The sequence below is a fragment of the Meriones unguiculatus genome, chromosome X (assembly GCF_030254825.1).
Source record: "Meriones unguiculatus strain TT.TT164.6M chromosome X, Bangor_MerUng_6.1, whole genome shotgun sequence".
In the NCBI taxonomy this organism is placed as follows: Eukaryota; Metazoa; Chordata; class Mammalia; order Rodentia; family Muridae; genus Meriones; species Meriones unguiculatus.
In genome coordinates this window covers 133,086,577-133,158,665 of record NC_083369.1, presented here as the reverse complement: position 1 = coordinate 133,158,665, position 72,089 = coordinate 133,086,577, and the positions used below count along the sequence as shown (strand labels likewise).

The 72,089-nt window shown below is 39.9% G+C and overlaps 1 protein-coding gene and 1 long non-coding RNA gene across 3 annotated transcripts; one reads left to right on the top strand and one right to left on the bottom strand.

Annotated features, from left to right (window-relative positions):
* Window positions 1-26,953: 26,953 nt before the first annotated feature.
* Window positions 26,954-29,097, bottom strand: Tmsb4x (thymosin beta 4 X-linked). Its single transcript, XM_021664404.2, has 3 exons — window positions 28,941-29,097; window positions 27,786-27,900; window positions 26,954-27,396 (listed from the first exon to the last, which is right to left on the bottom strand). Exons 2-3 carry the CDS (start codon window positions 27,883-27,885, stop codon window positions 27,362-27,364), a joined length of 135 nt encoding a protein of 44 aa, XP_021520079.1. The 5' UTR covers window positions 27,886-27,900; window positions 28,941-29,097; the 3' UTR covers window positions 26,954-27,361.
* LOC132649830 (uncharacterized) lies at window positions 29,095-58,240 on the top strand. 2 transcript variants are annotated; one of them, XR_009588335.1, is made up of 6 exons: window positions 29,095-29,651; window positions 29,752-29,916; window positions 51,632-51,913; window positions 52,892-53,026; window positions 56,568-56,675; window positions 56,865-58,240. It is a non-coding gene; the product is annotated as an uncharacterized LOC132649830 (long non-coding RNA). The 2 variants fall into 2 exon arrangements; XR_009588336.1 differs by lacking the exons at window positions 51,632-51,913; window positions 52,892-53,026; window positions 56,568-56,675; window positions 56,865-58,240 and adding an exon at window positions 30,413-30,879 and having other exon boundaries at window positions 29,115-29,651.
* Window positions 58,241-72,089: the final 13,849 nt, after the last annotated feature.

Here is a 72,089-nt window from a genome sequence, read left to right as displayed (position 1 = left end):
TCCTGTGCCCTATGGCCGAATATTCCCAAGCATCTTGTTTAAGACATTAGAATTGTCTGTAACACTATAAGGTCACCCCAGCTTCTACTACCATTAAAGAGAAACAAGTATTCCTAAATCTCTGTTCATTTCTCCTGTGCCTTGATGGGTAGCGGCTCTCAATTTTTTTTTTCAAATAGCACTTTGTAGAATTATTCTAATATAAAATGATTGAGGAGCATCTGATGGTGTAATGATTTTTGCTCACATAAAATAAACAAAAATATAAATACTACAAATGGAGCTGAGGAGATAGTTGGTAGAAGTACTTGCCTTACAAACACAAGGACAAGTTCAGTGCCACCACAAACAAACAACAAACACAAAACCCTGTATAGGGGTTCATGGTTGTAATCCCAGACCTGGAGAGTTAGAAACAGATCTCTAGTGCTCACTAGCCAGTCAGCAATAGCCTACCTGGCAAGTTTCAGAAAAGTGAGAGAGTATTTAACCAAAAAATAAAAAGAGGTGGTTGCTGTTAAGATAGCCTGGGTGGTAAAGGCATCTGCCACCAAGCCTGACAACCTAAATTAGATCCCCAGAACCTGCTTCCTAAAAGTTGTTCTCTGACCTTGTGGCATGCATGTGTATGTTCCCATAAACAAACAAGGAAATAAATAATGGATAGATAGATAGATAGATAGATAGATAGATAAGATAAAATAAGGTGGATGGTGCCTGAGGAATAATATATAACATTGTTTCCTACCATGCTCGTATGCATACACACACACACACACACACACACACAAAGATGCATCAAATATTCAGGTGGAGAACTGTATTCTTTTAAATAAAATAGTGTTCATCAAATGTAAGAAAAGTTGATAACACATGTTATCAATTCTCAGATAGTCTGAGCATAATTTGCAATATGTACTGACAAAAATGAAACCGTACTTTTATCCATCATTTCTCTGTTTCTGACAAATCTACTGACCTCCTAGAATTTTTTTAACATACACCTGAACTGAGCTTCAGGTAATAAGGACTTTTTAGGGGGAGTTTTAGACAGGGTTTCTCTGTGTAGCCTTGGCTGTCCTTGACTCTTTCTGTAGACCATGTTGACCTTTAAATCACAGAGATGCCCCTGCCTCTTCCTCCCTGAGTACTGGGATTATAGCTGTGTGCCACCACACCCTGCTAAAAGGTATAAAAATCCTGTTTTGTCAAGTGCTGGTTGGAAACAAAGTGAGATGAATCAAGTGGAGAAAAATTCAGTAGCCTAACACTGAAGGAGTTGAGCACCAGGCAGGAAATATGTAGGTGAAACCAAAGTTTGGTTCAGAGATACAAACTGCATCTGGTTGGCTGCTCTCAGTATTGTCTTTCTGAAAACAGTTGGGCCATTTGTTCTCTCCTGCAGCAGACACAGAAAGGGGTCATATCGAGTGCTCCCTAACTCCTCACAGAAGCCTGTGGTTTGACTCCTGGTGAACTGGAAAATGACTTAATCACATTTATGGATGGACCAAACAGTGCAATTGTACTCTTGTTCTTTTCTAGAATTAGCCAACCTACACAGTATTTTTGAACTAGTTTTTCTGAAAGATGAAAGAGCAGTATGCCTCTCAGTACAGCTCTGAGCAATGTATGCTTCAAGATTTATGGGCTCTGTGGTAAAGCCAATAACCTGTTAATAAGGCCAGGGCCGCTCTCTGATTCACTTGTATGTCTTTCAAGGTATCATAATCCCAGCTTCATCAGTGTGTTTGAATGAATGAAAGCGACCTGTGGCCTGTTCATCTTTGCTTGAATAAATAATAAATAGATATAAATGACTGGCTAAACAATCAAAAATAAGGATATATAATGAGCCCATCCAGTCTGTCTTTCTCTCTGTTTCTCTATCTATCTATCTATCTATCTATCTATCTATCTATCTATCTATCTCGTATAGAACATTTATATGTTTGGAAGTTTTTGGATAATTGCCTCCATCATTACTGCTTTCTACTATTACCAATGATAAGGAATGGAAATAAAGACTTATTATTTATAGGGATTACAAGGTAAGGTAAGACACGATGTACTACCTTAGGGTGTGTTCCTTCTCACTGCCCTCTAAGAACTCTGAAATTTTCAAATAAAAATTAGCAATATCTGGATGTCATTTTGTACAGTTTGTTAATGTTTAACGTGATAGAGAACCTTAGTATGCCATTAGCTTGCTTCATTGATCTCTCTCTCTCCCTTCTTCTCTCCCTCCCCTCCAACATCCCTCTCCTTCTACATAAAGCTTTAGAATAGTTTTCTTTTGGAATCATGATGACAGAAATTCCCCAAAATTCCTTTTCAGGAATTCTGGGGAGACTTAGTCATCAGGGCTTGAATACAGCCCCTGCTCCCAGGAATTTTCCTTTCCCAGCCTCCCCAGATACCACCCACAGTCACAACTACACCAGCAACTCAGAACAGGCTTTCTCAGCAGTCAGGCGCTCTACCCAACACCAGGCAAGAAACCATTCTAGGAAAATAAGATAACAATAGACAGAAGACAAATCTTTCTCTGTACCAACATTTCTGTCAGGCCCATTGTTTTGAGAACAAGGCAACTTGGAGCAATGCATTCTCTTCATATCAGGAAGTCTGTAACCAGGGTTCTGGAATTGATTCTTTCCTTTTCCAAGGACACGAACAAATTCAGAGTGATTTTTTTTTTCTTTTGGTGAGAAAGGAGGTTTCTCTTTTTGGTTCTATCTCGTTTCTTCTCCCATTCCTAGAGGAAGAGCTACAGCAAGCTTTCACTTGAAAGTAAGTGGATAAGAACACTATTTCAGTGAAGAGACTACAGGTCCTGGATTTGATATTTGTATTTCTCCACTTAACATCTCATCAAGAGCTTTGCCAGGTGTTCTTACACATTGACTTTCTTTATGGGTTTCATATTAACAGACCTTATCTGAGAGTGGGGTACAGGAGACGGGCTGCTCGGGCAAACTAAATGTTTGTCATGGTAAAACAACTCTGTGGCTAACACCAAAGATCCCTTGGTTAAAGAAATGGTTTGCCTTTAGGAGGAAGATAACCCTATCCAGATCTAAGTTCAACTTACTAAAGGTGATTTCTCATACAGTATCTCATCTTGTGTTAAAGCACTATATAGGGAACTAACTTGTTCTTAATCATCAACAGACTGAGTCAAAAGAAAAACCCTAGATTTATTCACATTCTAATTTCCCACTCTGTCCTGGTCACTTTTTGATATCTAGGGATGTCCTATATATTTTTTTTATTGTACCAATAAAATGCTTGTGTACATACAGGTGGAAATCTAATAAATATAACTGGTATCTATTAGCCATCTGCTACTTGCTAGTCAGTAATGCTATACTTTTTACAAGATTAGCCTTGTTTAAGGTGCCAGAGATAGATTATTAGAATAATGCTAGAATGACTTTATAATCCACAGTTTTGGAGGCACTGCAAAAGTGAAGCCATTTTTCTGTGAAAGCTGTGATTAAAAATAACTCCCTCTGATTCCTTTCTTGTACACAGTGTAGTAGCCCAAATCCCAAAACGGTGCCTGTGATACTAAATCTTCCAGTGAATTTTAATGGATTTGGAATCACCTAAGAAACACCTCTAGCCAGCCTGGGAGGGTGTGTCAGAGGCTTAATTGAGGAGGGAAGGGAAACACCTTTCCTTGTACTAGGATCCAGGACCAAATAGGAATGAGAAATCTAGCCTCTGCTTCCTGACTGTGGGTACAATGTAACCAGCTACCATGAGCTATACTTTCTCTGCTTTGATGGACTGAATGTTCAAACCACCAGAGAGAAAAAAGCCAACCCTTCTAACTTCAAATTACTTCTTGTCAGAAATTTTATCACAGCAATGTGAAAAGTATCTCAGTATCCTGGCATTATGTCATGATTGGGCTATGCTTTCATAATGGTACATCTTATAGCAAGGGTGAAGAAATTGTGTGAATGTAATTAATGGAAATTAGCTGACTTTAAGTGATCAAATGTGGACATCCTTTAAAAAACGACTTAGGTTTGTTACCTCGCATGGTGACAAATGCATATTATTTCAGCACTTGGAAGCCTGAAGCAGAAAAAAAGTCATGAGTTTGAGGCCAGCATGGGCTATCATGAGCTTAGAAGATGACTGACCCAAGCTTGCTAATTAGAATGTAGTCTCAGATTACTTTTTAACTACAGTCTTCTGGGACCCTCACCCAAAGATCCAGCTAAGGCTTTGTTTGTGTGTTTTTGTTTTTTGAGACAGGGTTTCTCTGTGTAACAGAGTCCTGGCTCTTCTGGACTCAATTTGTAGACCAGGCTGGCCTCAAACTCAGAGAGCTCTGCCTGCCTCTGCCTCTGCCTCTGCCTCTGCCTCTGCCTCTGCCTCTGCCTCTGCCTCTGCCTCTGCCTCTGCCTCTGCCTCTGCCTCTGCCTCTGCCTCTGCCTCTGCCTCTGCCTCTGCCTCTGCCTCTGCCTCTGCCTCTGCCTCTGCCTCTGCCTCTGCCTCTGCCTCTGCCTCTGCCTCTGCCTCTGCCTCTGCCTGAGTGCTGGGATTAAAGGCACACACCACTATACCCAACTGCATTTTTGTCATTAATTAATTTATTCATTTTACAGTCTGATGGAAGCCCCTTCCCTCCTCTTCTCCCATTCCCACTCTCATACCCCCTCCCCCATCCACTTATCCTCAGAGAAGGGAGCTTCCTCTGTGGGTACCATCCCACCATGGCACATCAATTCGCAGCAGGACTCAGCACATCCTCTCCTCTCCCACGGAGGCCAGACAAAGCAGCCTAGCTAGGGGAAAAAGATCCAAAGGCAGGCAACAGAGTCCAAGGCAGCCCTTACCCTCATTATTAGGGGACTCACATGATGAACAAGATGCACATCTGCTACATATGTATAGGGGGCCTATGCCTAGCCCATCCATGCTCTTTGGTTGGTTCTTCAGTCTCTGTGAGCCCCCATGGGCCCAGGTTAGTTAACTCTGTAGATCTACTTGTGGTTACCTTGGCACCTCCAGCTCCCACTATACTTCCTCCCACTCTTCCACAAGACTCTCTGAGCTCTGCCTATTGTGGGGGCTGTGGGTCTCTGTATCTGTTTTCATCAGCTGATGGGTGGAGCCTTTCAGTTATACTAAGCTTCTGCCTGCAAACATAGCAGAGTATCATTAATAATGTCTGGGGTTGGCTCTCTTTCATGGGGTCTCAAGTTGGGCCAGTCTTTGGTTGGCCATTCCCTCCAATCTCTGTACCATCTTTTCCATACATTGCTCGTAGGCAGGACAAATTTTGGGATGAAGGTTTTGTGGATAATTTGGTGTTCCCTTCCCTCCACTAGAAGTCCTGCCTGGCTACAGGAGGTGACTACTTCAGGCACCATATCCCTCACACTCTCCATACCTGATTCCCAACCCCTTACCTTCTCCATGCCCTCTCCCATCCCTCCTTCCGTCAACTTCAGTTGTCTGTTTTATTTCCCCTTCTGAGTGAGATTCAAGCATCCTTCTGTGGGCCCTCCTTGTTCCTTCAGCTAAGCATTTCTAAAACCATAATGAATAAAAACTGTGAGATCTTGTATATGCTGTTTCAAGTCACTTAGTCTGTTATCATTGTTATGAAGTATAATATAATTTTATATAATTGAGACCAAAAGAGGCCTGAACAGATAGTTTATAAAGCAATACCCATAAAAGAAAGGTGAGGGGCAGAAAACCTGGTTGATGACATTAGTTACTAGGGAAAAAGCAAACTAAGGCACAATACTATTCTGCTTCCTGATTGGGCTGCCAGAAAAACTGAAATAAAAACACCTGACAACATGAAATATTAAGGAAGATATAGAACAAACAGGCAGTTTCTCTAAAACTTACACATTCAGCCATCCTACAATACAGCAATGTCAATCCTAGGAATTTATTTAAGGGGAAAAGAAATAAAAACATACATCACAAGAAATTTAAAAAAATAGACGAAAAAGGTACAAATGACAAAATGTTTTTATATAGAAAAGAAATGAATAGGCATAGAATGTTTTGTTGTTTCCTTGTTTGTTTGTTTTTTTGAGACAGGGTCTAAATCTATAACCTAGACTGGCCTAAAATACTCTGGGATCCTGCTGCCTCATCCTCTTAAGCGCTAGGATTATAGTTATAAGCCACCACATTCAACTTTTTGTTTGTTTTTCAAGACACCATTTCTCTTTCCTGGGCTTGGAGCCATCTCTCCATCCCCATGCACTCAGCTTTTATCAAAGCATTTCTATGGGGTCATTAAGTGAAAGATTCAGGGCTGGCTTGGGGGGATGACTCAGGGATTAAGAGCACTTGCTGCTCTTGCAGAAGACCCAGGTTGGGCTCTCAGAACCCACATAGTAGCTCATAGCCATCTTTAATTCTAGATCCAGGGGATCCAATGCTGCCTTCTTACTTCTCTGAGCACCAAGCATACACATGGTCCACATGCAGGCAAAACACACATAACTATTAAAATAAAACACGTATTTTAAGTTTAAAATGAGAGAGAAAAATGCACACTGGTAAGGTGCAGTGGGTGAAGGCAATTGCCACCAAACCTTTCCCTGGGACCCACAAACTGGAAAGAGGGAACAAATTCTCTCAAGTTTTCCTGTGTGCGCACACACACACACCCACAACATCCATAGACATACCCCCCCCACAAGCTCAAAATATATATATATATTTTTTAAAGCGATCTTAAGCTAGTGTTTCTCAATGTTGTGTTCTTTTAATACAGTTCCTCATGTTGTGAGACCCCAACCATAAAATTTATTTTTTTAAGAAGGACTTGATGATTTTTATTTTTTACATTAATTACAGTTTATTCACTTTGTATTTCAGCTGTAGCCCCCCTCATTATTTTTGTTGCTACTTCATAACTGTAATTTTGTTACTGTTATGAATATTAATGTAAGTATTGATAAACTCTGCCTTAAGCCTTTTTATAGGACCTCCAAAATCTGCTTTGATATAGTATTCAAAATTCACCTTTATTACTTCTTATTCTTACTAGAATCAAAGGTAGATGTCTGTTCCCTACCAATCAATAGGCCAGGGTTCAATGATCAAATACTGGCCACCCACTCTGTTCTCACAAAGAGAATCAAGTTAATCTACAAAGAGCACATTCTGGCCACTCAGAAAACATGATTTCAAATTTTATGTTCTGTTCTTCTAACTTTCCTGCATGCACAGTTTAAGGTGTTTGTTTGTTTTGTTTTATTTTTAAAATTTCTCTTTACATCTTTCTTTACCCCACTGAAACAAAATGCTCTGTTAGAAATTATGTCATGCACCAAAATAAGCTGATTTAGATCCATGTTAGTTCACTGCTGTGATTTTCATATATCTTCATGTTTCATGTTATGTCTCCTTTCTCCTGAAAATAGCTTTATGTAGTTCAGAGGGCAGTAACCATTTTCTGGAATGAAAGACAGTGAATATCTTTCTTTTTATTTTCTTTCCTTTGTTGTTGTTTTTTTGTTTGTTTGTTTGTTTGTTTGAGATAGAGTTTCTCTTTGTAGCTCCTGGCTGTCTTGAAACCTTCTCTGTAGACCAGAGTAGCCTTGGACTCAAATATCTACTTGCCTCTGCCTCCTGACTGCTAGGATTATGGCAGTGAATGTTGATCATTTGGTTTCTGTTACAGCTACTCCATTCTGCTAATCTAACATGAAAGCAGCCATAGTAAGCCCTAACAGAGTGATTGTTGCTGTGTGGTAATAAAACATGATTTATAGATGAAAAATTAGAATTTCAGATTTCAACATGCCAAGAAATAACACTATTTTAAAATTTTGTTTTCTAGTCAGTTTAAAATGCAATTACTAAGATTGCAGCGATGGCTCAATGATTAAGAGCAAGGACTGCTCTTTCAGAGGACAGTGATTCAGTTCCTAGCAACCAAATGGCAAATCTCAACCACCTGTAACTCCAGTCTCTGGGGATTCTATGCCTTCTGACCTCCACATGTACCACGCATGCACATGGTGAAGAGATATAGACAAAGACAAAACATCCATATACATAAAATAATGTTTCTCTTTTTAGTATTTCTGAGACAAGCTCTCACTTTGTACCTCTGGCTGGCTGGAATTTGCTATATAAACCAGGCTGGCCTTAGGCTCACTTGATTCTGCCTTGGATTAAAGGCATGTACCCACTCCTGCCCAACAAATACATTTAAAAAATGTAGATAACATTTTTTGTAAGAGATATTATCTGAGTCATCAAATTAATCATAAACTGTTTTTCTCTTTGGAACAAAGGTTTTGGTAAATGAAAGAGTAGATGTAGAAATTTAGACATATATTAAATTGGCAAATTGTGTACTTACTGCAATCCGATTAAAACCTCAGGCCACATTTTCAAAGAGAAGATTAACCTGATTTTGTGTGTGTGTGTGTGTGTGTGTGTAAAACTGGTTCTGTGTGCATTTTTCATTTGACACAATATATCCAATTTACAATGTAGTTCATGATTCTTACCAGTGAAGACCTAAATGGTACCTTAACATTACTACAGAGTCTATTCATTATTTGACTAACATATCAGAGTTATGAAAAATAGCAGAACCCTTGGTTGTGACAGGTACCAATCAGCCAAGAATACTGAATCAGAGGTGACTTGGGATCACTCCAGTCCCTGCCAATCTAAGTTACTAATGGGAAAACTAAAATGTCTAATTTTTCTGTGTCCAAATTCATTGATTTGAACACATGCGTTTTTCTTTTTTTTTTTTTATGTAGCCGACCATTGAATTATTGTGTTATAAAAACAATCAAATGTAATTTTAAATGACATTATAGACAGTAATGTTTGTATATTCTTAAACAAAAATCTCTCTTTGGAGAATGGAAATCATTGTAAGTAGCAACCTCACTTTTAGCATCCCAGCAAGTGGGCATAAAGCATAGTGATTCAGTATAGTAGTCATGCACTTAGCAATGTAGGATTTTGCCATTGCCATTTGATGTTTGTCTTTTGAGAAACATCAAAAGAAAGATATGCATGAGTGTTCTAGAACTAGATACAGAAAATATTTTCTTTTTTTTTTTTTTTTTTGTGTTGTCCTAAGGGGCAGTCAGAGGATTAATTGGTGCTTGGCTCCACCATTTTTATGCCATTGGATCTATCATGGTGAAATATGCTGATGACTAATGAAGAATTAAGCATATCCACTTGGGAGGTCTGGCTAGAATTCAGTTTAAAATAAATACAAGCTCTCTCAGGATATCAGCCATGAGGAATGTTCTTTTTAAAGTTCATTGTTTGTTTAATTTAATGAAAGGGAGATAAAAACGGAGGAGTAGGGTTTATAAAGAGAAAGTACAAATATTAAGACTGGCAAATAGAAAAAGAAAGACAGGGAATGGACTGAGAAGCTATGTTCAGTCTTCAAAGTGTCTTGGCAAAATTCTCATTAAAATGGATGAGTGTTCATCTAACCCCAATACCTTAGTTTAACCAAGACTCAGCAGAAAATCAGTTATAATACATCCTAATTAATTTTTCTTGAGACAAAGTTTCTCTGTATAACAAAGTCCTGGCTGTTTTGGACTTGCTTTGTAGACCAGGCTGGTCTCGAACTCACAGACTTGCCTCTCACTTCTGAGTGCTGGAATTAAAGGCATGAGCCACCATTCCTGGATATCCTCATTCTTTCAAACACAATTTTTCTATGTTTTGCTATTCTTCTTTATATTAAAGTGCTCTCGCTCTCTCTCTATGTGTGTGCATGTATGATTTGTACATGCATATATAGATTATATAGACATACATTTACCAGTATAAAGTGCAAAATAATATATAAATAAGACTGGGTAAATCACTCTGTAAACGGCTTGATGCACAAATATGAGGACATGAGTTTACTAGGCTACACTCACATTAAAGGGAAGCTGTGCAACAGGGTCGGTGATTACAATTCTAGTCTGGAAGAGGTAGGGGTGGGAGAAAGCTCTTAATTCAATAAAAAACCTTGTTTCAAGACATAAAGTGGAGAGCAACTGAAGAAGACACCAGATGTCAATCTCTGGGCTCCATATGTACCTTTATACACATAAACTCTGTCCCCTCTCTCTGTCACACACACACATATACACACACATAAATATATAAATAAATTAAAAACAAACCTACTTTTTTGGTGACCAATGACTTCTGTTTCAAAAAAATGTATTGTTTTCACTCTTACAATAAAACTCCAAACTTTTCTATACAATTCACAAAGAGCAAAAGACTTCAGGTGACAACCATTACCAAGAAACAATATTTGTCATTGGCCCTAAATGATCTGCAACTTCAGAACATCAGCTTCCTTGCAAATGAGACTTCAACGTTAAAAAGTTCACACACATTAAGTTTTTTACCTGTCTAATTACTGAAAGCAATTTCAGACTTACCCCCGAGAGGTTCTGACACCACTAGCTTAATTTACAGCGGTTCTTTACTTTTGTTAGTCAGATGAAAATTTTAATTATAGTCAAGTTGCTCTTCATGCCAAAAGATAGCACTGCTGGCTGACCTTCAACAGGACAAGTGCTTTCAATTATTTTCCAGGACTCAGTGAGTGTTTACTCGCACTGATCCAAACTTTCAAACATTCATCACGCATGAATGCAAACTTTTTCTAGACAGCAGTGGAGATTATGACTATGAAATGAAACAGAGTTCACAAGTTGGCGTCAAACATATAATCTTGTTTTTAGCTGCACTAAGCATTAAACAGCCTGCCATGTCAGATTGCCAGTGGAATAGAGGTCTTTATGCTGTAAAAAGTCGGTTTTGTACCATAAAAGGATATGAGAGTTATTGAATTAGGGAACCAAATTTATGCTGTATATACTTAGCACCTGATTAAAAATACTATATTTTGTTGTTGTTTAGTTTCTTTAAACAAATATTTACAACAATAAGTTGGTGTTTCATTCATTCATCTCTTACTCACCCTTCCCCATTATAAGTATCTTATATCAAAGTAGTGTGTTCGCCATAACTGAGAGACTATCAGTGATATGTGATTTTTAACAAACCTCAAGAAATTTATTACAATTTTATCACTGTTTCTGTAAGATTTCTTCCATCTGTTCCAGAATTGCTAGGATGCCACAACGCATGTAGTCATCCTTTCTTTTTAGTCTCCTCTGGTCTGTGACAGCTTTTTTCTTTGTTGCTTTTGTTTGTCTTTGTGTCTTTTTCTTGACCTGGTTAGTTTTCAGAATAGTGGTCTGTATTTTTTTTAATTAAATTTTTATGTTTTTACATTAATTACATTTTATTCGCTTTGTATCCCAGCTGTAGTCCTCTTCCCTCATTCCCTCCCAATCCCACCCTCTCTCTCTCGTCTCCTCCCTGCCCCTCTCTAAGTCCACTGATAGGGGAGGTTCTCCTCTCCTTCCATCTGACCTTAGCTTGTCAGGTCTCTTCAGGACTGGTGACAATGTCCTCCTCTGTGGCCTAGCAAGGCTGCTCCTCCCTCGGGGGTGGGGAGGTCAAAGAGCCAGCCATTGTATTTTATAAACAGCCTCTCAATATAGACTTGTCTAATGTTTGCCTCCTTCTTCTCTGCCTTCTCTTCCTTCTGAGAATATATGTGTTCACAAACGGTGCGTACATGAGTGGGGATGCAAGTACACATGAGTGTATTTTGAAGAACAGAGATCAAAATCAGAATGTCTTCTTCAATTGTTCCTCACCATATTTTTGATAAAAGGGCCTCTTACTGACTCTGGGAGTCATCAATTTGACCGAACTGGCTGGCCAATGAGTCCCATCTCTCTAGTGCCAGGGTTACAGGTGTGTACCAGTGTATCTGGTTTTTTACCTGAGTGCTAGGGATCTGAACTCAGGGACTGATGCTATTATTCCATGCACCTTATCAGCAGAGCCATCTCCTGGGTTTTGTTGTTGTTGTTGGGTTGGGTTTTTGTTGTTGTCTTTCTTTTATGGATTTTAGTTTTTTGTTTTTTTTGAGACAGGGTTTCTCTGTGTAGCCCTTGGCTGTCCTGGACTCACTTTGTAGACCAGGCTGGCCTTGAACAGATAGTGATCTGCCTGCCTCTGCCTCTGCCTCTGCCTCTGCCTCTGCCTCTGCCTCTGCCTCTGCCTCTGCCTCTGCCTCTGCCTCTGCCTCTGCCTCCAGATTGCTGGGATTACAGGTATGTGCCACCTCACCCAGCTTCTCCTGAGTTTTCATTCTACTAAGGAAACAGGGATTCAGAAGAGATGACCAGGCTTTCCTGTCAAAACATGTGAAAGGATACTCAACACTGCCTTTCATCATTTAGTTAAGGAGGTATATTCTAAGTTTCTCTATCATAAGTTTATTATTTCCCATTCAATTTCCATAGTCCGTTCTTTGGAAGTGAGATACTAGATCCAGTTCACTGGAATATGTATTAATATGTATTAATACTTCTGTCCTGAGTGGAGAACATTTACATACACTATTTGTCTGCTCAGAGAAGTGAATTTTCAGGGTGAGAAAAGACAAGTCTTGCCTACTTGGGCATTTCTATAAGAAATAGAAAAAACATTTTCATATCCATGACCATTGGCTAATTTTTACATAGGCAATGTCATTTATAAGAATGCTAATTTTCATTACATTGGAAAAATGTTTTGGTATTTTGTTGGGTTTTTACATCTATTTACATTTGGGGGATGAAAGTCTATAAATTCTGTGTCACTAGAAATCTGAAGTCCTCAGGAGGAATTTGGAAGAAATAATCAGCAGTCACCATTTTATAGCATTTTCATCAAAGAAGTCAAATAGGTGTGAAATCAAGCCCAAGAGCAGAGAAAAGGTAAAATATAGTGAAATGATTTAGGCAGTGATGTGTTTTGAGTATTAATTACCTTCATTTTTCTGTATGATATATTCTGTATTCTCTCTCTCTTTCTCTTTCCTGAGCTAAGTTCTCACATAGCTGGCCTCAACCCTCTATTAAATCTGAGAATGATCTTGAATATCTGATCTTCCTGTCTTTACTTCTGCAGAGCTGGGATAAGAGACATGCAATGCTATGCCCGGTTTATGTGGTGCTAAGGACTGAACCACATGTTCGTGTATGCTAATCAAGCAGTCTACCAACTGAGCTTCACCCCTACCACCACCACTACCCCGCCAACATATAATGCATTTCATTGTAAGCTTGTAGAACTTAAGTTTTAACAGTGACTTACCTTTAAGAATTAGCTCTTAAATTTCTAAAAGAAATTTTCAATGGTCTTTGCCACTAACATGATTATTAGAAAACATCTTGATTCACATAAAAACAACTAACAGTAGCTGTGGCTGGAGAATATTTTGGAATTTAGAACATTCTCCTTATCCTATATTTTATTCTATAGTGGTGAATTTACTTTAAATAAGCCGATATAAATTATTCTGATCATGATAATTTTTAAAGATTTATTTATTTATATTTATGCGCACTGGTGTTCTACCTGCATGTATGTCTGTGTGAGGGTGTCAAATCACTTGAACCTGGATTACAGACAGTTGTGAGCTGCTTTGTGAGTGTTGAGAATTGTAATCAGGTCCTGGAAGAACAGTCAATGCTCTTAACTGCTGAGCCATCCCTCTAGGCCCTATCATGATAACTTTAAAGTTTTAAAATTACTTAAACTGTCAATGGTATCAGGAGAAAAAATGTATATATATGGTTTTTGCATTTATTAGAGGCTAAAAAGAGACTAATAAAAATTGTTACCCAGGGAAAGCAAGGAATGCCAATAAAATGAGACGTTCATAGCACTTTTCCTTTTAAGATGTTACTAAGCAAAGTGAAGTCTTCTCACTTTCCAGTGTGTATATCACTGGAACAAGAGAAAGAATTGATTCATGAAGAGTTGATTTATAAGAGTTTGTCCTGAAGGTAGGGTTTAAAGGTAAAGTTTATGGGATAAAGAAATAGAGTGGTCTGAGCTGTAAGGCATGGTAGTGTAAGGCTGGAGAAAGTGAAGTAATTGGTGATCTGCTCATGTGTAGTCAAAAGATACATGTGTCAAATATGGAGCTAATGGTATAATCTGAGGGTGTAATTTTCAGCCCTCTGCCCTCAAAAGGTCACTTGTCAGACACTTGTCATGTCATCGGTATTGACATGGAAAGTAACCTCCAAGTTCCTGAACAATAAAGTCAACAGTTGTTGCTGTCGTGACCACTCATCAGAGATGCTAACCAAGACAAAGCTAATAGATGTCTATGGCTTAACTACCTGATCTCTAAATGGGGTGAAAGGAAGTACATAACGAAAATCAAGAGAAGCCCTCTGGAATGCCCTTGTTGTCAGAGCCATCCACACAGAGTGTAGGTCAACATTTTTTCAAAATTAAAAATACTTTCAGAAGTTCAGGGCTGGGGCATAGCTTAAGAGTAGAGCACATGTACAAATTCTGAAGCTTCCTTCTTCCATCTCCAGCCCAGCATGAAAAAAACAAAAACAAACAGAAGGACCAAGTGGTTATTTCTGGAATGGGGAACAGAGAAGAGGGTTTCTGCTCTATCTCAGAAAATCAAGTGTGCCTTATATTTTCTGCATTATTTATTATTACACATTGGAGATTTTAAGAACAACTCTCATTGAAATAGCTGGCTTTTTCCTGGTTTCCATAATAAATCCCTAATCAAAATGTCATTAAACAGATTTGGGGGTGACTCATTGCCAAGATACGTAGCTGTGTTAGCACTGTCCCCAGGATGTAGATAATATAAGGGTATTTGTTATAAACAAATACCAGTGCTTGAGTGAAGACATTTTTTCCAGGGAGAAAATGGAATAGGGCCAGACATCCTTGAAGCTCTCAACCTTTTTTCTTCCTCTCCTGCCCACGGGCTGGGAAAGCATGCTTGACCAGGAGAACAGGTGGTGTTTGCTTAAGGCTTACTGAAATGTTTGCACTCTGCAGAAGCCAAGTTTGCAGTTCTGAAGGAACTTCTTGATTCTCTGAAATAAGAGTCTTCTTCCTGTGTTTTAATGGCAGAAATGGCCCCACTGTAGGCTATATCCATTCTAATGCTGTTTTGTTCACAAGGCAAAAACCCTTATCTAGCAGGAACTTGAAATGTTCTGCTTCTGCCTACCTGTATCACTTCAAGCTCTTGCTGTAGTCATGGCATACAAATTCCCAGTCAGATCATGAAAGCTGAATAGTATTTGTGGTTATGGAAACAAATGTTAAAGATCTAGTATGAGCTGAATGTGAATGTGATTTACACATCCATATCTGCATTTTGGTTTTGATTATTTTCTGCTTCAATTTGCAACACCCCCCCCCCAATTGAGACTAGATATAGCTAACTAGGCTAAGGTAGTCCAGAACTCACTATTTTAGCCAAAGCTAGCCATAAACTTGACAGTCATCCTCCTGACACCGAAGAACTGAGATTACCAATTTTCACCATGCTTCAAACACAGGCATGGTCTTAATCTCCTCCTAGATTGAAACATCCCATCCTGCTGGGAAACTTGTCAAACCAGAAGGCAAACAATTCAAAAGAGCTTTAGGAAGTCGCTGAAACTGTCCTGATTCACTAGGCCCCTCCCTTTCAAGAGTAAACAATAAACACTGCTGAGAGTCACTCAAGTCAAGATACAAAGAGGACTCTCAGACTAGCTGAGATGCAAAGACTCGGAGAAGATCAGCCACCTGAAAGAGGGAGCAACTGAGTCACTTGGAAAGGACATTCTTCAGCCTATTGAGTTGCCTGGAGGTTGTGCGGTGTGTTCCAGGTTCCCAGCTTTTATGAGCTGTCTCCCATTTGGGGGTAGACTTTGGTGACAACAAAACTCATTGGTTCACCAAGTTAGATTATGGTAGTAGCTGTACTTCTGTTCCATTGTGGGCTATCTGTCTGGGGGTGAATAGACACATTTGTAGCATTGCCCCAGGAAAAGTCTTGTTGCACAACTGATAGTTAGAAATTCACCTTTTGCAAGAATCTTACTAAATGCAAATGTATCTGGTCAATTTTAAGAGAGGAACAGACTTGAATCTCAAATCTTCTCAAATGACAGGCTTATAATGAAGAGATATTGTGGCAACCACTTAAACAAGTGAGCAAATTTATCACCAGTACATAGGACAAACTGACATCTCATGCCTCTTGGTGTGAGGACACATCTCCCTTATTGTGCTTCCTACGCACAATTACCTAACTCTGGCTATAAGAAAACATTGGAGAATACAAGCTGAGAGGACTTCTCCCAGCCATTTGGTCCACATTCTCAAAAAACATGAATGTCTTGAAAAACAAACAACTGCTAAGAGATTACTCCATATTAAGGAGACATAATAACTAAAAGCAGTACCTGACCTTACACTGGGTCCCAGATGAAGAGGAAGAAAAGAGCCATGAATGAAAGCAAAAGTGGCAAAGATGAAATAAGGACTGTGTATCAGATGCTAATATCATTGTACTGATATTAATGAATCTCTGCTTTTGATCGTTGCACTGCAGTATGTAAGAGGGTATTCTTATTAGGACATGGACTGTGATGCTTTAAAAGAATTCAGGGGGAAAATATGATAAAATGTACTAAAATGATTGTAAGTCAGCGGGTTGAAGGTTCAGTTGAGGTGTAGTGCATTCTTATGATGACTCTTGAAAATTTTCAATTATTTGCTTTTTAATTTTATTATATGTGTAAGTATGTTTTGTCTGCCTATATGTATGTGCACTAGGTGTGTGCAGTGCCTTTAGAGGTCAGAAGAAAGGATGAATCCTTTGAAATGGGAATTACGGATGGCTTTGACTCATCATATTAGTGCTGGAAACTAAACTCATGTCCTCTGCAAGAGAGGCAAGTACTCTTAACTACTGAGATATCTCTTTAGCGCCTCCAATCATTTCTGAAAGTTAATAAAACCAGTAACTTGAAGGCTTTCCAGAAGAAGAGTGTAGCCTCAGGTTCTAAAGTCAAGACAGGGGCTATGTAAGGAAGGCTTTATATTTTGGAAAGTAAGCAGTTCTCTAGGATTCCCGCCTTTCTGGGACAAGAACTCAGAAGTCGAAAAAAATTTCTGAAATGAAAGGAGTGTCTTCCACTTTGTAGGGTTAAGTTCAACGCCAGAGCAATAATCCTGGGGGTCAGGAGTGTGAGAGAAAAAGCAATCAAAGAAATTGATGGAACAAAACAGAGGAATTAGAAGCTAACAGGTGGTGATAGAGAAGCAGGCCTCAAAGAGTAGGGTCAGTGTTTGAAAAAGCCCACAAGAGGTCAAGCAATAGGAAAAATCACATTGTGTTTATTTGAGAACTAAGAAGTTTGCAATTAAAGACCATATATTGAGCATCTGTGATGTACTTACATTTTTCAGCCCTCACAGTAACCCCATATGTTATGACTACCTTTCCTCTACTTTTTAGTTAAAAAAGGATATCTCCTGGAAGTAGTGATGCCCATACAAAGATGACAAGGAACAAGCAACAAGTTTAGAGGTGGTGGTAGAGGAAAGTATACCATTTTATCTGCTAGTGGTTGAAGATTGGAAAATAGGTTACTGGAGTGGATTCAGAACTAGAGTATGAAGGTCAGCTTTAGCAGAGTGTGAACAGAGTGGGTTCAAATCCAGTGGGAAGTGACTGATTAGGAATCTAAGCCAGATGGAGAAAAAGAAAAAATAATAAGGCTTTGAGCAGGGTAAAGGCTAGGAAATGTGAGTCATGACAAATGTGGCTATGAATCTCACTGAGAAAAATTTTACATCACAAATCAGCATGCACACTCACACACATAACCCTACTAACTCCCTCACACATAAATCACAGAAATTTGATTCAATAATTCTACGGTTCCTAGGAGCAAGATCTGGTAATTCCTGTTCTATTTCTTTGTAGTGATTTGCTTTGTCTTGTTTTTGTTTCTTTGTTTGTTTTGTTTTATATTATGTTCTTAATGCTGGCAAGAATCGACTCAATTTGATTTTCTGTGATCAGGCCTGCAGTTTGAAAAAATATGCTTTACAGTGTGGCCTGAATCCTGTAGAACTGGGGTCAGGGAGTAGAGATTAAAATGGGAGTCAGCTGGCTGGTTCAGCAGCTTCCCTTAGCTTGGATTGGGCCCCTCACACTTCTGCTTCACCTAGCCCTGTTACTTACTTACTCATTCTCACACCCTAGTGCATCTTACCTGGACACACCTGTGATGTAAGGAATGGCAGCAAGTCATAACTGGCCAAACAAATGTCTAAGAAATTCTAGATGTACAATGATGGCACTGTACTTAGTTGTCAGCTTCCAGGACGGATGGGAGAAGATAAGTTGCAGCTGCCAAAAATTCATTTGTGTGTGAGCGTGTGTGTGTGAGCGTGTGTGTGTGTGTGTGTGTGTGTGTGTGTGTGTGTTGAAGGTGGCGCTCATGGGGGCCAGAAGGGGACATTGGATCCCTTGGAGCGGGAGTTTGAAGCAGTTGCGAGCCTCCCTACAATGGGTACTGGGAACCAAACTCCCGTCTTACTGATCATCCATTTCTTCAGTCCCTTATATGCAATTTTGTTTTGTTTTGTTTTGTTTTCCAGATAGAGTCTCATTATATAGCTCAGGCTGACCTTAAACTTTCCATGCTTCCATGGGGCACAAAGTTCCAAATGCCTATGTTAGATTCCTTTAACCTCTTTCTCTTTCCAACCCGATGAATTCATTCACTGTAACATGGGCTGCAGACCTAAAATAATTTCCTTTTGCGTAGCCATCTCTCTACTGGGAAACTTTATGGCCTATTTCAGAGAACAACTTCTTAGAGGATGAAGGTTCAAAATAGCAGCTGCTAATATGTTGGTTCTATGTGGCTTCATCTTGTTTTATTTTGTTTCTTTTTAATAATGGTCTCTGGGGTTTGAGTTCAAAGTCTTGCCTCCTCTTCATGTTTTATTTTGTTTCTTTTCTATAATGTGTCTCTGAGGTTTGAGTTCAAAGTCTTCTTGTCTCCTCTTCCCAAAGCTGTGTCCATGCTTGGTATGTGTGTGTATTCTTGCAACTCAGTTATAACATAGAACCCATAGACAGCCAATGGAACATTAGCAGAATACATGCGACACACATATCAGGCTGAAAGTGCTTATGTTTACACACTTGAACTCATAGAGTTCTCATGTTTGAGTTCAAGTTACCAACAGTTGTTGAAATCACAAGTTCAGGTTAGGTATTAACAACTATTCTTTCACAAACCTGAGTTCACATTTTTACTTTCCTTTATTTATTTTTAGTTTGGATTGTCCTCGATTTGGGTAAGCCTTGGTTCTTCACTATTTTCCTTCACCCCATCCTGCAACAGAAACCCTGTAACTTACCCTCACTTTTAAGGAAGCCCTACTTGGAAATATTTATTTATGAAAATATGCATATACTTATCTCCCAGGTGATGTTTTTTCCATCTTTGGTGATATTTTAATCTATTATAATAGTATAATTGTCTTCTTTGACACCTCAGTTATTCATGTCTGTAGTCATGGGCAACAGAAAATCTTTGATATTCCTTCCATCCCATTCCCTTTGTCTGCATTCAATGACAGTTCCTACAAGTTTTTCTATATTAGCCTTTGAGTGACAATTAAAGTGTGTAGTGGTTTAGATGTAACATGGTCCACACAAGTTTGTCTTTGAACACTTGTTTTTCATCTGGTAACTCTATTTTAGGATGTACAGTTGAGCTGGAGGAAGTGATTCACTAAGACCAGCTTTGAAAGTTGTAGTTGGGGCCTGGATCTAGTCCGATCCATTTGCTTTCTGATTCTGCCAGTCTGTAATAGGTGGTAGCTTCATATTGCTGCCACCAAAGACCCTCACTGCCATGCCTCCCCTACCATGATGGACTGTCTCTCTTTAAACTATGACCCAAAATAAACCTCTCCTCCCTTAAGGTGTTTTTGATTGCATATTGTGTCACATAATGAGGGAAGTAACTAATACAATGTAAAAAGCCTTCAATTTCTGTCCGACCTTCCACAGACCTACTTATTTAGTAAAATGACCCTGCCTACAATATTGCTAAGAATTTCTGCCATCACAGTATGATGACTTGACTTACCCATTATGATTTATAGTGGGTTGAACAACAGTCTCCCCCCCCCCCACACACACACACAAACACAAAATCCCTGAACCTCTAAGTGTTAAATTATTTGAAAAGGGGGTTTTGCAAATATATTTAAGGACTTGAGCATGAGATCGTTCTGCATGACCCAGATGGACCCTAAATCCAGTAGAGTGCCCTTATAAGAAATGTGTGAAGGCAGAAGAAGCTATGGAAAGATAGATACAAGGGTTGAAGTCATAACTAAGGAACACCCAGAGTCACCTGGAACTGAAAGATACAATGAAGCCTTTTTCCTTAGAGCTTCTGAGAAGAGTGTGGCCCAGCCAAGACCTGGATGTCAAGCTTTTTGCCTCCAGGACTGGGAGAGCCATACATTTCTATTATTGTCTTTTGTTTGCTGTTTTACTTTCTTTTCTTTCTTTTTTTTTTTTTTTTCTGAGACAGAGCTCCTGTAGCCCAGGCTGGTATTGAACTTGCTGTGTAGCTGAGGCTAGCTTTGAGCTTGGAACCTCCTCTCTCTACCTCTAAAGTGCTTTAGTAATATGTGGGCACCATCACACCTGGTCTATACCGTGCTTGGGGTATCCAATCCAGAGTTTTGTGCATTTTTGTTGTTTTAGGCTCTGAAGGTTGTGATTCTTTGTTATAGCAGGTTCAGGAGCCTAATACATCACTGAAGACCAGTTTTTGGAAGCCTGGTAGGCTGCAAACCTTAGAAACATTGATGGAATCTTAAAAATTTTTAACTTGCGTTTCTGTTCACATCAGTGTGAAGCTGGTAGTAAATATACACAGAAAAGTGTTGAGAATTTGGAGATATTACAAGCTCACACAGCCAGTAAGAAATCCCCATCAAAGTAAGATTTATTACCTCCTGGTGCCAGCATACTGTTACAAGGTGATCTTAATCGGCTTTTGGGATGACAAGTATGGACTGTTTCTTCTTGCTCAACCTTCCTTATGCCTACATAGCAGAACAGAGATCTACAAGCTGCTTCTTGAGGACTCTGAATTCACCTCTGATATCTCCCAATTGCCTAAGGGTGGTTTTCAAACTCCTTCACCAGGTGTTGTAGCTGTTTCTAATCCAGTTCCAATTTACCTTTCAGCCCAGCATCTCACTGAACAAAAATAGCAGGGGGGATAGTTGTTCAATGAACACACATATGATTAATGCTGTATGTGACTGTTCCTTCCCCTCAGAGTCAGCCCCTTGCATCAGCCCAGTACCAGATCAAGCAATACTTTTTGGTCGCAGCCACAAGGCAAGAGTGAGACACATAGTAGGTGCCCAATAAATGTTTGTGAAGAAAAGAATTATTTCCTGACCTCCAAGCAAGCCACTGTTTTAGATGGAAACAATTATCTGGCACCTGCCATTTTACACTCACACACACACACGCACACACACACATTAATCTTGAGAAATGTTTTTGTTTCTAAATTGAGAAAACACTATCAGAAGACTGTGTAGGCAAAGCTATCAGCCACTTACAGAGCCGAATGTGGTAATGAGGAAAAGCATAATTTCCTGTGGTTTGACAATAATGTGACAGGAATGGTTTCTGCTGCTTTGAATAGATTATGAACATAACTTGGTCCTCTCCGTTGATACTTAAAGCTGTGGAATCCTACTAAATAAATATGACCTATTCATCAGGAAATCAGGTACTGTACTTATGGATAGCTTTGAGCACTCATGAACTTGCTAAATTCCCTGAGGCTTTTCGAATCTCTCTCTCTCTTTCTCTCCCTCTTTCCCTCTCCTTCTCCCTCTCTCAGAAAGAGTCTTGCTATATAGCCTTGGTCTGGAACTCAGGCTGGCCTAAACTTTGTGATCATCTTCCTGTCTCTACCTCCAGAGTGCTGAGTTTATAGGCATGTACCACCTTATCTGCTTTCCAAACTATTTCTGTTTCCAAAAATTTTACTGTCAAGTTTAAGACAAAAGGTAAACACAGAGGAAGGACTTAGCAATTAGAAGTATTTTTCTGCAAAATTCCCCATAGTGTGTGTGTTGGTTTGTGCAGACAACAGAGATTGATATCTATATACCTTTCTCAATGACTTCTCCACCACCCTAATTTTTGAGACAGCATCTCTCACTGAGCCTTTCTGTTTTGCTGTTTTGGTTAGACTGACTGGCCTTCAGGACTTGCCTCTGTATGTTTGTTTGTTTAGACCACAAAAAAAAAAAAAAAAAAAAAAAGATCAGAGGACAACTTGTAGGAGTCAGTTCTTTCTTTCCACCATATGTGGTCTGGGGATTGAACACATGTTTTGGTGGCAGCCACGTTTACTTTATTCTTGCTCACATTAATCTTATTGAGCCATCTTACCATGAGTCTATTATATAGTTATTTATATAATAAATAACAAGGTCTCACGTATCTCAGGCTGGTTTCAGACTCACTATATAGCTAAGGATGGCCCTGAATCTTCTGCCTCAACCTCCTGAATCATGAAATTTATAAACTCAAGGGAGCAATGTCTACATTCTCCTCTCAAAATTAGACAAAAACAGTATTTTCTAGTTAATGAGTGTGGGATTTTACTTATGACCATATACCTCTGCAAATAAGATACTCAACATATAATAGATAATCAGTAATATTGTAAGAGTAAACTAATGATACATCACTCTGACTTAATGTGGAGAATATGTCACTGGCTCTAAGTACCGATTCAAATCAGCTTAACCAAAGTCATTGGCAAATTAGTATTCAAAGCTCTCTAAATATATCCTTTCAAAAGATATTTTAAAATACCAGGCATGGTAATGATTCTAATTTCAGCTCTTGGGAGTCTGAAGCACAAAGATCATGAGTGGTAGACTTGCCTGAGCTAAATAGTGAGACTCTGTCTCAAAACACTGCAGAGACAACCCTGGAGCTTACAGCTTAGCCTAGATCAGCAAATTTAGATAAAGATGAGAAATGACAGAGTTTCAAAGGAGATGAAACACTTCTGGCCAATATTTAAATAATTGTGGAGAGTGTAGAAGAAACTGTGAAGTAGAGAAATTGGTGAGAAGATATGTAAATAAATGAAATGGAATATTCCAATACTCTTTGTCTGGCAAGTGAAAGGACTTGGAGAAACAAATAATTGATCTTATAAAAACAAAAAAGAAAGATTTTTTTTTACATCTGTCTCTTTAAATGTACATGATATTCAACGAGAGAAGCCTACAAACATTCTGATATTTAAAATAACCTTAGGTTTCTTCCACTCTGAAGCAAGTTGATTTGCTAGAAACTTAGAACTTTTAAAATTAAATGTCATTGTTATTTTTCGGCAACCTTCTAATAAACTCGAGTTCCAGGGTGGTATTCTTTTTATTTCTTTTCTCTTTTTTTCACTTTTCTCCCCTTTTCTTTTTTTTTTTTTTTTTTGGGGGGGGGTGCTGCTAAAATATCCTTGAAGATAGTTTCTGATTGTTTTCTTTAAATTAAATGTGATGTTTCTTTGCTTTTTTTTTTTCATAAAAGCGCACACATATGAGTGCTATCTTGAATATTAGTCACATGTTCAAAAGTACTCCTAACCAAGTACATTTGATGAAGTCTCCATTGACTAAAAAACAAAGCTCTAACTAAACATTAAAGCTCTAATATGTTTCCGTTACCATGCAAGACATTTAAACAGGAAGTATATGCAAAACACACCCAATGAAAGTAGCATGCACATCTCTTCCCACGTGACTGAGGATGGCAGGAACCAGACAATGTGCCTAGAGAAGGCTGTGCAAACACCCAAGGAAAATATAACCTGATGAATGCAGGTTTCAGTTCTTTCTACATCTGTATCTTAAACTTGCAATTATGGCCCTTTTCATTATACACAAATAAAAGACAGAGGAACCCCTAAATGGTGTGTTTCTTTCTTTTAGATTACAATGTAAGCTGCTCATGAAGATATGATTTACAAATAACTTTTGAAAACACAATATGAAAGTGAGTATGGTGAGGTGAGGGCAAAAAAATTATTTTACTTTTCTTATTTTCATGCTAGTCCCATGAGGGATGCTGTGGAAAATGAAGCATTTGGTGCTCCCTGCATTATTGAAAATATTTTAAATGTACATATTTGAGCTAAGAAAGGCTCATTTTTTTTTTTAATTTGGCTGTAACACAATTTCCAAATGAAGTATTCTTTCTAGAAAGCATGAATAGCACTCATACTTTTAGAAACAGAAAAAAGAAAAGAAACAAACTCCTTCTCTTTCTTGTGTCTTTGAGGAATTACACTTCTCTGGGTAAATAAACAGATTCTTCAATGCATCTATAGGCAACAAAACCTAACTGTGACTATAAGGGTTGCAAGAAGCCTGATAAAGCTGAGAGACTCCATGCACATAAAGCTGTTTGTCTGCCCACATGCCTTCTACTTTTACACTTGTTCAGTCCATTTGCACACACCACCAATCGTGCATTGTTTTCCTAAAAACTGAAAGCCTATCTATTAGAAGACTGGGATAGACACAGCTAAAATAGTTGACAATTCAATGAGATTGAAAACAGCTCCAGTCCAAGGGTCTTTCAGTGAGCCTCTTATTTTCTTTAGTTCTATTTTATTTGTCTGAATTAGTTTAGAGTTTACAGAACTGTAAAATTCTGTAACTTTTTTATTCCATTTTATTTTAGAAGCAGAGGTTTTACTATGTCACTCCAACTGGCCTAGAACTTAGATCCTCATCTCTTATCCTACCAAGTACTGGGATTACAATCATGCATCACTAGGTCCAGTTTGCCTGAAGTTTACATAAGCTCTTTGGCCTGATTCTTCTAGGAAGTTGGTCAAAGACGTAATAGCAAGGGACTCTAGTTGTAACATTCTCTCTCTTGTACTATTGATAAATGTATTGTCCCCTTCAACATCTCTGAGAATACTCACAGTCCAAGGTGCTCAGATAGCAGAAACATAAATTCCCACACTGATTCTTAAATACCTCCAGCCCTTCTGAAAGATTCTCTCCTGGGAAGAATATAGAATGCTCCATCAAAGAAAGAGTTTAAATAATAATAACAATACTGTCACACCCATCATAACAACAACAAAATATCAGCAAAAATGCTCCTTTTTTCAACCCTATGTAGCATTTTACTCAAATTCCATTATCATGTGATCTGGGCAGATACATCTGACTTAGCACCCATTTCTCCCACCAAGGAGCCAGCATTCAATCATTTCTAAATTGATTTTATTTTTTATTATTTTGAGAAAGGATCTTTTGTATCCTAGTCTGGATTCAAACTTCTTAGGATGCAGAGGGTGACCTTGAACTTTTGATCCTCCTGCCTCCACCACTATGCAGGGTTTATGCAGTTCTGGGGCTCAAACCCTAGACTTTATGCATGTTAGGCAAGCACTCTACCAATTTAGCTATATCCCCAACCTAGATTTCTAACTCTACGTTTTTGTCCCCACTGCATTTTGTCTTGGTCTTCCTAGGACAGAAAGGGCATCTTCCATCACTGACCTTTCTGAATCATTCCTTTCCCTTTCCTTTTTAAATGGAGGAACCCTGAAATTGTGTGGATTTCTTTTGTTAAAGGAACAAAAACAAACAAACAAACAAAAACTCCTTTCATCTCGCATCAAAACTTGCATGGGTGTGTTTTTTCTTTGTGGTTTGGACATTTTCCCTGAGCTTATACCCTGCCTTGCAGGTCAATAAACAAATGTCAAGGCTACAGGACTGCCACCCCCAGAACCCTTGTGCTGTTTCCTTCTGTCTCCTCTCCACAGTATGAATGAACTGTGACCTGACATCCTAGCCCTAACAGGCAGTTCACTGATGGTCTCCTCAGTTGTCTAAACCACATGTACATGGCTTCATGTGCATTGCTCAAAGGAAGTGTTGAGCAAAGGGAATCAACTGACTTTAGTAATGCACACTCCTCCCCACTCCCCACCCCCCACCCCCCCACCTTTTGCACTGGTACTTTCACAAGCTAGTTTTTGCTGTATTTTTGCTTTATAAACCTGTATCCTTCATAAAGAACAGAGCAATCTACCATGGAGCTTCCAGCACCTTCATTTTACTGTTAAAATTTGACAGCTCATTTTGCCTCTCTTTCTACATGTTGTGGCCTGGCCAAAACAAGGGCTTTGCTTGTACCCATCAATTAAAATATGCAGCTCAGATGATTGAAGATTAGAGAGGAATCAAGACAAGACCTTTGGGTCAGCAGATGGTTATCTGCTGGTTTTAAATTTGGCCCAGATTTCATCTGTCCTGCATTTGTCCTCCAAGTCCAAGCATTCCTTATTAGGATGTCACTAAGTTGAAATCATTCTTTAATGGTAAACGCATTTGCTTTTATAAAGATGATTTTAAATATTGAGCTTGATTTTCAAACCGGTCATTAGATGAGGAAAAATTCCAAATCCCTTTCTAAAGCAAATACTAATGTAGCTTTATTTTTACCTCACAGGATTGTCCTAAATTCTACTTGTTTAATACTACGTAACTGGCTGAGTTCATTTTGAACCGGGGACCTTTTATTTTCTTGAGTGATATCCAATAAATTCAATGTTGATTTACCAAAACCCATAAAAGGCTCAAACTATATGTAAGTTTGCCAGGCTGGCCATCCCCCACCCGCTTCAGCCAACAGTGGTGGCTACACCGATTGCAAATATTTTCATTAAACATTTCATGTAGCCCATTAGGAACTCACAATCTGTTTAAGACGACCTCTCAATTATTTGCTATAGACAAGGTATTTTACATACCTGGACTAAACCAGTGCTGTGATGTCAAGGCAGTTTGTGTTTGTCCCTTCTGTGTCCCAGTGACCAAAAGGCAGGCACTTTCACAAAGGTTTTATTGCCCATTCAACTACTCCTTCCAGATACCAAACAGACACACCAGGCAGGTTTTAAAACTTTTTATTTGCATATTAAAAAAATTGTGCATTCCAATAATTAAAATCATTTGAACAAAAAAAAAATGGCACTCTGATTAAACTGCATTTTACATCCTGCAGGACACCTTGGGCCATCTTGAATTTTACTATATTTCACCATCTCCCACCCCGCTTTTTCCTTCACCAACATGCAAGTTCTTTTCCCTCTCTGCTAGCCAGACCAGCAAATGGGTGGGAGAGGCAGGGGAGGCCTTCCTGGTCAGTAGTTCTGATTCTTTGATGTGAAAGGGGCAGCACAGTCATTTAAACTTGATCCAACCTCTTTGCATCTTACAAAGTTAAACAGCTAAAAGAAGTAAAATAAGAAGGCAATGCTTGTGGAATGTACAGTGCATATTGGCGGCGCTCGCCTCATTACGATTCGCCAGCTTGCTTCTCCTGTTCAATCGCTGTGAAGAAAAAAAAAAGAGGCTTAGAGCACTCTATAAAATGACAATATTTTCATTTAAAAAATTTTTTCATATCATAGAAATTCTAGAAAGATGCATAAGTAGCCATGGTGAGAAAGACATTAAATAAAAGTAGTTATCCAGTAAATGTGTTTGCATAATATGGCATACTAAATATTAAATTATTAAATCACTAAAGCCCAGCATTTGTTGACTGCAAAACAGTTTTTAATTAACCTTTGCAGGTCACATTCATCATCAAACTGTCAGCTCCTCCCCTGCACCCCCCCCCCATCTCCCTGTTTCCCCTCCCTTCCTCCTACCCGCCTCAGCTCCCTCTCTGCTCCCGCCCAGCCTGTTCTTAAAATGGGTGGGGGCGAACAGCTTACTTTCTTTTGAAGGCAGAGGATTTTTCTCTTGCGTTTCTGTCTTCTTCAGTTTCGACTTATCGAATTTCTCGATCTCAGCCATATCGGGTTTGTCAGACATGGTTGCTGGAAGGAGCTGCAGGTACAAAGCCAAGTCCAAGGCTAAGAAAGAGCCACCCACCCTCGCTTCTCCCAGTTCCGAAACAATCCCCCCACTCCCCCATCTCAGATCCAAGCCTGAAATCCTACCACTCCCCTCCCCGTCCTTTTCCTCTTCCATTCCCAGCTAAAGACCTTCCTTCTATACGGGGGGAAAAAAAAATCTTCCTTAGTATTTCCAATGTGAAGAATCAAAAAGCGAAGGTGGCTTTCAAAGTTATTTCCGTATAATGAAATTCATCATTGAGAGAGGTTAATATTGCGGTGTTGAAAAATTTAAATCGGGATAGATTGAAGCCACTTCCAGCTTAAGGTGGGGGAAAGGGGAGTCGAGTAAAAACTCTTAAAATAGAGCCAAGGTCGCAAAACCCATCTACATTTTCTAGAAGGGCTTGCTCCCCAAAAGATGCCAGGCGGTCCAGTTTTCTCCTCACAAAGGCGGTAGCTGACTCTGGCAGCTGCGGACCACCGCCCTACTCGCTTCCTCTCCTCCCTCTAGCCCAACAATGCAGCCGCTGCACACAAAGCTGCCTCTCCACTTCTCGCAAATCCATCTTGATCTGCATGCAGGAGACACTCAACCGCGTTTGCATACATTCCTTTCCAAGGACTTCTTAATTTTCTCGCTACAATCCTGTTAGGTTAAAGCTGCCACAGATAACAGCCCTCGAAGCCAACGGGCATTTAAGGGGAATACAGAGCCTTAGAACAAAGGATCTTTCCTTTTCTAGTTAATTACAGCCTCTGAGGCAAGGGAAAATACTTTTGGAGTTGAGGGTCAAGGAGAGAAGACGGTTCCCCTCAAAGCTGCGCAGTAAAACGCTCGAATTTGTGGGGTTTTCTTTAAAAAAAATTAAGTTCCCCTTCCCATTACTCAGAATCTGGAAGAGTTTAACATCCCTCAAATTCTCCGAAACAACCTTGCCTTGAAATACCCTTGGACTTTAAGGATGAGGGGCAAGTGCCTACGCCGGACAGAGGTGTGGAGGACAGAAGAAAGGGGCCCTGGGGGCTCACCGAGTGAGGTGCGCCGACGAGGAGAGTCCGATCTGCTCAGAAACCGCCGCCGATTGTCGGGAGGGGCGAGGCGAGCGCCGCTATATGCGCGCTCCTATGTAAATGAGGTGATGTCACTCGCAGTACCGTTTAACTCCTTCGCGCCTCTTCTCCGGAAGGGCGTACGGAGGCCTGTCGGACCCCCACCCCCACCCCATCCCCCACATCCTAATCTACCAGGGCCCTCTAACTACATCGGAGGAGAAACTAGAAAAGGAATAACGCCTTCAAAATGACGTCCATTTTATTTTATTATTTATGAACTTTTGCAACAGCCGCCCAAGCCTGTTCTTACGGTTCAATGCGTGATAACTGACGGGCCTGAATGGCACCTGGGGGACAGGCATTCTTTTACTTCGAAACCGGCTTTGTCTGCAGCCAGTGCCCCCAAGATAGGGTGCGGTGTCTGTCATACAAGGGCTGCTGGGGTCTGATTCCTATGACTCAGCTTTCAGAACGGTGGACTGCATTTGCCCCGACTCGGCCCTCGTTGTCTCCCTCGCTTGTCTTCTCCCTTGATTTGAGAGGGCGATTAAAAATACTTGAGTGATTTTTTTTTTAAAGAAAAGTTTCAGCGTTGCCGCCTCTACTTTATTTGCTATTAATTTTCGTGAACACTCAAGTCAAATAAGTAGTATTTGCTGGGTGTAAGGTAATTGGGAGTTTTGTAAGGTACACAGCCTCCCCCTTAAAAATAAGTCAAATTCAACTTCTGCTATTGACCGACAACAAGGAAGTTAATTTCCTTTTTCTTATTTTCATCATTTAAAAGAGACTGCTAACAAGAGCCAAGGATTTCCGAAGATCACATTCCATGAGCTCTACTTTCTCAAGGTGGAAACAGAAGCGCAAACTAGCTTTGGAGGGGAAGGCTTTCTACGATGCATGTGGACGACTTTGGTAGAGACGTGCTGGTTTCAAAATGGCACCTGAGTCTGTAAGTACCAGAGACTACTTGCTACTAAAAAGTAATTACAGGTCCCACGCTTGTGCCTGCTAGTGGCAGGTGATAGGAGCTCTACATAGATTATAAAAAGGCATCATTGAGATAATTTCTGAGACACAGGGAACTACAAAATATCCCTTCTCTTTTTCTGTGCCCTGGAGGGATGTTTCCAGAAACCCTTTGCAAAGCATTTTTTTTTTATGACAGAGGTTTTGCCTCTCTGGGAATGAGTCAAATGTTTTAGAGACCCTACAATGTCACTGCTGGAGCAGCTTGGACTTCCCCGTTTCTTCGTCTACTTCCCTTTTACTGAGGAGGAAGAAGATGGGGGTAGACAGGAGCAGGTGACCCGTCTGGTTCCCCAGTTAATGCTCCACTTGGGTGACTGCCTTTCTGCCCTTTGAATGGGGCCCTGGACCTGTTTGAGCATGCATCAGATGTCACCTCTCTGGTAACACCTCCCCTCCCTACCCATGTTCACTTGCAGGGAATTCACGGCATTGTTGTAACACAGAAAAGAATCTTGCAGGGTGCATTCCTGGCTTCTTCTGCTGACAGCTGCAATTATACCGACACCATTTCTGTGGGTTGCTTGATTCCAGTTCCCCTCACTCAGTTGTTGTCAAAAAAAGAATAGTCTTCCTTTCCTTTCCATATCTCCATAAGGAAAAGGAATGCCTCTTTGCCTTAGGAAAGGTTAGCCCTTACAAAAGTCAGAGGAGACGGAAGAGCAATGAACACCTGGAGTTTCCTATTTTGGTAACAGGGTAGCAGGCAGCCTTCTTAGCTGAGGACAGGAAGACAGAAGAAGAGCAGGTGGGTTCTTACAGAGGGAAACAACTTGCTGTGGGAACTGAGTCCTCTGTAAATGGGCTTGTGTTGCCCACCGACAGAAAAATAGCAAGGAAAAGGTGAGATAGATAAAGTGAAATGCAAATAAAAGGAATCGTCTTAAAAGTGTTGGGCTTCTCGTGTCAATCACTCTTTCTTAACTCTTGTCTGTAAAGTGGATGAATGACAATAAGTAGCAGTAGGAGTTGTGGGAAGATCAAATTTTTGGGACCAAACTTTACAAGGAATGGCAAGTACCTTGTCCTGTTCTTATTTAAAATGAAAAGTTGAGAAGAAAGGAAAAAGTAAATAAATGTTTTAGTGTTTGCCATTAACAAAAACTCCAAGAGACTTGGTATTACTTTTCTTTTAATGAAAATTTATGTATTTTATTTCTAGATAATTAATATACAAATATACTATTTTTCTAATAAAGTATCAATAGGGTATTTTGTTGTTTTAGCAAATAAACAAAATAAATAAGCAAATAAATATATAGCAAAAAATAAAAACTAAAAAGGCTGGGTACATAGCTCAGTTAGCAGAGCACTTGCCTAGAATGCATGAAGCCCTGGGTTCAAGCTCTAGCATGACACAAAACAGGCATTGTATGACATTCCTGAAATCCCAGCCCTCAGGAGGTAGAAGCAAGAGGATCAGTAATGCAAGGTGATCCATAGTGAGTCTGAGGTTAGCCTGAGTTATAAAGCCTTGTGTTCCTTGATACCTAGAAGATAGTATTTGCTCAGTAAACCATGATCACGATGTTCAGTTGATTCTCAGTACAGGAAGTCAACTCTTCAACCAATGATTCCAATAATGATGTTTAAATTTGTAAATAGATTAGCATACGCTGGGCACAGTAACCACTGAGGTGGTTTTCAGTTCCAATTAAAGGAACAAAGACAAATAAGTAGAGAGGCCAAAAAGATTGCTTTCAAAGACCCTGGTCACTTCAGCTACAGGGTGCACTCTGACCCTGGGGCCTTCCAGTAAAAGGCAAACAAAGAGCCTGCCTCACAACTGCCTTGCTTCTAACAGCTCACAGGCCTTTGCACCCTGTGAGAAATGTGCCAACAAAATGCCCCCGTTCAAGAGCTCATGCCCCCACGGAACCAGGAAGTGATATGAGCAGACACTGTTTTCTTTTGGTTTTCAGTGTAGGAAGTCTGAGCTCTTGAAAACAAGTTTTATGATTTTTGAACTTTTTTTTTTTTTTCAGTTCTGGCCAGAGCACTAGTCAGAAGGGAAAAAAGGAGAAGCCTAACAACAGGGGCTCCAGCAAGGCTCAAACCCCACTCTCTTTGTCTAGGTTCAGGGCCTCCTATGATCTGCCCCACCTGCCTTCAGCCCACACTCCCATGGGATTCCTACAATTGCCACCCTTGTTTCAATCTCTCCCTTATGGCTGACTCCCCCACCCTTTTGTACCCATGAGAATCTCAATCCCCTTGAACAGCAGGGTCCCTTGGTGACAGAGAGAAGAAAGGACAAAGGAGGGAAGGGATCTTCAAAATCTAATCCTAGTCAGATTTTGTACCTCTCTGAAACCTTTATTTGTAGAATAGGATTTAATTCCTTGTATTTCAACAACAACAACACCCTGGAGGTTCACAGAACTTAAGCAAGTTTTCTTAAATCAAACATATAGTTGTAAGTCTATGTTCTCCCTTGGAGTCCACTTCTAACACTAGGTTCGCTGAAAAAGACCTTTCTTTCTCCAGTATTCTACAGCATTCTCACTCATGGCAGCTCCACATTGTGGCTCCAGTAAGATGGAACAAAGGAATCCCCTACCAGTGTGAGAAAAAAACGAGTGGAGGAAAACTGGCAACCACCGAGAAGGCCTGCTGTATGTGCAGCATTGCTGATTGCCTGATCCTCCTTAGTGAGCTGACGGAATTTCTGAGCCTGCTTCTTTCTGCAGCTTGAGTTTGCTTCGACAACATCCCCTCCAAGTGGTTGATTATTCAGCCTCCAAGTAACTCAGAGAGTCTGTTCAAAACTGGAGAATATTCGAGTCTTGCAGAGGACAAGGGACTTGCTTAGGAGGAAAGACAGGACAGTGGCAGGAAATGTTGTTGAGAGACAGGTATGAACCAGGCTGAAGAATAATAATGGGTGCGAGCATGGCCTTAAGGGGAGCAGCAGTAAGAAGCCAGCATTTTCTGAGTATCTGCTTTATCCTGGGAACTCTCCCTGCAGTACCCCAGAAGACCTGCTGAGGAGGCTGGTTATTTCCCTCACTTTGTAGATAAGGGAGAAATTCAGTAACCTACGAGACAAAGATTACATACAGAGCAAACCCAGTGATGTGGTCAGTATTCAGAACAGAATTAGAAATGGTTTCATTTAAATGCTACATTTGTCTAGCGTACTAAGGTCTTCAGACTAGTTTTGTAGACAATAAATAGAAATAAAGCTAGAATAGAAATAATAGCTAGAAATAAAGCTATATCTTATCTCTACAAATCCTTCAACACAACATGCTTAAGGCTTTTGTATAGGACTCAGGAATAGCTTATTCTTAGGGCACATTCTTACGATGTGACAAGTCCTAGGCACCCCAAAACAAAAGTCAAAATAACCCCTCTAAGATATAGCTACTTGGACTGGATACCGAAATTGTGGTACATTTACACAATGGAATTCTACTCAGCTATTACAAATAAGGAAATCATGAAATTTGATGGCAGATGATGGGAACTAGAAAAGATCATCCTGAGTGAGGTATCCTAGAAGCAGAAAGACACACATGGTATATACTCACTCATAAATGGATATTAGACATATAATATAGGATAAACATACTAAAATATGTACAGCTAAAGAAGCTAAGGAAGAAGGAGGACCCTGGGTAAGATGATCAATTCTCATTCAGAAGAGCAAACTTGAGAGACATTGTAAGCAGGGGAGACAGGGAACAGGACAGGAGCCTACCAGAAGGCCTCTGAAAGACTCCACTTATTGAGGTATCAAAGCAGAGGCTGAGACTCATAGCCAAACTTTGGGTAGAATGAATGGAATTTTGTGAAAGAATGGGAAAATAGAAAAGCCTGGAGGGGACAGGAGCTCCAAAAGGAGACCAACAGAGCACCCCCCCAAAAAAAAAACAAAAAACAAAAAACAAAAACAAAAACCACTGGGCCCTGCAGAGACTAATACCCCAATCAAGGATCATACCTGCTCAGATATATATAGCTCATAGACTCAGTTTCTAAGTGGGGTCCCTAGTAAGGAGAGCAGGGGCTGTTTCTGCCATGAACTCATGCACCTGGGGGTGCAGCCTTGCCAGGCCACAGAAGAAGACAATACTGTCAGTCCTAATGAGACCTGATAGGCTAGTGTCAGACAGAATGGGAGGAGGACCTCCCCTATCAGTGGATTAGGGGAGGGGCATAGCTGGGAAAGAGGGAGGGAGGGTGAGATTGGGAGGAGATGAGGGAGGGGGCCACAGCCTGGATACAAAGTGAATAAATTGTAATAAATAATAATAATTAATAATATATGTGTGTGTGTGTGTGTGTGTGTGTGTGTACTTGGGTTGAAGCAATGGCTTGGTGGTCAAGAGCACTGGATTCTCTTCCTGATGACCTGGGTTTGATTCCCAGCAGCAACATGGTAACTCACAATTATCTATAACTCCAGTCCCAGGAGATCTGACACTGGCTTGTGGTTGTGTGAGTACCAGACACATATGTGGTTCACGGACATACATGGAATTTAAATATTCAAATAATTACATTATAGATTCTATAAGCTGACAGTGGTGTCATATACTCATGATTCCAGCCTTGGAATGGACACAAGAATATCATACATTAAAGGTCACGCTCAACTATGGGTGTTGAAATTTCGTTTTGTCTTGTTGTTTTGCTTTGTTTTTCCTTGTGGTGTTGTGATTCCAACCCTGGGCCTTCCACATGCTAGGCAGCACTCTACCACTAACCTTCATCATCAATCCTGTCAAACCTTTTCTATGAAATATATATCCCAGGGCTGATGCATTCAGCAATTTTTTTTGTTTTGTTTTTTGTTTGTTTGTTTGCAAACATAAAGACCTGAGTTCAATTCCCAAAGCCCACATAAAAAGCCAGGTCTGGTGGTGTTCATATGTAAAATCTGAATTGGGGAGGTAGAGGCAGGCAGATCACTGGGGTGCACTAGCCAGCCAACCTACCATAGTTTCAGGCCAGTGAGAGACCCTGACCAAACAAACAAATCAGTAACCAAGACAATCAAACCAAACAATGAAGTAGACAGTGTCTAAAGCAGCACACATTTACACATGCACACACACATACACACACACGAAATATAATTTCCATATTACTAACAGAAGGTAGTTAATGGCTCTATGATGAGGAAATCAAGTTCAAGCAGTAGACAGCTGGTTGATATTTGAAAGGAATGCTGACTAAAGCATTAGCTTGTTTGGGGCTAGGTTTCTGGGTCTGTGGCCTGTGTCTTGGATTGTACCCTGTACTCAGGAAGGCCGGATGCATAGTACAGTACTGACACTACCTTAAAATTTTTCATGCTTTCCCCCAGAGGTCCCAAATGTTCCTTTTTCACAGAGTCTCTTACATTATGAAGTCAATCTTACTCTTTCAGGTTACAGATTTTTGTGTATCTCCAGTGCCACTGCCAGGCTCTCCTGTATCTAGGATGGGCCCATGTGCTCATCTGCCCCTTCTTTTGCTTTTAGTGACCTGGCCATCCTGACCTGTGCTGCCCAGCTGAAGAAACATTCTGTTCTTGCTGGTTCACTTCAACACATAGTGGTAATTTGGGAAAGGATTATTTAGGAAAGTAGAAGAAAACACATTTGAAAGCACAAGAAAAAAAATGGGTTTCTTAAATTAAGCACAATGAAGTCCAAGCACACATTGACTTGGCTGTCACAACTTCAGAAGCTACAGTGTTTGAATCCTTACACACTTCCAGCCTCCATGGGAGGAATGTGGGAGAAGTATGGACTGGGTTCTTCAGTAGAGCTGGTGCTACCAATGCCACCACCAGTGGAATTCTTCATCTTTCTCACCTATTTATTTTCCTGTCCAGTTGAGATCCAGCCTTGCTAACCTAGGGCTGAATCCCATTTGTGTATATCCTCCAACATGTGTGCATGAATATGTACAAACACACACATACACCACACACCACTCCAGGAAATCCTGGTTTTTTGATGTCTATGAGAAAGGAACTTCTCTACATGACTTCCAGGGGTTCTTTGCAGAGGTTCTTGGACTGTGTTATCCTACTTTGCAACTGAGATTGTCAGATTTCAATGGCTTGGGGGCCTACTCAGCCATTCTCAGCTATTGTAACAGCCAAACTGCATGCACAGGATGCCTCGGCCTCTCCCCTCTATTCAAAGCTTCAATTTAGCCTCATTACCCTTGAAGCTGGTGACCTAGAGCAGTCATTACTTGTCCCTAGGGTTTGGATAGTATGCACATACAAGGTCTCTTCCTTTCTGCTGTGTTATTTTTTTCCTGTCTAAAGGTGACCTGCAGCTCACAGTTTACCCATTTGCAGACATTGATTCACTGCCATGTATGGCTAGTGAGAGAGCAAGCCTTTCTTAGCATCTGGATTCCTATCTCTGATTTTCTCTAGTGCCTGTACTTCCCATGGGAGGTATCCTACCTTACAGTAGTTCAGCATGGCATTTGACTTTGCATAAAAAGTAGGAATTAGAACTATGGATCCTACCTATAGTAAAGGAATGTACCAGGGAAAAGCCACTTAAGTTTCTTGCCAGAATGTGCAATTTAGAGCCAGGTTCACATGATCTGAACTGGTAAAATGATATGAGCAACTGAAATCAACAGACACAACAATTCCTGAATCTCACATTAGCCAATAGGTTTAACTAAAGGTTTACAATTAATCTTAGTCTTCAAGTGTTAAGTACTGAATTGCCATCTAATGCCAGGCATGGTGACAGGAGGTAAAGATAGGAGGGTCTCAATTTGGAAGTCAGCCTTGTTTACATACTGAGTTCAAGGGGCCAGTGTGAGCTATATAGTGAGACTCTGTCGCAAATAAATGAAGGGCTGGTGATGTAGTTTATTATCATAGCAAGGCTGGGGTTTAAATTCCAGTGTTACCAAAAAGGATACAGTACTGAACCATACTACAACAGAGAAGAACCTTGAAAATGTTATGCAGTGTGAAAAAGTTAGTTACAAAGACCATATATTGTATGATTCCATTTATATTAAGCATCCAGAGTAGATAAATCCAGAAACAAAAAGTGTAGCAGTAGTTTCCAGGAACTAATGGTTGAAAGGAATGGGGGGGGGTGTCCTTATAATGGATACAAGGATTACGTTGGGAGCAATAAAAATGGTTTAGAACTAGGTAGAGGTAGTGATTGTCCAGTATAGCAAGTGTACTTAATGACAACTGTTTACTTCAGAATGGTTCATTGTTAGATAATATTACATACAAAAATGTGTATACATACAATTTCCTAAAGCAACAATAACCACAGAAGATTATTTAAAAAGGTGCAACCACAAAAAGACCTTCAGGATATAGGTTTCTCTGGTTTCTACTTTCAGAGAGAGGAATGACCATAGGGGATTGAGTTGGATAAATATACTTATGAGGTACGTACTGGGTACTGGATATAAATCAGTTGGATGAAAGAGATTTATGCTTTCTAGTAAGGAGAAGTTAAAGAAAATACGTCGAATTTTTATTCTTATGCACAAAAACACTAAAACTGCCAGAAAAGAGATATAGGTCGTGAAAATAGGTAAAGAGTACTCTGTGTCAAGAGAGAACTCTTACTTTTCCTTATTATTATTATTATTATTAGTAGTATTCCATTGATTTTGTGCATGTGCACATACCTATACCAGTGCATATGGGGAGGTCAGAGGAAAACTTGCACAGTCAGTCCTCTCCTTCTATCACTTGGGTCCCAGGGATCAAATTCCAGTCATCAGGCTTGGTGGGAAGTCTCTTTACCCACTGAGCCACCTTTGCTCCTTGTTTTTTTCCCCTTGCCTTTAGTTTGTGCATCTTTACTTGTTTGGATTCCTTTGGTAATTAAGCCTGGTTTGTTATTTGTTTATAATGCAAACCATGACTGGAATTACCAGACTATGGAGAGAATAATTTGGAATAGTTTCAAACTTACAAAAATCTTCAAAAACAATAAATGACTGTATATTCTTCACCTAAGACCTCCAAGTCTTAATATTTTCATATTTTACTCCAGTCACTTTATCTACCTACGTGAGTATTGTTTTTAAAACCATTTGAGAATAAATTGTGAATACAAAACCTTTTACCACCCCACTTCCCATCGTCCCTAGGTGTGTGTTTACTAACAATAAAGGCATTCCACAGCAAAGCTACTAGTACAATTATGTGTGACAGGAAATTATCTGTGCTACAATACTGCTATCTACTCAGCATTTGAATATCTACAGATATATTCAAATTTTGTCTGAAAATGTCCTTCTAACAATTTTTGCCTGGTCCGGATTCCAATACAGGATCATGAAAACATTTAAGTGCCATATCCTGTTGATGTGTTTTAGTATAGAACTTCTTTGGCCTCTCAGTTTTCCATGACAATGTTTTTTTCAATAGCATAGCTGTTATGTGGAATTTCTTTTGATTTATGTTTAATAGATGTTTCCTCATGATTAAATTTGTGTGTTTTCTTTGAGGGCAGGAATACTTCATGATGGATGCTGTGACCTTCTTGGTGTATAGTATCAGGATCAGAGTGACAAAATAACATTGATCACTTGATGAAGGCATTGTCTGCTGAATTTTCCCACCAGAAAGCTACAATAGTTTGAGACATGCTCTTTTATTTTTTATAAATATTTATCTCTCTCTCTCTCTTTTTTTATTCTATGAGTCTGGGTATTTTGCCTACATGTATGTTTGTGTGCCCCATAGGTGCCTGGTGCCTGAGCAGGTCAGAAAAGTGTGTCAGATCCTCTGGAACTGGAGTTAAGGATAATTGTGAGCGTGTGTGTGCTGGGAACAGACCCTGGGTCTTCTGCCAAGAACAACAAGTGCTCTTAACACCAGTGATCCATCTCTCCAGCCCCAAGATATGCAATTTTAATATCTCTATTTCCCACATGGTGCACCAATTCCTAAAAGATTATGTGTGAAAGTGAATGCACCTCCACGATAGCATTTTACAAGGAACCCTGCTACAAGCTGACATTACCCCAGGATTCTCCAAAAGGGAAAATCTTCAAAGGAGAAATATGGCAAAAATCACTCTGAAAATATTTGTTTATAAAGTACACCCATGACAATAACTCTCATGAGGCATTTTTTTTTCCATAAAGAAATACTAAAGTAATGGGGCTGTTGAGGACCTTGTTAGAAGAGACTAAAAGCAACAGCTGGATCAACAACCTGTTTGCTGGGCACAAAATGATCTCGTTTGTCTTAAAAGTAGACCGCAGGGTCTGAATATATAGCTCAGAGGTAGAGTGCTTCCCAGCACAGCATGGCGCAAAGCCCTAGGTTCATCCATTTACTTCAGCAATACAAAGAAGGAAGAGGAGGAGGCGATTGGAAGATGCTCTATCTTCATTCCCACTTGCAGTGTTTGTATATTCAGAGTTTTTCCATACCAGTTTAGCTGGGGAGACACAACTTGCAATTTCCTCTCTACTCTGCTAGGAAGAATAAGTTCAGTAGTTTGGCAACTCATGCTTTGAAGGACTAGGATCTATTTGGAAAACTGGTAGAAGCCAGGGCTTTCCAATTGTCCTGATATCTATCTGGGGGTGGACACAGGAAGCTTGCTGGATAGCCAGTGTAGCCAGGAAGGAAGCTCTAGGTTCAGCGAGAGACCCTGACTGTATGAATAAAGTAGAGAGCAACTGAGAAAGCAATCCTCAACCACCAACCTCTAGCTTCCACAAATGGAGACATTCCTATGATGAAGACAATGAGTATTACTACTTACTCCCACCCCCCCCCACACACACACTGAGGGCACTAATGGACATGGACACAGACACACATGAATACAGGTACTGTATCCAGGTATCGAGTACATGTACCACATCTGGAAGTCAGAAACAATTACTCCTAGGAGACAGTTCTCCATTTTTACCACGTAAATATTGGGGTTGCAAACTCAGGTGGTCAAGCTTGGCAAGCTTGGCACAAAGCATCTATGCTTACTGAATACCCTTCAATGGCTACCCCAAGAGAATTTCAAGAACTATTAACAGTTTGCTTCAAGGAAAGGGGGAGTGGAGATTCCACTTATAAAACTTAACATTTGTACCAGAAACACGTAGTACTACTTTTATGTTGGTCTAAAATACTATTCTTACATTTCATCTTTACCTTTTGTGCATTTAACAAATATAATTCATTTTTCCTGATCAAGAAATATTCTACAAAACCCACCCAAGAGCAGTTGGGTAGGCCTGTGAAAGTAACAGAATGTAACCCTGGTGCTTGGGGTTTAGTAAGAAAACACCTTTGGAAGGAAGTGAAAAGCACCACCCAGAGGCCCAACCCAAGGAGGGGGACTTCCTGCTTATTTGCAAGCAAAGGAACTTGTGTTCTTAAAAGGCAGGTAGACAGTTCTTGTCATATCTATTGCTCTGACCAATCCCAAAGTAAATGAACCCTTGGGCACAGACTCTGTTCTAGAACGGACTTTGGCACCTGCTATTTAACCATCTAGACACCATTAAGACAATCCTAATTTCAGCAGCTACTCCTTAGATGGCTTCCTGTAAAGTGGAGCAGAACATTACATTTTGGTGAGCAGTTTCCTATTTTCATCAAGGTGGGGAAGCTGTTCCCCCGGATCACCTCATGTGTGTCTATGGGTTTGAATACTCTGTGAGGGCTTTCTTGACGGAAGCACAGGTGGCCAGGCTGCACCACTACAAATAAGCACATTCATCCAAGTGCTTGGCTTGGCTAATTTCGCATTACTTTCTTTTTGTTAACTCATCCTTGCCCCACCGCACAGAAATCCATCGAAGGGTGTTACTAAGGCAGCCAGCACCTCACCTATGAGTGAAGAAATGAGCCACATGATAAGTGATTTGTACAAGGTCTCTGGGCCAACAGTGAGGCCGGAAATAGGTCTCAAACTTAGCAGAAGGCTTCTGAGCGGGTGCCCCTGCAGGCTAGGGGCTGTGGTTTCTTTGGTTTCATCATCTCTCAGCCAGCCCTCTCCGCCAGCCGTTTATGTAGAAGGAAGTTTCCACAGACTTCTTTTAGGCCTCCTGCTGAGTGAGTGCCAATGGGGTGCTGAAGAAGAGTGCTACAGGGAAGGACTTGTGTGGTTGGAGGAGGGAAGAAGGCTGGAGTAAAAGCGAGGCCCCAGGGCAATGGTACCATCTCCCCTTACCCACCTCTGATCCATACTTCCTGGTTCCTTCTGCTTCCCTGCCTTGTACAGCTCGATGGTGTGGAGGATGAAAGGAAGCCGGTGGGTTCCAAGCATGAAGCATAGTCTTAGCCTTGAAGTGCTTCGGAATGGTCTCATGCAGCAAAGCATCCTCAAGAGCCCACTGCATGCCAGGCAGGTGCTAACTGGGCAACTTGCTTTCTTTCCTCATGTACTCTTAAGGCCAATTTGATTGAGGTTTAAAAACAGGAAACAAAATACATCTATTTTGTGTGTGTTCAATAAACATTGAAAACCATGGGGCAGTCCTCGGACTCCAATACCCTGGAAAGTCTTCTATGATGATTGCTATACCGGTTGTTGCCATTTGTTCTTGATTTGTTTTCCTCCTCCTACTTGGGTTGCATCTCCTCAATGGTAGGCCAGATCTTAGCACTGGTTTGTGTCTTTAGGGAATAGCAACATCGGCTATATATATATAATGTTATACATATATATATATATAATGTTATACATATATATAATGTTATACATATATATAATGTTATACATATATATATAATGTTATATATATATATAATGTGTATATATAATGTTATAGCTTTATGTAGAGATGTTGCTGAATGTAACTGTCATTCAAGGTCAATATAGTAAGCCTGGAGAATAGGGTAATAAGTGATATTACAGTCTGCTTATTGTATGCTAGAGGCTAATCAAAGCATCTCTTGTCATACATTCAGAAGCAGATGGCATAATGACTGAGATTGCCCATGCTATCTACATGCTTAAAATCATGGACATGTTGGTAAGTAGGAGGTGGGACTTGAACCCTGGCTGCTGGACTTATGATGTGCTACACTGTTTTCTCCTATCTAGTTTGAGAGATGTATCTTGGAGCTATTTGCAAAGTTAATTTTCTTTCTGATTTTGTTTTTCTTAATTGCACTGTTTGTTTCCATCAGCATTTCCCATTGTTATTGTTACTATGTGATATAATTTTATGCTAGGAACAGAAGCAGAGAACTTACAATGCTTCTTAAAATCAAAAGGGGATATTTGGGGGGTAAAACCAAATTAAGAAATTGCTGAGTTTATGGCTAGTAACATCTTGTTCTTTAAAGGAAACTTCAGTTGGTGCTGTGCATGTGTGTGTGTGTGTGCACGCTCGCGCGCGCGCGCGCGCGCGCACACACACACACACACACACTCATGGGTTATTTTGTTTTATTTTTTGTGTCTTTTGTTTGGTTTTGTTTTGTTGTTTCTTTGTTGTTTTTTTTTTTCCCCAGAGACGTTTTACTTCCTGAAGATTGGCACTGCCATTACTGTGTGAAAGACATAGCCTACATGTCATCCTCAGACAGGCTTAATGTCCTTCCAAGCAAGAACGCAAGCCATCAGAATGTATGATAAATGTTTTTTCCTCCCTCATCTGCTATATACAGAGTAGAGGCTAAACTCATTTTCATTTATCTCCAGTGTGTTCCCATGTGTCATTTCCATGTTTGTACTCCTCTAGCTTCCTTCACCCACCCAGGAGAGGTCTGTACTCCTCTAGCTTCCTTCACCCACCCGGGAGGCTTTTCTAACAACTGACTCCAAGTGCCTTTTACTATAACTAGATCTGCTCCACACTGACCCCTCTGGCTGCACCCATGACCTGTGTCTAAGGCACTCCTGCTTCTGAACTTGCCAGCACTTCTTGCACCCAGAAACATGACATAGAAGAACTTCTGGTGCCACTGGTTGCAGCCAGTCCTATTTGCAAACACTTCTACTTCCTCCAAGTAAGCAACACTTCAGCCGGGGGTGGGGGGTTAGAGTTCCTTCCTCCAAATTCCTCCACATGTGTCCATTCCCACATTGTTCTCTAGTCCAGGGCTGCATTAGCCTCCTTTCAAGTTCACAAATGTTTACCAAACCGCCATATGGCATGAGTGTTGATATAGAAGTCTGGAATCATACTGCTAGGCTATATTACATATGTTCATTCTGCTCAAGCTTAGGAGGGCTTTAGGCTTGGTACAACATTAGGCTGACACTATCTTGTTATCTTTTTAAAATTATTTTTAAAGATTTATTTATTACTTCTATAGTATTCTACCTGCATGTATGCCTGAAGGCCAGAAGACACCAGATCTTATTATAGATGGTTATGAGCCACCATGTGGTTGCTGGGAATTGAACTCAGGACCTTTGGAAGAACAGCCAGTGCTCTTAACCTATGAGCCATCTCTCCAGCCTACCCCCCAAAAGTCATATTATGTATTAGTTTAATAATTTTTCAGAAAATCCAAGACATATAAATATTCATAAACTAAATTTACATCCCATACAATATAAAAAATAAATTTCAGCATTGAACATGAAGGAAGAGGAGGCAGAAAGAATGTAAGGGCCAGAAGATGGGGAGGAGTGCTGTGAAACACTGCCTTCGGGGCATGACATGGCTAGTGTTCTCATGAATTCACAGCAGTTGTGGTTACCTGCACAAGACCTGAACAAGATCAAGCCAGACAAAATTCTGTCAGATATGGAATACATGATCCCCAGGCCCTTCTTCTTACTAAGTAGTTATTAGCAGTGGATAGTTACTGGGGGAGGGAGACTCATTCATTTTTAGGATGTGGCCACAAGTAGGATTTCCCATGCTCTAGTGAATGCCACAGACCCATACTTATGGGCAACATGAACTGGATTTTGTAAGATATTTGAAAAATGACGTTAAGAAGAGGGCAACTGAGAGGGATGGGAGGCAGGGCGAAATTTGGAGAGGGAAATAAGCTTAATGTGATATTTCATTGTTTACCTGTATAACGTTTTTAAGAATAAAGAGAATTAAACAAAATCAGAAGCATTGCAGACATAAACATGAAAATCACAAGATTTATAGAAGTAAACATAGAGACAATCTTTGTGATCACACAATAGACAAATAGTTCTGTCTTTACTGGGGGGATGGGAGTACTATCATTTATTTGCTTTTGACACACAGTAGCTCTATTTAGCCTAGACTATCCTGGAACTTGTGATCTCCCTGCCACACAGGCATATAATACCACGTCAATCGAGTATTTTTTAAATGTGTCACTGAAATCACACCCCATAACAGAAAATATTGACAAATTCAAAATCAAATACTTCTGAAAAAGACATTCATAAAGAAATGTAATATGGACTAAGGAATAATCACAAATGTACATCAGATAGAGAACTTACTGAAAATGGGTTCAAAGAATGGAAGTATATAACCCTCCCTGGGCGTAGTGGTGCTTGCCTATAGTTGTAGTCCTTGTGAGGATGAGATAGGAAAGAGTATTACATGTTCAAGGATAATTTAGGCTACATAAGGAGACATTCTCAGGGGAGAGTATGTAGGTCCAGTAATAAAAGGAAAAATAAATTGAAAATGTAATTCACAAAAAAATCTCCAAAAGATGTAATACACACTTATGGCACACAGCAAAGTTGCAAAAAGGCTAGAAGTGCCATGTGACACAAATCGAGTTGTCACTACCATCTTGGAATTCTGGGGTTAAGTGGGGAGTTGTGCTGCTAGAACAGGGTGAGTCATTGGAAGCAGTTACTAAATAAAACCTCTTATCACTCCCCCTTTTGGTTGTTTTGTTTTATTTGACAGGGTCTCAATTTATAATTCAGGCAGGCACCAGCCTCCCAATGGAAAGACTTTACAGGTATAAGCCACCAGGCCTGGCCTGTCACCCTATCAGCAGGAAGCAGAAGCTCAAATGAGTTGACTGTGTCCCACAGCTGTCACATGACAGAAACAGCAAAGTGACTCACTTTCACTTCCCATGAGAATGTGAACTTTCCCAGTGGCCCTGCCTCCTCTTAGCACGTGGGAACATCTGCTGGCCATGTATTATGTGACTGGACTCAAAAGCCTGCTCAAGCATCTATTATTCCTTTTCCATAACTCTTAGAAGTAAGCCAAGGACAGGCTTTGTCACATTTGATAAATGAGAAAAGTGAATAAGTAAGCAACTGGTCTGAAGGCCCAAATCCAGTTTAGAGCTTTCCTGAAACAAAGATGCCTGCAATAGAGTCTGTGGCCACTGGGACTCCTAGATCACCTTCTTCGTTTCTGAAAAAAATGCTAACAGAGGTCTCCGAAGGGAGGACTGTTTCTAACAGCCAGTTTTCCCTGCAGATCCCAGAATGCTTTGCAGGAGGAGCTGGATAGCTCCTTATGCTTCCAAAAAGAGACACTTTATTGCTCTGCTGCATGAAGAGGTAGGCACCTGAGGCACTGCCTTACTGCATTGCTGTTGCTAATGTCAGCTTCCACCCACCCCTTCATTTATTCCCATAAGCAGACATTCCAAATCTAGTAATTTTGCTGTGAGTTTGAGAAGAAGGAAGTGTGGGGGTGGAAAGAGATTAAAAAAAAAAAAAGACAGGCAAAGGTATTCATTTTATCCTTAGGGATTATTAGGGGAAAGACGGAAATGTATTCAAAGAATCACAATCATAGGATAAGTGCTAAAAGCCAGGTATGGGGGCCAAGGAAGACAGCAAAGAAAGAGACTGTCCTTCCAGGAGGGGGCACATGAGCTGAGACTCAGGGAAACTGGCAAGCACGACCAAATGGCTTCTCCCCACACCACAAGTTAGTTACTGAGCATTTCTCAGCACACCACAGGTTTAGCCCAAGAAAAGCCTCCAGGAATTTTTTTTCTCTTATTCTTCCTTGATAGTACAGTTGAACAAACTGACGCTCTGAAGCAGTGACAAGTCATATTGAAAAGGTCAGCCAGAGACTGAGTGGGTGGCCAGCCAGTGCTACCAGCGAAGTGTACCCTCAGGTAGCTTTGGGCTCTCTCTACTACACCATTACAGCCATTCCCCAGGCTTCCAACACTGGCTACCTCTGAAGGCTACCTACAGGTAGTCTAACTTCCCACAACTGTGGACTTAGCAGTGTGTTCAACTGCAGCCACCACACTGTGAGTGGTGAAGGGGAAATGGCACTTGACCGGGCCCCCTCCTGGGTCACTGCTGACCTGTCTTAAATGGAGGGTGAAGATACAGCAGTGCGTGAAAGCCATGAATTCTCCACCCTCGGCTGTGGAGGTTTAAAGGGAACACTACCCGACTTCCTCTTAGACAACCTGCAGGGCTCTGAAGACAATCAGACACAAGTGCTTCTTTCAAAAAGGGACAAAGCAAATATCAAGCTGACCTTTTGGGAACAATGTTAATAGTGGCAGTTTGAGGGTGAGGGGTGAGGGACAAAGGAGAAACCGATTTTGCTTCAGAATGTATAGCAATCAGGTTTCTATTCTTCTAGCCCTTGCCTAACACTGCCTTGTTAAGGTTTGCATATTATTTTAAATGTGCCCGAGGTGTATGAAATCTACAGTGGTTAGTGGGTGAGTGGATTTAATGAACCCAGGAGCCAATGCAGACTGTCTGGAACCACTCTGGGCCTTCTCAGAACTCCAGCCAGCTCAGAACCTAGCTAGCCTCTACAACCCAGGGGCCCAACTGGTATCTAGTGAGTAGCTTAAAGCTCGGCAGAACCTGGCTTTGCTCTGGGACTGAGTCCAAAGGAGCCAAAGCGAGACCCATTACTGCACAGTTCATTCGCCTACCCCTTGCTTTTTGCTTCCATTTCTTAGGGGTTCTGAGTGTGCCGGCGCAAAGCACAGTAGGTATTCAGTTACCTTGAAGGCCCTAGCTTCACAGAGAAGCCGCAGGGTTCCAGGTGGGTGTTGTAGAGAACAAAGACTCTCCACACTTAGAGAAAAAAAACCAGTTCTCCCAGACACAAGCGAGTGACATCACCGGGAGCCAATCGAAAATCTGCACTTGAGTTTACTTGTTAAGGTCTGAATTGATTCCACAAATACTGCTTATCTAACCGTGTAGGGCGAGGTTTCCGAACAGCGCCCTGTTCAGGAGTGCTCTCTGATTCACTGGGAATTTGGCTTTTAACCAGGTTTCTTAGGCAGGTGAGGGGCCAAGTTTCAGAATCAACAAGGAACATGCCACACCCTGAGCGCCTGGCTAGCCCGAAGCCAGAGCTCTAGGCGGACTTTTACTGCCATCTAATGGCAATAACTGGTATCGATTCGTGAGAGTGGCAAGGTCTCCTCTGATACATAAAGCTTGAATATTTTATGCAGTTGCTTCATATTTGACCGTAGCCTCTGTAGGCAAATTGAGCCCCTTCCAATATAGCAAATGACATATCCATGAGAGGGAAATGCTTTGATCCGATGCTAGTGTACCTTGTCTTTGGTTCATACTTGAGAATGCCCTTGATCGAGTCCTGAGTCTCAGTTCTATAGGCAGTTCTCAGTTCATGTGGGGTGACCATTCCTGTGAGGACAAATGGGCTCCCCTGACTGAATGTGAACACAGCAGCCACCAAGGCCGATCCAGAATAGTAGAAATTCTCCAGATGCATCCACATGCCACCACCAGCAACTTTTTTTCTCTCCCCTTTTTAGCCACTATGGTGGAGACGCATAGCTCTCTTGTTTTTTCAAGTCTTAAGGAAAAAGGAGGAAAATCTTATAAAATGTAGCCATCAGATACAGACTTCCACGCTACAAATTTAGTAAATGTTTTCCTTGTGGGTATTGTATACAAGCTGCAAATGGGAGGACCCTACTGGAGTGCAGCATCAATACTCAAATGCCGTGGGAAATCCTAAAGTGCACAGGACAGCTCCTCTAAATCCCCAACCAGAGAAGAATGTCACCCAAAATGTCAGCAGTGCCATAGTGACAAAGACTCACCAACACCTCCAAGCGAACCTGTCAATACTTATGTCCCCGAGCTTGTCTACTTCTACAACTGGCCTCCACGTTCATGTGCCCACAGGTACACATGCATACATATGCATACTCATTAACATACATGTGCACACATAACCAAACCATTTGTGTAGAAGCAGAGACTATTGCTAGCCCACGTTCTTCTTTCATTCTTTAACTATTATTATTTTTTATTATTATTGTTATTTAGTTTTATTGTGCATGAGTGTTCTACCTGCATGTATGCCTGTGCGCTACTTATGTACTTGGTGCCCACAGAGGGCATAGGATTTACTGGAACTGCCATATACATGCTTGGAATGGAACTGTGGTCCTCTTCAAGAGCAGCAAGGGCTCCTAACCACTGAGCCATCTTTCTAGCTCCTCTTATTTCATTCTTTTAAATATTATTCCTTTCATTTATCCTTACTAGGAAGTTCTTGATGGCCATCTCCATCTACAGGTAGACACTTGAGCATGTGAATATTTGGTATGTACATATGCATATCTCATGTTGTTTTTCAATGTAAATAATATCTCCAGAGTATCCAACTTGGATTGGATTAGGTTTGCTGTTTAGAAGGTGGAATTTTTTTTCAAGATCAGTAACTAATTGCTTTAGTTATTCCCACCAGATTCAATGTCTTTGAAAGTAGACTATTCAGTAATAAGTCACCAGAGACTTTCTGAAGTCCCAGCAACAGTTAAACTAGTCCATGGAAGGAAGTATTAAGTCTATTTTCAGTTTGTATCAAGTGTTGAATTTATCTTATCTGTGGCTAAGGACGTCACCATGGTTAATCTTTCATTGTTTTTGACTTCTGAAGTATAATCCACCTTGTTGTCACCTGTCCCTTTGGGATAATGTCCCTGTGGAAAACTAGTACTTCAAGAAGCATATGGACCAGCTCAAGGAATGTGGCCAGTGGTTTATTATTATTATTATTATTTAAAATTCTTTTTTTGTGTGTTAAAAACACACACATCCATGGCAGAATAGTGACCATCACCATACACTTCGGGACATTTTTAAGGGTTTACCAGGCTAAGGAGTTGTCCATCAGGTCTTTAAATCAGCATTTTGGAGGAAAAATCCTTGGTTTCAATACATACCTTGCAAGCAAAATTATAAAAACAAAAACAAAAAAACAAAACCTGTTATCTAAAAATCTACAGATAAATATTTAGTGAAGCTGTACAATCCAACTCTTTGGGGTGAGGGGGTCACAGTGCATATTAAAGCTATGTGACAATCAAGTAACCAAGTGTCTCCCAAAGCCTGTCCCTGAAAAAGAGGGGTAGCTTTTTGTTTTTTCACACACACACATTCTACATATGAAAGAGAATCATGCTTCTGCCCCATTATTCTCTACCGCTTTCCTCTCTCTCCCGTTAAGCCCTTTCCTTTCTCCACACATTTCTCCTTTCTACTTTAAACATATATGTGGCCCAGTAAATATGCAAACATTTCAAAAATTAGAGAAAATGCATTGTATTCGTCTTTCTGAATTTGGCTTACTTTTCTTAACGTGATGATCTTCATTCATTTTTTTGTTAATTAGTTAATTTATTTGTTCACTTTCCATCCCAATAGTAGCCCCTCCCTCCTCTCCTCCCAGTTACACACTGCCTTGCTCCCTCCCCTCTCACTTCCTCTACCTTTCAGAAAAGAAGAGCCCCCCACCAACCCATCCCAGCACATCAAGTCACGTCAGGACTGAGTGCATCCTCTTCCTCAGTGGCCTGGCAAGGCAGCCCTGCATCCATTCATTTTCTTATAAATGAAATTATTTTATTTTTGTTTATGATGGTATAACTCCATTGTATATATGTACCTCCTTTTCCTTGGTCAGTCCTCTGTTGACAGGCATACTAGCTGATTCCATATTTTGGCTATTGTGGACAGGGCAGCAATAAACATGGATATTTGAGCATCTTTGAGATTTGCTTATTTAAGTGTCCTTTAAATAAAAAACCTGGAGTGGTATATATAGATTGTACAGTACTTCTATTTTTAAGGGTGTTTTTAAGGAATATTTTTCACTTAACAGTATTTGCATCATGCTGTGGAATTAACTTGGAGACAATGCTGCTTTGCATAATGTCAGAGGACCTTTGGACTACATGAAGAAGCCAATGTTAGCCTTTCACAAATCTAGACTCATGGGCATTCTACACATTTGCTTATGGACCGCTAGGCAGTCTCCACTACACAGAAATCTATCTATTCACACCTATTTCATGACAATTTCTCTTGAACTCCTCTTAGTCTGTACTTTGCTTGCTTTGAACCACAGCCCAATAGTCAAATACATGGGATTCTTGCCCATATGCTGAGCTTCATGGATTCAACATTACAGTACCCACGATTGTTGATGTTCTGTACTGCCCTAGACACAATTGACCTACTTGCTTCTGATAATAAGAAGAAAAGCAAGTAAGTTTTGAGTGTTTTCCAATCCCATCATCCTTTATCCCAAGGCCAGAGATGAAGAAAGTGCTTTGTGACTTTCCTTGGTAGTCACTGAAATAGTGGATAATATTATGGCTCTAAACTCAAGGATACTGGCAGTGAAGACCTGAACATATTGCTAAACTAGGAGTTCTCAGAGAATCCTAAATGTATGTCTTGGAACCTTGATTTGTAAACAAGGGAGCATTGGGAGGTGACTCCCAGTAGAGAGAATTTAGGTCATAGAGATGAGGTCTTCTGGAATGTTCTCATGCAAGTGACCTCTCATTCTTGTAGTATTGGATTGGTTATGCTTGTATCTTGTACACACTCCTGTTTGCCCTTGTGCTGTGTCTATTATGAGTTAAGGTAACATGAAACCCTAACTATTCTGGCCCCTGATCTTGGACCTCCCAGTCTCTGAAACTATATAGAAGCTAAATAGCTCCTTTTTATTATTTTAAATTCCCTAGTTCCAGGTCTTCTGCTGTAGTAACAGAAATCACACTGAGACAAACAACAGGTGCCAAGAATCAGACATTGCTATAAACATACCTGTAGATATGGGCATGGCTTTGGAAGTAGGTCATATGGACAGGTGTGGAATTCAGAGGAAAAGATTAAGCAAATCCTAGAATGCCATAAACACAGCATTACTAGTAATTATGATGAGGGCTTCTAAATCAAGAGGATTCAGTAATTTCTGAATTATCCTAGAGGTTAGTCAAGTGGTTATTGTAGCCTGCATATAATAGAATTTCCTACACTATCCTGCTGGCCAAACCTGGTTCTCATAGAGCCTTGTGTACTCACCTGGGAGTAATGCCTTGGCCTGCCCAAGGAATGCCAAAGACAAGATGTTTCCTCTCCCTCCTCAGCAATTCAGCTAATCTTGCTCAAGGGCATTTTATGCAAACAGCCCCCATTTGCCTATTTGGACCTTCTGTATTCTTCAGCGCATCTGGTGACAGAGACGAGAAATACCTTGTATGTTTAGCCTTGTTTTTCTGTTTCTGCTTTGAACCCTGAGCTATCTTGGAACAAAAGCTTGAGAGATGTCCAGTAAAGGGCTCTTGAACAGCACTATCTTGAGTTCCTTGGTCTGTTGCATCTCAAACTCAATAAATAAATAAATGATAAAAAGAAAGAAGAACTAACTAGGATATCTGAGGGAAGAAAACTACAAGCAAGAGAAGGCTGATGCAGCTGCACTGTGCTTTTAACTACTGTGACAGATAGTGTTGATGGTCAACTTAACAGGCCCTAGAATCACCGAGGAGACAAACTTCCAGACATGTCTGTCTATGAGAGAGTTTCTTGACGGGATTCACTGAGGAGGGAAGGCCCACCCAAGTCTGAGGGCCATCATTTCCTGCGCTGGCATCCTGGACTGAAGGAAAAGGAAGAACAGAGCTGCACACCACACCACTTTTCACATCACTCTGCCTCTCACCGAACCTGCAAGGTGGCCTGCTGCTTCAAGCTTCTGCTTCCATGTCATGTCTTCCTCCCCAGACTTGACGAGTCAAACCGTAAGCCCAGGTAAACCCTTCCTCATCTAAGCTCTTCCTTATTAGGTGTTTAGTTACAGCAAAGAGAAAAGGAACTAATACAACCACTTAGAGTAAGCTGAGTGTGTAAAGGAATGGATCAATATGTAATTAAAATTAGAATCAAAAGATAAGCAGAGTATAAAAATAGGAAATTTGCAGCCTGTCCATTTATAAAAACCCTGAAATGTTCTGTTAGAGCACTGGCAAGCAACCGGATAGTACAGCGATCAACATGAATAGAAGAGCCATGTGGTATGCATCAGAATAAAGGCATTTCAGAAGACCTTAAGGTCGCCCCTCCCATCTCAGCAACATTAAAACCTTAAAGGGCAGAATAGGCTCATTGCCCAGGGCCACCTTGGTTTCTGCTCCCAGGTTTTGAGCTGTGGTTCAGTTGTGTTCACTTGCAATTTGGCCATCACTCAAGAGTGCACAGCAATAAGCCGTGTCAATGCCCACGTGGTGCTCATTCTCCAGGTATGCAGGATACATGAACCAATTAAGAGTGGTAACCCCTTCTCAGGTTACAAAGGTCTTGTGAACTGCTTGTGAGACCAGGCAGAAACCTGATGCAGGGCTGGAGCTACCACAGGGTGTCCCCTATAGAAAATTGCCTAGTGAAGCAGTAGGATACTGGAGAAGCTACAGATACCACTGTGTAGACTGAAGACAGCAACTGTATGAACTGAGCCTTCACGAAACCACAAAGACAGGATTGTCTGTAGCTGGAGGAATGTACTCCTTTGCTCCAATTTATCCAGGAAGTGGTACCTGGAATGAAAATTTATCTTTCAGTTTTAAGAGATGATGTTGACCTTTCTGGGCTTGGACTCACTTGGGGTCAGTTACTCCTTCCTCTTGGTTGTTTTTTTCTTTTAGGAATTGGGGTGGGTGGTGTCTGCTCTGTCTCTAGCCCACTATTGCTTATCAGAAGTGGATCGCTGGTTTTCATTTTGTATGTTCACAGCTCATAGGAAACTGCATTAAGTCTCAGAAGAGAGTTGGGACTTTTGAGCCAATGCTGGAATCATTTAAGACTGGGACTATTCATCTGGATGAACACATTTTGTGTGAGGAGAAAGGCATGAATTTCTAAGACCAAGTGAGTACAGAGTGTTGTGGCTTGAGCATGCCTCTCAGAAGTTTATATGTTTGGATCCTCCTTCCTCAGTATAGTGATGTTGGGAGGTGAGGCCTTGTGGCAAATATATAAGATGTGTGAGAAGAGCACTTATGTGGAGAAGTGGATTTCATGGTATTCTCATTTGAGTGGGTTGTTCTGAAGCAAGGCTGCTGCTTGTGTTTTGTCTCTTGTCCTTGTTAGTGTTTTCCCTTTAACTTTCCACCATGACCTGAGGCAGCATGAAGCCCTTGCTACCTGCTCTAGGACTTCCCAGGCTCCAGAACCATAAAGCTTTAAGCTGAAGTTCCCAGAAAAGAGAAAAGCCACATCAGTGTGTTAAGGAGTCTGTAAAACCAGTCAGACACAGCGGCACATGCCTGTAATCCTTGCACTTGGTCAGGAAGATCTCTGTGAATTCAAGGTCAGCCTGATCTACAAAAAGAGCCCAGGACAGCCAGGACTACACAGAAAAACCCTGTCTTGGTGGGGAGCAAGAAAAGAAAAGAAAGAAAGAAAGAAAGAAAGAAAGAAAGAAAGAAAGAAAGAAAGAAAGAAAGAAAAGAAAGTCTGTAAGACCAAGTGACAATACTTCCAGATTATGTATGGAGTTTTAAAGTGTTCAAATCAGAGCCAAATCATCTTGGAGTACTTTAGTACCTTTGAAGACTTCTCATTTCCCATCCCTGTGTTCGACCTCTTTATGATTATTAAAATCTTTAAAATGTATTTTATTTTTAGTTTTTTCGAGATAGGGTTTCTCTGTGTAGCCTTGGCTGTCCTGGACTCACTTTGTAGACCAGGCTGACCTTGAAGTCACAAGGATCCCCTGCCTCTGCCTCCTAAGTGTTGAGATTACAGGTGTGTACCACTACTCCAGGCTAAAGTGTATTCTTAGCAGACCACCAATCCAAAAGCCTAGAATAGTGCTGGATACCATCTGAAACTTGTAACAGAGATTTCCCTGCTTTGCTGCAACCCACCTTCCTGTGCTACCCAACAATATATTTGCTAAACTCCTTCATGTATGACTCTCTTTGCCTGGAAACTAGTAAAATCTAATGTAACTAACTATTTCTATAACTGAACACAGCTTTCAGGGCAAATGGAGCCTGTTTTCCTGGTTACTTATATTTGGCTCAAGAGTAGTTATTTATTTGCTTTGAGGTAAAAGTTGCATTTTTTTTCTGTGTCAACAAGCCCATATGAATCTTTCTTCTTTAGAAACTATCAAGTTTCATGTTTTCAGTTATAACAACAGGAAATTAACTAAGACACATATCTGTGGTTAAAAATAAGATCTAGAAAAAGTTTCCAACCTACAAATAACTGATTATGGATGTCATCACCACACCAATTTGACATAAACTCACAATTTCTGTATTTACCTCATCACAAACCAGGAATATTCAGTTGCCTTTCTTCAGATGATTCTTTAAGTTTCATTGTTCTAAACATATTTTACTCTATCAGTATGTGCATATAAACATAAAGTCATAAGTATTTTGTGATTCTTTACAGGGGGCAAAACTGTAAGCAATCCAAATGTTCAGCAGTAAAATATTGAGAAAATTCCTTACAGTATATTTCTTTAAGGAAATGCTATATACTTTTTGAAAAGTATACATATTGAAGGGCTAGAGAGACGGCTCAGTGGTTCCAAGCATGTGTTGCTCTTGCACAGGTCTCAGGATTAATTCTCAGCAACCACAAGGTGTACATACAACACATTCTAGCAAAGCACTCATACACATAAAATAAAAATAAATAATTTAAAAAAAATTTTAAACTTTAAAAAAAATACACATAATGCAAGACCAAAGCAAAACGTAAGGAGCAGTGTTCTCGGTTTTTCGTTTTTTTTTTTTTTTTTTTTTTTTTTTTTTTGTTGTTGTTTTTTCTTTTATGGTTGAAGAAGAGATAAAAAGACTTGGATACACACTGAAAACCAGAAGTTGTGATAGAAACTCCAGGCAGTATACTAAATCAGTGTTCCTTTTCTTCCACCATTGTGACTTTACTTGGTATATTTTTAAATTTATTTTTATTTATTACAATTTATTCACCTTGAATCCCAGCTGTAGCCCCCTCCCTCATACTCTCTCATTCCCTCCCTCCATTCCTCTTCTCCCATGCCCCTCTCCAAGTCCACTGATAGGGGAAGTTCTCCTCCCCTCCCATCTGACCGTAGCTTACCTTGTGTCATCAGGACTAGCTGCATTGTCCTCCTCTGTGGCCTGTTAAGGCTGGCATTCCCTCAGGGAGAGGTGGTCAAAGAGCAAGCCACTGAGTTCATGTCAGAGACAGCCCCTGCTCCCCTTACTAGGGAACCCACTTGGAAACTGAGCTGCCATGGGCTACATCTGTGCAGGGGTTCTTGGTACATGGAGGTGACAGGAACTCCTCAAGGAGAGCAGCAGAACCCAAAAATCTGGGCCCAGGGGTCTTTTCTTAGACTGATACTCAAACCATTCATGGAGATAACTTGGTATATTTTCTAACAGACATAGTAGTTAAGTGAAATCAATTATATCTTCATCAATGGAAGGTGAACAAATACAGTGTGCTACTGGTGAATCTTGACATTATGACTTTAGCTATGTAGTTTTTCTTGATGTCTTTGACCCTTTACTATAATGTGTGCCAAGTTACCATGGGTCATGCTGATGATGCTGTTTACCTAGGAGAAGCAGTATAGAAAGAACAAGGAACATGGAAACTTGGATGTTCATGCAGAATAGAGACTGGATATTTACTTCAGCTGTCCTTAGCGGGTCAAACACTGGTGGATGTGATGGTTAATGGTGATTATCTACTTGACAGAACCTACGATTGCCTAGGAGTCAGACTTCAGGCATGACTATAAGAGAGTTTCTGTGTTACTTTAGCTTCTGGGTTTGCCTACTAGGGATTATCTAGACTAGGTTAATTGAGATGGGAAGGCCTATCTTAACTGTATGACAGCATACTCTGGACTGGCATTCTGGACTGAATAAAAAAAGAGAATATGATGGATATCAGTGTTTATTTCCTTCTTCTTCCTGACTGCAGACACAATATTACAACCTGCTTCAAGCTCCTGTTACCATGCCTTCCTAGCCACAATGGACTGTACCTTCAAACTGTAAAGCATAATGAATTCTTCCTTCAAGTGGTTTTGTCAAGTACTTTATCACAGCAATAAGAAAAGTAACTAATATATTGGTACAGAGAAACAAACGTCTGGGTTCTAAAATCTGAACCTTTATACTTTGTTATTATACAGGAAGCAAAAGATGGGTTATGTAAATATTTATAATTCATTGTCAGAGTAATGACAACCTTTTCACCAACAAATGTTAAGTCTGAGTTTCTCATAGCAGAAACTTGAAAGAGGAATCAATGAGTTTCAGAAACATTTTCATTAAGTGCTGTGTTCATTTTCTTCACAATATAAGTACATTTGCTAAGGAGAAAGTAAAACTGCTTGTAACTTTCATTAACAAGCTTGTAACTTGTAACTTTCTATTGATTCTGTCAACAGACTGTTTCCAAGGAGCATATGCTTCATAGAGATCCTCCCTTCTTGACTCATTGTGTTGGCTACATTTCTCATCTCTGTGAGGAAAAACCCCAAAAGAAGTAATTAAAGGTAAGAAAGATTTATGTTGGCTTATGGTTTGTGGCAATGTCAATCTATCTTGGTGGGAGAAGGTATGGCAGTGGGAGTGATATGGCAGCTGGAGCATGAGGGAACTAGTGATACCATGCTAGCAGTCAGGAAGCCGAGAGCTGGGTCAGATTCGAAACCATAAGGTCTACCCTTATGTTTATTATCTAGAGCTCATGTCCAGAAGGTTCCGCCACCTCCCAAAAGAGCACCACCAGCTGAGGACCAACTGTTCAACAACATGTGTCTGCGGGGGACATTTCCCACTCAAGCTATAATTATAACACTACTGGAATGGTGTTTACTCAATTTTTTTTTTTATCAAAACTATTAGGGACTATAAGAAGAGCCTTTTTATCAGACACAAAGTTAATGTTGTGACAATAGAAATGTTATAGACTGACTGCTGTGCCACCTTAACTTCACCTGTTGAAAGCTCAGCTCACTGGTATGGTCACTAGCAAGTGAAGACTTTGGAAAGTAAGTGGGTTGGGAAGCCCTTGGGAATGAGATTGATACTACTATGTAAAACACCCTTAGAGAGCTCTCTCACTGTATTTTCTCCCTGTGAAGAAACAGCCAGCAACACAGAGGGGGATGCTAACCAAAAACCAATCATGCTGGAGTCCTTATCTCACATTTAAAATCTGAAAAATGGATGGAAATCAATTTCAATTATCTGTAAGACAGCCGGTCTGTGGTAATTTGTTATACCAGCTTAGACTGACCAAGATAAGTTGAATAATATCTAACTGTTCCAATCACTCTTTTGTGGGGGTGTCAATTTGGTAGAGTGTTCTTGTGTTTTAGATATTTAACCTCATGACTCACTTATTCCTACAAACTTATCACAGTCACAAAATAGGTTCAATGTGACAAAAGTGTCTTTGGCCAACTTGTTATGATTTCTATTTTTTATCCATATTAAATAATGTTACAACATACTGTTCTGATGAGTTCCTTAATGAATGCATATATTAAAATATCTCACCCTGCAAAGTTAACTAAAGTTGTGTTTGTCAAGGTAATCTAAACTGTATGTAAGGAAGGATGATGCTTTGAAGGGTTTTCTTCTTTATATTCAAAGGGATTCCTCTCCCCCACAGTGTGTATGTAGTTGCACATGTACATGTATGTGAGTGTATGTGAACACAACTTTGATATTTTGAGATAGGGTTTCTCACTGAGACCTAGGGCTCCCCTTATTGTGATAGAATGGCTGGCCATCAAACCCTCTTCCTACTTAGCCAGTCCTGGGATTGTAAGTACTTTCAATCACACCTGGCTTTTTTTTTTTTTAACTAGTCATTATTCGGGAAGCATTTTACCAAGTAAACTATCTTCTCAGGCCTTATGTTTTTTATTTGCATAATCTCTATTGTTTTAACATAAATTTCATGAGATGCTTCCTGTTGATATGGGGCAAAGGATGCTATAGACTGACTAAAAAAAAGGATAAGGTTAATAAATGTAGCGAGAAGAGTCAAACTTCTTTTGTTCATAAGAATTAATAAAATACCAATAAACACATGCTTTTGTTCTTCTGAGACTGATATAAGATACAATTATTCTGTTAGTAATTATCTTAATATGAAAGCTGCTTCCCTTTTGGTTTTTCCAGAAGATTTTTTTTTTAAAGAAATCTCCTAAATGAACATCTGTACAAAGTCCCAATTTATTTCTAATATCAGAGATCAGACCTCTACTCTTGCCTGATGCGTCTAAAACAAAAAGGGGGAACTGTAGAGAGCTGCGGAATGCTATGCCTTAAAGATGGAGCTGGTTTCCACCTTCCACCTTCCCGATGGTGAGTGCTCTCTGTCACGAACAACTCCACATTTGGCTAAGGCCGAGGATCTGGCTTGCTTCCATGTATGTGGACCTATCTGCATTGCCCCCGTGGCACGCCTGGGTTGGCTACCCAGAGGCTATTTAAGATGTGGGCTGGCTTTCCCCGGGGTCCGAGGATTGTTCAATGTTCCTGAATAAACTGCATTGAAAAAAAAAAAAAAGTAAAATAACATTGATCACAAGCCATCTGACATCAAACCCTCTAGGAAATAAATTTGCTCCAGTATACATGTAAAAAAAAAAAAAAAGAAAGAAATCTCATCAGAAGGTTCCTGCTGTACCAGAGGCCATACTGGTACTAGGAACCCCAGTTCCCAACAGCACCATTTCCCCTAGGTTCCAAATCCAATGCACAACCCCAACAGAAGACTTCCCCTCTACCTGAGGCCATGCCTGTACTAGGAACTCCAGGTAAGACATTGCTCACTGCCCACTAAGCTAACACCCCCTTAAACCGCTGCCCAGGATTCCCCAACTGCACACCCTCTCTTGGGATCCATATCCTAGCCCAGAATTCTGACAGAAGAATCCCACTCTACTTGAGGCCATGCCAGTACTTGGAACCTCAGGAACACCAGTTAACCAAACCCCAGAGGTCATGCCTGTATTCAGAATCCCAGAGGCCACACTGGTTCCAAGAATCCCAGAACCCCAGAAACAACATACAACTCTAGAGGTAGTACAGGCCAACAAAACCTCAGCAAAGATACCCTATTGGACTGCTCGCCAGAATCACAGGCCCCTCAGGCCAGAAGACCAGAAAGGAAGCAGAAATCAAGTAGGAAAACCCCCAAACCATCCATTCAAAAAAGATAAACTCGGAAATCATCAACTAAATCTATAATAACCACAAACCCAGATGACTAGAGGCTAGCATAAGAACACATCAATAAGAGCCAAGACAATATGACACCACCAGATCCCAGCTATCCTACTACAGAAAGTATTGGATATTCTAACAGCTAAAACACAAGAAAAATTACTTTAAATCCAACCTTATAAATATGATAGAAGCCCTTAAAAAGGAAATAAAGAGCAAATCCCTTAAAGAAATCCAGGAAAACACAAACAAACAGGTGATAGAAATGAATGAAACTGTTCAAGATCTGAAAATGGAAATAGAAGCAATAAAGAAAACATAAACTAAAGGAATCCTGTAGATGGAAAGTCTAGGTAAGGGAATGAGAAGTACAGATATAAGCATCACCAACAGAATACAAGGGATGCAAGAGAGAGTCTCAGGCATGGAAGATACAATAGAAGAAATTGATGCAGTGGTCAAAGAACATGCTAAATCCAAAAAGTTCCTGAAACAAAACATCCCAGGTCATCTGGGACTCTATGAAATGTCCAAACCTAAGAATAATAGGAATAAAAGAAGGTTCCCCACTCAAAGGCCCAAGAAGTGTTTTCAACAAAATTATAGAAGAAAAATTTCCTAATATAAATGAGATGCCTATAAAGATATAAGAAGCTTACATAACACCAAATAGATAGGACCAGAAAAGAAAGTCACCCCACCCTGCCACATAAAAAGCAAAACACTAAACATACAGGAAAAAAAAAAGAATAGCAAGAGCCAAAAGGGGAAAGGTTCAAGTAATGTGTAAATGCAAACCTATTATTAATAGACTGACCTCTCAAGAGGGGACTCTAAAAGCTAGAAGGGCCTGGACAGATGTGCACACACTCTGACAGCCATGGATGCCAGGCCAGTCTACTATACCCAGCAAAACTTTCAATCACCATATATGGAGAAAACAAGATAGCTGATGATGAAGTCAAATATAAACAATATTTATCCACAAACCCAACCTACAAAAGGTTCTAGAAGGAAGACTCCCACTTAAAGATGTTAAAACACCTATGAAAACACAGAAAATAAATAAGCTCACACCAGCAAACTCAAAGAAGGAACACATACACACTACCTCTACCACCAAAATAACAGGAATTAACAATCACTGCTTATTAATATCTCTCAATATCAACGGAATCAATTCCCCAATAAAAAGACACAGACTAAAAGGATGAACCCATCATTCTGACAGGATCCATCATTCTGCTGCATAAAAGAAACACTATTTCAGAGGAAAAATTTAGAAAAAGATTTTCTAAGCAAAGGGACCCAAGAAGCAAGCTGGCATAGTGATTCTAATATCTAACAATGCAGACTTCTAACAAAAATTAATCAAAAGAGGTGGGAAAGACACTTCATACTCATCAAAGGAAAATACACCAAGATGATATTTCCATTCTGTATATATATGCCCCAAATGCAAGAGCACCCATACTTGCAAAAGCAATATTATTAATTCTTAAATCACAATCAAACCCAGCACATTAATATTAGAAGACGTCGACACCCACTCTCACCACTGAACATGTCATCCAGACAGCAACTAAACAGAGAAATTATGGAAGTAACAGATATTATGATTCATATGTATCTAACAGATATCTACAGAATATTCCATCCAAACATAAAGAATATATCTTCTTGGCACCTCACAGAATCTTCTTCAAAATTCATTACACAGTCAGTCACAAAGCAAACCTCAACAGATACAATAATATTAAAATAACACCTTGTATCTTATTAGACCACCATGGATTTCAACAACAAAAACAATAGAAAGCCTAAAAACTCATGGAAACTAAACAACTCTTTACTCAATGACCACTGGTTCAGGGAAGAAATAAGGAAAAAATTAAAGACTTTCTAGAATTCAATGAAAATGAAGGCACAGCATACCCAAACTTATGGGACACAATGAAAGCAGTGCTAAGAGAAAAGCTTATAGCAATAAGTCCCTTTATAAAGAAAGTGGAGAGATTTCATACCAGCAAGTTAACAGCACACCTGAAAGATCTAAAACAAAAAGAAGCAAACACACCTGAGAGCAGTAGACAGGAAATAATCAAACTTGGGCCTGAAATTAATGAACAGGGTCAAAGAGAACAATACAAAGAATCAACAAACCCAAGATCTGGTTATTTGAGAAAATCAACAAGATAGATAAAACTTTAGCCAAACTAACTAAAAGTCAGAAACATAATATCTAAATTAACAAAATCAGAAATGAAAATTGGGACATAACAACAGACACTGAGGAAATCCAAAGAATCATTAGGTCTTATTTCAAAAGCCTATACTCCACAAAATCAGAATATCTAAAGAGAATGGACAAATATCTTGGTAGATACCACTTACCATTTTACCAAAGTTAAATCAAGAGCAGATAGATAATTTAAATATACCTATAACTCCTAAAGAAATAGAAGCAGTCATTAAGAGTCTCCCAACAACAACAACAACAAAAAGCCCAGGACCAGATGGGTTTAGTACAGAATCCTCCCAGAATTTCAAAGAAGAGCTAGTATCAATATTCCCCAAATTATGCCTAAAAATAGAAACAGAAGGAGCATTGCCCCAGTCACACTGATACTCAAACCACACAAAGACTCAACAAAGAAAGAGAATTACAAATGTCCAGTATGAACATTGATGCAAAATTACTCAATAAAATACTTGGAAACTGAATCCAAGAACACATCAAAGACATCATCCACCATGATCAAGTAAGCTTCATTCTAAAGATGCAGAGATGTTTCAACAAATGAAAATCTGTCAGTGTAATTGAGCATGTAAATAAACTGAAAAATAATCACACAACCATCTCATTAGATGCCAAAAACCTTTGACAAGATCAAACATCCATCATAATAAAAGTCTTGGAAAGGTCAGGGATACAAGGAACACACCTAACCATAATAAAGGCACTATGCAGCAAGCTGATAGACAACATCAAATTAAATGGACAGAAATTCAAAGCAATTTCACTAAAATCAGAATAAGACAAGGCTGTCAACTGTCTCCATAACTATTCAATATAGTACTTGAAGTTCTAGCTAGAGCAATAAGACAACTAAAGGAGATCAAGGAGATACAATTTGGAAAAAAGTCAAACTATCATTACTTGCAGATGATATGATACTATGCATAAGTGTCCCCCAATGATTCTAACAGGGAACTCCTACAGTTGATAAACACCTTCACCCAAGTGGCTGGATATAAGATTAACTAAAAAAAAAAAAAGTAGCCCTCCTACATACAAATGACAAATAGACTGAGAAAGAAATCAGGGAAATAACATCTTTCACAATAGTCACAAATAATATAAAATATCTTCGTATGACAATAACCTAACAAGTGAAAGTCCTGTATGACAAGAGCTTCAAGTCTTTGAAGAAATTGGAAAAGATGTCAGAAAATGGAAACATTTACCATGCTCATGGATAGGTGGGATTAATATAGTAAAAATGGTCATCTTACAAAAACAATCTAATCTACAGATTCAATGAAATTCCCATCAAAATTCCAATACAATTCTTTACAGACCTTGAAAGAGCAATTCTCAACTACATGTGGAAAAACAAAAAACCCAGAATAGAAAAACAACCCTGTACAATAAAATATCTTCTGGAGGTATCTCTATTCCTGATCTCATGCTCTACTATAGAGCAACAGTAATAAATTCACATGGTCCTGGCATAGGAACAGACTGGTCAAATGTAATCAAATTGAAGACCAAGAAATCAACACATACATCCACAGACACTTGATTTTTGACAAAACAAAAACAAAAACAAAAACAATATAATACAATGGAAAAATGAAAGCATATTAAACAACTGGTACTAGTTTAACTGGATGTCAAACTGTAGAAGAATGCAAACAGATCTATATCTATTTGGAAAAAACTCAAGTCCAAGTAGATCAAAGATATAAAAATAAAGCCATATACATTTAACCTGATAAAAGAGAAAGTGGGAAACAGTCTTGAACTCATTGGTATAGGAGACAGCTTCCTGAACAGAACACCAATAGCTCAGGCACTAAGATCAACAATTAATAAATACGACTTCATGAAACTTAAAAACTTCTGCAAAGCAAAGAACACTGTCATAGGCAAAATGGTGGCCTACAAAATGGGAAAGGATCTTTTCCAATCCCACATTTGACAGAGGGCTAATTTCCAAAATGTAAACAACTCAAGAAAGTAGACATCAAAGAACCAAATAATCCAATTAAAAATGGGAGACAAATACACACAGAGAATTCTCCACCTAAGAATATCAAATAGCCAAGAAACACCTAAAGAAATATTCAAAATCCTTCGCCATCAGGGAAATGCAAATCAAAAGTATTCTTCTGATTCCATTGTTCAACTTTCAGAGTGGCTAAGATCAAAAACACAAGTGATAGCACATGCTGGCGAGGATGTGGAGAAAGGGAAATTCTTTATTGCTGGTAGGAGTACAAACTTGTACAGCCACTTTGGAAATCAATATGGCAGTTTCTCAGAAAATTAGGAGCTGACCTACTCCAAGATCAAGTTATACAATTTCTGGGCATATAACCAACAGATGATCTACCATAGCACAAGGACACTTGCACAACTATGTTTATAGCTGCTTTATTTGTAATAGCCAAAAATGGAAACAACCTAGATGTCCCTCAACCAAAAAATGAAAAGAAGAAAATGTGTTATATTTATGCAAAGGAGTATATTACTCAGCTGTTAACAACAATGACATCATGAAATTTGCAGGCAAATGGATGGAACAAGAAAAAAAATCAGAGAGAGAAGATCCAAGATGGAGCGGACCAGCACTCACCATATCTGAGGGGAAGAGGAACTGAAACTCTGAAATTGGTGAATGGAGGGGCAGCTGAAGCCAGAACACTGAAATTGAAGTTTCCTGGATGAGAAGGGACAACCTGTGAATTGAGACCATTTGGATCCAGGTCACCTGCAGACTTCTCCAGGGACTGAGAGTGGCAAATGTTCAATCCCCCTACACTTCCCCTTGACAGGCCTCTCTCCTCAGCAGAGGTGGTCAACAGTCTCCCTTGCTCCTAGCACAGAACTCCCTGCTTGGTAACTGAGATAGCAGAGGCAGGCCTCCCAGTTCCTCAGCAGTGGGCAACCAGCTGTATGGGTCACCTATGTCGGCCTGGCCACCCAGGTCAACAGGGAGCTGTATGGGCTCCCTAGGGCCTCCCAGCAGGCATCTGTACCAGCCACCCAGTTCTGCAGCTACAGCTAGCCCACTGAGCAGCTAGCACAGGGAGGAATCTCAATGCTCTGTGACTGAGACTGCAGAGGCAGCTACCTCAAGTACAGGTATCCCTTCCCAGGGGCCAAAGAGTGGACACCACTGATGTGGTGGATTTGCTGCACTCTCATTTGCCCCTGCAGACCCAAATCTGAGAGTAGAGAAGAGGGGGAATCTCTGTGCTTTCTGATTAGGCCTACTAATGAGTGAGTGTGCCTTCAAGTGAGTGCTTGCATGGCCCCAGATCCAGCATCCCTCTACGCTAGCAGATAGACTTCGGATCCTTCCCACCGACAGCCCCACTGTGGTCAACATAGGCATTCTTGGAACAGCCTTCTCAATATTGATGCTCCTATTCTGTGGGTCTACCAATGGAGTCCAGGCAAACAATTAATAAAGCCCAGACAGATCTGAATACCAGGAGGACAGTATGACAGGCCTGAAGGCCACTGAGGTAATTAGGGAACCTGCACATGCACATTGTACCTGCGAACAGGGACAGCTTCAGTGCCCACACACCCTCCTGCACTGAATCCCTACATTACAGGCACCTACACTCTCTAGCACCCTGTCCTTCAAGGCACACTTCCACACACATGCCCAGACTTGCTTGCCCGCACCTGTGCACCTGCACTTCTACCTTCCTCCCTTAGCTACAGTTGAAACAGCAACAAACGCTCTCAAACTCTCAATTGCCCTAAAAAATACTCCAGACACCAGAGAAAGACCCTGTCTGAAGTACAGACTCCAGGAACAAACAGCGGAGATTATGAATAAGCGGATGGCTAGAGATCAGCAGAAGAACATATACAACAAAAATCAGGATATCATGCCTTTACCAAAGACCCTCCAAATCAATGGATATTTTAATTCATTGGAAACACAGGAAAATGATTTTAAAGCTATGCTTATCCAGTTATTAGAGGCACATAAAGAGGAAATGAAAAAATCTCTCAAAGAAATACAGGCAACTACAACCGAAAAATAGAGACATGGTTAGAAGTACAATTAGTGGCATATAGAGAGGAAATGAACAGAAAAATAGAGGTCATCATGGAAAGACAGGAATGCATATTCAAACAGATGAAGGAAATTGTGTAAGACATGAAAACAGAATTAGAATCAACAAAGAAAACACAAACAGAGAAAACCCTGGAGCTGGAGAACTTAGACAAATGATCAGGAACCACAAAGTAAGCATCACAAACAGAATATAAGAGCTGGAAGAGAGAATCTCAGGTGCTGAAGATATACTTGCAGAAATTGATACATATCTCAAAGAAAAATTAAAAACAGAAAAGTTCCAAACACAAAGCATCCAAGAAATCAAGGATGTCAAGAGAAGAAAAATCTAAGAATAATAAGAATAGATGGAATAGAAAGATTCCAGGATCCAAGGTCCAGAAAATATTTTCAAGAAAAGCATAGAAGAAAATTTTCCCAACTTAAAGAAAGAGAGGTCCATAAACATACAAGAGGCCTACAGAACACCAAATAGACTAGACCAGAAAAGAAACTTGTCATGTCACATCATAATCAAATCACTAAACGTACAGAACGAACAAAAAATATTAAAAGCAGCAAGGGAAAAAGGCCAAGTAGCATATAAAGGTAGACCTATCAGAATTACATCAGACTTCTCATCAGAAACTATGAAAGCCAGAAGGGTCTGGATATATGTCATGCAGACTCTAAGATGTCACAGATACCAAGCCAGACTACTATACCCAGTAAAGTTTTCAATCAAAATATATAGCGAAACAAAATATTCCCTGACAAAACTAAACTTAAACAACATTTACACAGCAACCCAGCCTTACAGAAGATACTAGAAGGAAAATCCCAACCCAAAAAAACAACACCCAAGAAACACAGGATATAGATAACTTCACAACTAAAAAAGTAAAAGAAAACAAGGAGAGAAACACAGTGAGTCCACCAACTCCACAATAAAACAAGATAACATTCATTGGTCACTATTATCTATCAATATCAATAGAATCAACTCTTCAATAAAAAGACACAGACTAACAAAAATGGTTGAAGAAACAGGATCCAAAATTCTGCTGCATTCAAAAAATACAGCTATGCAGCAAAGATAAACACCACCTCAGAATAATAGGCTGAAAATATTTTTCAAGCAAATGGACCCAGAACTAAAATATACTTTCAACCAAAATTAATCAAAAAAGAGGAGGAGATGCACTTCATTCCCATCAAAGGAAAAATCCACTAGGAGGACATCATAATCCTGAACATCTATGCCACAAATACAAGAGTACCTGTATTCCTAAATAAATCATTATTAAAGCTTAAATTACACATCAATCTCAACAACTTAATATTCGGAGATCACAACACTCCACTCTTACCAAGGGAAAGATCATCTAGACAGAACCTAAATAGGGAAATAATGGCACTTATACATGTCCTAAATCAAATGGACCTAATAAATTTCTACAGAACTTTTCACCCAAACTCAAATGAGTATACCTTCTTTTCAGCACCTCATGGAACCTTCTCAAAAATTGACCATATGTTCAGGCACAAAGAAAGCCTCAACAAATACAAGAAGATGGACATAATCCTGTGTATCCTATCAGAACACCATGGCCTAAAACTAGACCTCAGCAACAGCAGAAACAACAAAAAGCTTACATATACATGGAAACTAAACAACTCTCTACTCATTGACAGCTTGGTCAGGAAGAAATGAAAAAAGAAATTAGAGACTTCATAAATTTCAATGAACATGAAGGCTCAACTTACCCAAACTTATGGGATACAATAAAAGCAGTGCTAAGAGGAAAGTTCATAACAATAAGTGCCTCCAGAAGGAAATTGGAGACATCTCATACAAGTAACTTAACAGCACACCTGAAAAACCCTAGAAAAAAAGAAGCAAACAAACCCAAGAGTAGATAATTTGAAATAATCAAACTCAGAGCTGAAATCAATGAATTAGAAACAAAGAAAACAATACAAAACATCAATGGGACCAAGAGCTGGTCCTTTGAGAAAATCAAGATAGACAAACCCTTAGCCAAACTAACAAAAAGACAGAGAGAAACTATCCAAACCGGTAAAATCAGAAATGAAAAGGGGGGCATAACAACAGATACTTAGGAAACCCAAATATTCATTAGGTCTTTCTACAAAAGCCTATGTGCCACAATTTGAAAATCTAAATGAAATGGAAAATTTTCTTGATAGATTCCATTAAACAAAATTAAATCAAGATCAGGTAAATAGATTGAATAGTCCTATATCTCCAGGGCCAGAATTCAGGGCAGAATTCTACCAGACTTACAAAAAAGAGCTAACTCCAATTCTCTTCAAACTATTCCACAAAATAAAAACAGAAGGAACATTACCAAATTCACTCTATGAAGCCACTGTCACTTTGATACCTAAACCACACAAAGACCTAACAAAAAAAGAGAGCTTCAGACCTATCTCTCTTCTGAATATTGATGCAAAAATACTCAATAAAATACTTGCAAACTGAATTCAAGAGCACATAAAAGATATTATCCACCATGACCAAGTTCATCCTAGGCATGCACATGTGGTTCAATATATGGAAATCCATCATTGCAATCTACCATATAAACAAACTGAGGGAGAAAATCCACATAGTCATCTCCTTAGAAGCCAAAAAAGCATTTGACAAAATCCAGCGCCCATTCATGTTTAAAGTCTTGGATAGATCAAGGATACAAGGCATTTACCTGAACATAGTAAAGAGAATATACAGCAAGCCTATAGCCAACATCAAACTAAACGGAGAGAAATTTAAATCAATCCCACTGAAATGAGGGACAAGGCAAGGCTGCCCACTCTCTCTATATCTCTTCAACACAGTACTTGAAGTCCTAGCTAGAACAATAAGAAAACTAAAGGAGATCAAAGGAATACAAATCATAAAGGAAAAAGTCAAATGATATGATAGTATACATGAGAGAACCAAAAAAATTCAACCAGAGAATTTCTTCAGCTGATAAACACCTTCAGCAAAGTGGCTGGATACAAAATTAACTAAAAAAATTCAGACACCCTCCTGTATACCAAAGACAAAAGTGCTGAGAAAGAAATTAGGGAAATTACACCCTTCACAATGGCCACAAATAACAAAGTTCCTTCATGTGACTCTAATCAAACAAATGAAAGACCTGTTTGGAAAAAAAAAAAAAAAAACTTCAAGCCTTTGAAGAAAAAAAAAAAGAAGAATATATCACAAGATGGAAAGATCACCTATGCTCATGGATCGGTAGGATTAACATAGTGAAAATGTAGATCCTGCCATTTTCCATTGAATCCTGCCAGATTTAATGCAATTGCTATGAAAATAACAACACAATTCCTTACAGTCCTTGAAGAAACAATTCTCAACTTCATATGGAAAAACAAAAAAATCTAAAATTGCCAAAACGATCCTGTATAACAACAGATCATCTAGAGGTATCTCCATCCCTGAGCTCAAGCTGTAGTAGAGAGCAATAGTGATAAAAACTCCATGATACTGGTGTAGAGACCAGCTAGTGGATCAATGGAATCAAATAGGAGATCCTGAAATAAAACCACACACCTGCAGATAACTGATTTTTGACGAAGAAGCCAAAACCATACAATGGAAAAAAGACAGCATCTTCAACAAAAGGTGCTGGTCTAACTGGATGTCTACATGTAGAAAAATGAAAATAGATCCATGTTTATCACCATGCACAAAACTAAAGTCCAAGTGGATCAAAGACATCAACAGAAAACCAGACACACTTAATATGTTAGAAGAAAAATTGGGGAAGAGCCTTGACCTCATTGGCACAGGAGACAACTTCCTGAACAGAACCCCAGCATCACAGACTCTAAGATCAACAATCAATAAATGGGACCTCATGAAACTGAAACGCTTCTGTAAAGCATAGGACACTGTCATCAGAACAAAATGACAGCCTACAGACTGGGAAAGGATCTTAACCAACCTGATATCTGACAGAGGGCTAATATCCAGAATATAAAAAAAACAAAAACAAAAACAAAAACTCCATAAGTTGAAAAGCAGAAAAATCAGTAATCCAATTAAAATACGGGGTACAAAGCTAAATAGAGAATTCTCTGTAGAGGAATATAGAATTTCGGAGAAACACTTAAAGAAATATTCAATGTCCTTAGTCATTAGGGAAATGCAAATCAAAAAGACCCTGAGATTTCACCTTACATACGTCAGAATGGCCAGGATCAAAAACTCAAGTGTTAATACATGCCAAAGAGGATGTGGAAGAAGGAGAACCCTACTTGATTGCTGGTGGGAATGTGAACTTGTATAGCCACTTTGGAAATCAATCTGGCCCTTTATCAGACAATAAGGAATAGTGCTTCCTCAAGATCCAGTTATACCACTCTTAGGCATATATACAAAAGATGCTCAAGTACACAACAAGGACATTTGCTTAACCATATTTATAGCAGCTTTATTTGTAATAGCCAGAAACTGGAAAAACCCAGATACCCCTCAGTTGAGGAATGGATACAGAAATTGTGGTTCATTTACACAATAGAACACTACTCAGCAATTAAAAACAAGGAAATCATGAAATTTGCAGACAAATGGTGGGATCTAGAAAAGATCCTGAATGAGGTATCCCAGAAGCAGAAAGACACATATGTCATATACTCACTTATAAGTGGCTATTAGATATATAATGTAGGATAAACATACTAAAATCTGTACATTTAAAGAAGCTAAACGAGAAGGGGACCCTGGGCAAGATATTCAATCCTCATTCAGAAAGACAAATGGGATAGACATCGGAAGAGGGAGAAAAAAGGGAACAGGATAGGAGCCTACTATAGAGGGCCTCTGAAAGACTCTACCCAATAGGGTGTCAAAGCTGATGCTGAGACTCATAGCCAAACTTTGGGCAGAGTGCAAGGAATCTTATGAAAGAAGGGAGAGGTAGAAAAACCTGGAGGGGATAGGAGCTCCACATGGAGAGCAAAAGAACCAAGAAATCTAGGTCCAGGTGTCTTTTCTAAGATTGAAACTTCAACCAAGGACCATGCATGGAGATAACCTAGAACCCCTGCTCAGATGTAGCCCATGGCAGCTCAGTATCCAAGTGGGTTTCCTAGTAAGGGGAACAGGGACTGTCTCTGACATGAACTCAGGGGCTGGCACTTTGATCACTTCCCCCTGCTGGGGGGGAGCAGCCTTACCAAGTCACAGAGGAAGACAATGCAGCCAGTCCTGATGAGACCTGGTTGGGTACTGTCAGATGGAGGGAGAGGAGGACCTTCCCTATCAGTGGACTTGGAAATTGGCATGGGAGGAGATGAGGGCTTAAGGGTAGGATTGGGAGGAAATGAAGGAGGAGGCTACAACTGGGATTCAAAGTGAATAAATTGTAATTAATATAAAACATAACAAAAGAAAAGCCAAATAGAAAAACGAATCTCCCTGAGCTAGGTAGCCTAGACCCAGAAAAATAAACATGGCATGTACTCACTTCTAAGTAGATATTAGCTGTAAAATAAAGGATAATCATGTTGCAATCCACCAGAGAAGAGAAGTAATATGTAGGATTCAAGGGATGATGTACGAATCTCTCTGAGAAGGGGAAATAGAATAGACATTGTGGGTGGAAGTGGGTGGAGTGAGACAGTAACAGGAGGGATCAGTTGGAGGGAGGATGGAGGGAGAGTTTAATGAGAGAGACAACTGGAATTTGGGGGCATTTTAAGGATGAGCTAGAATTCTATTTCAAAGGAAACTCTAGCTCCATCTAGCTATGGGGTATACAGAACCAGAACTGGCCATCTACTATAGCCAGGCAAGTCTTTCAGTGGAGGGATTGGGATACCAACCTAGCCGCATAACCTTTGGCTGACAATTTGTCTGATTTACAAGTTTTAGTGGGCTAAAGGTGATGCAGAAATTGCGGGAATGTCCAACCAATGACTGGTCTAGCTTAAGGTCCAACCATGCCTTGTCTAGCCTTAAATATGAGGGGAGGTTTAAGATGGGAGGTACCTAATCTTACTGCAACTTAACATACCACCATGTTTTTTTTGTTGTTGTTGTTTTTATTTTATTATTTTATTGTTTGTTATTATTAGTTACATTTTATTAACTCTGTATTCCAGCCGTATCCTGCTCCCTTATTCCCTCCCAATCCAACTCTCCCTCGCTCAGCTTCTCCCTGCCCCTTTCCAAGTCTGTGGATTGGGGAGGACCTCCTCCCCTTTCGTCTGGCCCTATTTTATCAGATATCTTCAGGGATGGCTGCAAAGTCCTCCTCTGTGGCCTAGCAGAACTGCTCCTCCCTTGGGGGGTGGGGAGTCAAAGAGCCTGTCATTGACAGGGAAAGGATAGGAGCCCCACAAGGACCAAATATATATGGGCAAAGGTTTTTTTTTCTGAAA

Excerpts from the sequence above, each read along its gene's own strand:
- Tmsb4x (XM_021664404.2), bottom strand. The coding sequence starts at position 27,885 with ATGTCTGACAAACCCGATATGGCTGAGATCGAGAAATTCGATAAGTCG. Across the intron at positions 27,397-27,785 it reads TCCTCTGCCTTCAAAAGAAA|CGATTGAACAGGAGAAGCAA; the intron begins GTAAGCTGTTCG and ends TTTTCTTCACAG.